General features: G+C 47.2%; 2 protein-coding genes across 2 annotated transcripts; one reads left to right on the top strand and one right to left on the bottom strand.

The window, feature by feature from the left end:
- Window positions 1–19,956: 19,956 nt before the first annotated feature.
- On the bottom strand, window positions 19,957–23,177 carry LOC123166880 (serine carboxypeptidase-like 13). Its single transcript, XM_044584687.1, has 14 exons — window positions 22,893–23,177; window positions 22,629–22,774; window positions 22,400–22,476; window positions 22,159–22,284; window positions 21,972–22,074; window positions 21,733–21,770; window positions 21,518–21,619; window positions 21,334–21,414; window positions 21,090–21,242; window positions 20,902–20,973; window positions 20,685–20,803; window positions 20,475–20,588; window positions 20,302–20,347; window positions 19,957–20,158 (listed from the first exon to the last, which is right to left on the bottom strand). Exons 1-14 carry the CDS (start codon window positions 23,105–23,107, stop codon window positions 20,075–20,077), a joined length of 1,476 nt encoding a protein of 491 aa, XP_044440622.1. The 5' UTR covers window positions 23,108–23,177; the 3' UTR covers window positions 19,957–20,074.
- Window positions 23,178–24,516: 1,339 nt separating this feature from the next.
- LOC123166565 (U-box domain-containing protein 70) lies at window positions 24,517–28,665 on the top strand. Its single transcript, XM_044584372.1, has 8 exons — window positions 24,517–24,983; window positions 25,062–25,350; window positions 25,854–25,939; window positions 26,183–26,406; window positions 26,475–26,541; window positions 27,243–27,362; window positions 27,599–27,892; window positions 28,098–28,665. The coding sequence occupies exons 1-8, from the start codon at window positions 24,804–24,806 to the stop codon at window positions 28,290–28,292; spliced, it is 1,455 nt and encodes a 484-aa protein (XP_044440307.1). The 5' UTR covers window positions 24,517–24,803; the 3' UTR covers window positions 28,293–28,665.
- The last annotated feature ends 38,646 nt before the right edge of the window (window positions 28,666–67,311 follow it).

The raw sequence follows: 67,311 nt of genomic DNA, 5'->3' as shown, positions 1-67,311 counted from the left end.
TAGCCATCTCGCATCAAACGAGATCCAGATACAATGTTCATGCTCAAAGCTGGCACTAAATAACAATTATTGAGGTTTAAAACTAATCCCGTAGGTAAATGTAGAGGTAGCGTGCCGACGGCGATCACATCGACCTTGGAACCATTCCCGACGCGCATCGTCACCTCGTCCTTCGCCAGTCTTCGCTTATTCCGCAGCTCCTGTTTTGAGTTACGAATATGAGCAACCGCACCGGTATCAAATACCCAGGAGCTACTACGAGTACTGGTAAGGTACACATCAATAACATGTATATCACATATACCTTTGTGTTGCCGGCCTTCTTGTCTGCTAAGTACTTGGGGCAGTTCCGCTTCCAGTGACCGTTTCCCTTGCAATAAAAGCACTCAGTCTCAGGCTTGGGTCCATTCTTTGTCTTCTTCCCGGCAGCTTGCTTACCGGGCGCGGCAACTCCCTTGCCGTCTTTCTTGAAGCTCTTTTACCCTTGCCTTTCTTGAACTTAGTGGTCTTATTCACCATCAACACTTGATGTTCCTTTTTGATCTCCACCTCCGCTGATTTCAGCATCGAATATACCTCAGGAATGGTTTTTCCATCCCCTGCATATTGAAGTTCATCACAAAGCTCTTGTAGCTAGGTGGAAGCGACTGAAGGATTCTGTCAACGACCGCGTCATCCGGGAGATTAACTCCCAGCTGAGACAAGCGGTTGTGCAACCCAGACATTTTGAGTATGTGTTCGCTGACGAAACTATTCTCCTCCATCTTACAACTGTAGAACTTGTCGGAGACTTCATATCTCTCGACCCGGGCATGAGCTTGGAAAACCATTTTCAGCTCTTGGAACATCTCATATGCTCCGTGCTGCTCGAAACGCTTTTGGAGCCCCGGTTCTAAGCTGTAAAGCATGCCGCACTGAACCAGGGAGTAATCATCAACACGTGTTTGCCAGGCGTTCATAACGTCTTGGTTTGCTGGGACGGGTGCTTCACCTAGCGGTGCTTCAAGGACATATGCTTTCTTGGCAGCTATGAGGATGATCCTCAAGTTCCGGACCCAGTCCGTATAGTTGCTACCATCGTCTTTCAGCTTGGTTTTCTCTAGGAACGCGTTGAAGTTGAGGTTGACATTAGCGTGGGCCATTTGATCTACAAGACATATTGTAAAGATTTTAGACTAAGTTCATGATAATTAAGTTCATCTAATCAAATTATTAATGAACTCCCACTCAGACAGACATCCCTCTAGTCATCTAAGTGATACATGATCCGAGTCAACTAGGCCGTGTTCGATCATCACATGAGACGGACTAGTCATCATCGGTGAACATCTTCATGTTGATCGTATCTGCTATACGACTCATGTTCGACCTTTCGGTCTCTTGTGTTCCGAGGCCATGTATGTACATGCTAGGCTCGTCAAGTCAACCTAAGTGTATTGCGTGTGTAAATCTGGCTTACACCCGTTGTATGCGAACGTTAGGACCTATCACACCCGATCATCACGTGGTGCTTCGGAACAACGAACTTTAGCAATGATGCACAGTTAGGGGGAACACAATTCTTGAAATTTTTAGTGAGAGATCATCTTATTTAGGCTACCGTTGTTCTAAGCAAATAAGATATAAAACATGATAAACATCACATGCAATCAAATAGTGACATGATATGGCCAATATCATTTTTGCTCCTTTTGATCTCCATCTTCGGGGCGCCATGATCATCATCATCACCGGCATGACACCATGATCTCCATCATCGTGTCTTCATGAAGTTGTCTCACCAACTATTACTTCTACTACTATGGCTAACGGTTAGCAATAAAGTAAATTAATTACATGACGTTTCAGTTGACACGCAGGTCATAAATAAATTAAGACAACTCCTATGGCTCCTGCCGGTTGTCATACTCATCGACATGCAAGTCGTGATTCCTATTACAAGAACATGATCAATCTCATACATCACATATATCATTCATCACATTCTTCTGGCCATATCACATCACATGACACATGCCGCAAAAACAAGTTAGACGTCCTCTAATTGTTGTTGCAAATTTTTACGTGGCTGCTATAGGTTTCTAGCAAGAACGTTTCTTACCTACGCCAAAACCACAACGTGATATGCCAATTTCTATTTACCCTTCATAAGGACCCTTTTCATCGAATCCGATCCGACTAAAGTGGGAGAGACAGACACCCGCTAGCCACCTTATGCAACTAGTGCATATCAGTCGGTGGAACCTGTCTCACGTAAGCGTACGTGTAAGGTCGGTCCGGGCCGCTTCATCCCACGATGTCGCCGAATCAAGATAAGACTAGTAACGGCAAGTAAATTGACAAAATCGACGCCCACAACAACTTGTGTTCTACTCGTGCATAGAAACTACGCATAGACCTAGCTCATGATGCCACTGTTGGGGATCGTTGCAGAAATTAAAAAAATTCTACGCATCACCAAGATCAATCTATGGAGTTTACTAGCAACGAGAGGGGAGTGCATCTTCATACCTTTGAAGATCGCGATGTGGAAGCGTTGCAAGAACGCAGATGAGGGAGTCGTACTCGTAGCGATTCAGATCGCGGTGGATTCCGATCCTAGCGCCGAACAACGGCACCTCCGCGTTCAACACACGTGCAGCCCGGTGACGTCTCCCGCACCTTGATCCAGCAAGGAGGAGGGAGAGGTTGAGGAAAAGGGCTCCAACAGAAGCACGACGGCGTGGTGGTGATGGAGTGGCAGTTCTCCGGCAGGAATTCGCCAAGCTCACACAGAGGAGGAGAGGTGTTGGGAAGGGGAGGGGTTGCGCCTTGGATGTGGTGCTGGAGCCCTCCCTCCACCCCTCTATTTATAGGGAGAAGGGGAAAGGGGGCCGGCCCCTCTAGATGAGATCTAGAGGGGTGGCGGCGGCCAAGGGGGAGGGGGCTTGCCCCCCAAGCAAGGGGGGCACCCCCTTTAGGGCTCGCCCCCCAACCCTAGGCGCATGGACCCTAGGGGGGATGGCGCCCAGCCCACTTAGGGGCTGGTTCCCTTCCACATACAGCCCATAGGGCCCTCCGGGGCAAGTGGACCCTCCCGGTGGACCCCCAGAACCCCTTCGGTGGCCCCGGTACAATACCGGCATACCCCCGAACACTTCCGGTGACCGTATGATGACTTCCCATATATAAATCTTCACCTCCGGACCATTCCGGAACTCCTCGTGACGTCCGGGATCTCATCCGGGACTCCGAACAACATTCGGTAATCACATACAAATCTTCCTTATAACCCTAGCATCATCGAACCTTAAGTGTGTAGACCCTACGGGTTCGGGAATCATGCAGACATGACCGAGACAGCTCTCTAGCCAATAACCAACAGCGGGATCTGGATACCCAGGTTGGCTCCCACATGTTCCACGATGATCTCATCGGATGAACCACGATGTCGAGGATTCAAGCAATCCCGTATACAATTCCCTTTGTCAATCGGTAGGTTACTTGCCCGAGATTCGATCGTCGGTATCCCAATACCTCGTTCAATCTCGTTACCGGCAAGTCACTTTACTCGTTCCGTAATGCATGATCCCGTGACTAACTACTCAGTCACATATTGAGCTCATTATGATGATGCATTACCGAGTGGGCCTAGAGATACCTCTCCGTCATACGGAGTGACAAATCCCAGTCTCGATCCGTGCCAACCCAACAGACACTTTCGGAGATACCTGTAGTGCACCTTTATAGCCACCCAGTTACGTTGTGACGTTTGGTACACCCAAAGCATTCCTACGGTATCCGGGAGTTGCACGATCTCATGGTCTAAGGAAATGATACTTGACATTAGAAAAGCTTTAGCAAACGAACTACATGATCTAGTGCTATGCTTCGGACTGGGTCTTGTCCATCACATCATTCTCCTAATGATGTGATCCCGTTATCAATGACATCCAATGTCCATGGTCAGGAAACCGTAACCATCTATTGATCAACAAGCTAGTCAACTAGAGGCTCACTAGGGACACGTTATGGTCTATGTGTTCACACATGTATTACGATTTCCGGATAACACTATTATAGCATGAACAATAGACAATTATCATGGACAAGGAAATATAATAATAACCATTTTATTATTGCCTCTAGGGCATATTTCCAACAGTCACCCACTTGCACTAGAGTCAATAATCTAGTTACATTGTGATGAATCTTACACCCATAGAGTTCTGGTGTTGATCATGTTTCGCCCGTGGAAGTGGTTTAGTCAACAGATTTGCGACATTCAAATCCGTATGCACTTTACAAATATCTATGTCTCCATTTTGAACATTTTCACGAATGGAGTTGAAGCGGCGCTTGATATGCCTAGTCTTCTTGTGAAACCTGGGCTCCTTGGCAAGGGCAATAGCTCCAGTGTTGTCACAGAAGAGAGTCATCGGCCCCGATGCATTGCGAATAACTCCTAGGTCGGCAATGAACTCCTTCATCCAGATTGCTTCATGTGCTGCCTCCGAGGCTGCCATGTACTCCGCTTCACATGTAGATCCCGCCACGATGCTTTGCTTGCAATTGCACCAGCTGACTGCCCCACCATTCAAAATATACACGTATCCGGTTTGTGACTTAGAATCATCCAGATCTGTGTTGAAGCTAGCATCGACGTAACCCTTTACGACGAGCTCTTCGTCACCTCCATAAACGAGAAACATATCCTTAGTCCTTTTCAGGTACTTCAGGATGTTCTTGACCGCTGTCCAGTGTTCCATGCCAGGATTACTTTGGTACCTTCCTACCAAACTTACGGCAAGGTTTACATCAGGTCTGGTACACAACATGGCGTACATAATAGACCCTATGGCCGAGGCATAGGGGATGACACTCATCTTTTCTCTATCTTCTACCGTGGTCGGGCATTGAGCCGTGCTCAATCTCACACCTTGCAATACAGGCAAGAACCCCTTCTTGGACTGATCCATATTGAACTTCTTCAATATCTTGTCAAGGTATGTGCTTTGTGAAAGACCTATGAGGCGTCTCGATCTATCTCTATAGATCTTGCTGCCTGATATGTAAGCAGCTTCTCCAAGGTCCTTCATTGAAAAACACTTATTCAAGTAGGCCTTTATGCCTTCCAAGAATTCTATATCATTTCCCATCAATAGTATGTCATCAACATATAATATGAGAAATGCTACGGAGCTCCCACTCACTTTGACGTCCATTTGCCATATTTCATAATCGTAGAATGCGGCAGTTGCTAACATGATTCGGACGGACTTCAGCTTCGCTACGGGTGAGAAGGTCTCATCGTAGTCAACTCCTTGAACTTGTCGATAACCCTTAGCGACAAGTCGTGCTTTATAGATGGTAAGATTTCCATCCGCGTCCGTCTTCTTCTTAAAGATCCATTTATTTTCTATCGCTCGCCGATCATTGGGGAAGTCTGTCAAAGTCCATACTTTGTTTTCATACATGGATCCTATCTCGGATTGCATGGCTTCAAGCCATTTGTTGGAATCTGGGCCCGCCATTGCTTCTTCATAGTTCGAAGGTTCACCGTTGTCCAATAACATGACTTCTAGGACAGGGTTGCCGTACCACTCTGGTGCGGAACGTGTCCTTGTGGACCTACGAAGTTCAGTGGTAACTTGATCATGGTCGTCATCATTAATTTCCTCTCTAGTCGGTGCAGGCACCACAGAAACATTTTCTTGTGCTGCGCTACTTTCTGGTTCGAGAGGGGTCATCTCATCAAGTTCCACTTTCCTCCCACTTACTTCTTTCGAGAGAAACTCTTTCTCCAGAAAGGACCCGTTCTGGGCAACGAAGATCTTGCCTTTGGATCTGAGGTAGAAGGTATACCCAATGGTTTCCTTAGGGTATCCTATGAAGACACATTTTTTCGACTTGGGTTCGAGCTTTTCAGGTTGAAGTTTCTTGACATAAGCATCGCATCCCCAAACTTTAAGAAACGACAGCTTAGGTTTCTTTCCAAACCATAATCTTTATATACGTGGCCAGGGGGCACCCCATAGACACAGAAGTTGATCACTGATCTTTTAGCCGTGTGCGGTGCCCCCCTCCACCATAATCCACCTCGGTCATATCGTAGTGGTGCTTAGGCGAAGCCCTGCGTCGGTAGCATCATCATCACCGTCATCACGCCGTCGTGCTGACGGAACTCTCCCTTGAAGCTCTGCTGGATCGTGAGTTCGTGGGACGTCACCGAGCTGAACGTGTGCTGAACTCGGAGGTGCCGTGCGTTCGGTACTTGGATCGGTTGGATCGTGAAGACGTACGACTACATCAACTGCGTTGTCATAACGCTTCCGCTTACGGTCTACGAGGGTACGTGGACGACACTCTCCCCTCTCGTTGCTATGCATCACCATGATCTTGCGTGTGCATAGCAATTTTTTTAAAATTACTACCACTAGTAGAAAAAGGGTCAAATGTCAAGCACATTAGTGCCGGTTTGCTTTTGAGCCGGCACTAATGTGTGCATTAGTGCCGGTTCCAACGGCTAGCCAGCCGCTTTCATTAGTACCGGTTCGTGGCCGACCTTTAGCACCGGTTCGTGCCACGGACCGGTACTAAAGTGAGTGGTGGCAGGATGTTGTCACTCCGGGGCCCCTCCAGCACCTTTAGTACTGGTTCATGGCATGAACCGGTGCTAAAGGTCGCCTACATAAACCCTTCATCCACGCGAGCTCGCTCTGTTCTTCCCCTTTCCCCTCTCCTGTCTGTTCTTCCCCTCTTCCTCTCGAGCTCATCACACATTTTGCCCAAAATTTGTCAAGATTTGAAGGCCCCCATCCATTCAAATGATCACAAAGGTTAGCAACTTTGTCCTTTCATCTCTCATTGCTAGATTAGCTCTTGCAATGCTTTGTATAGTGATTAACTTATGAGTTTAGTAATTTGGTAGAAAATATATGTGCTAGTATTTGATTTATATGCAATTTGTGGTCAAAACTAACACTTAGTTTGCATATGTAGGTGTGGTTTACTTAGTGCCTTCTAAATCTCCGTCGTAACCACAGTCGATCGCCCGCACCGTTCCGTCGCCGGCACCACCTTGTGGTGAGCCTCTTGTTCATGAATGTTTTACATTACCAAATTGATGTTTGTGTGATTTGGATATATAGTTACTCGTATAATTATCTTACCCGTACGTTGTTTGTTATACATAGTGCCATGGTTTTGATATCCGTCCCCGTCGGCCCTCGTCCTTGTTATGATTCGGATGTGGTATATTCTCTTTTAAAACTAGTTGTTGCATTTCGTGTTTATGACAAATTATGCCCATCAAGTTGACATAGATATTTTTGTCTAGGAGGTTTGTGAACCGGAAATTCCAACCGACCCTATTGTCGAGAGGTTAAATTTAGTTGAAAGAGAAAACGAGTATTTGAAAGAAAAATTGAAAAGAATTGAGGGGGAGAAGATGGAATTGGAGTTGCATGTTGCCGATGTCGTCGATGATCACAAGATCAAGATGGAGAAAATGCGCTTGAAGATTAGAAAGATTAGAAAATATGCCATTGATAGTGAGGCTTGGTATCATTATGCTGTTGGATCAATTGTTACCTTAGTTGCGATCTTGATCGCATTTGTTGTTGCATTTAAATTCTTTAGTTAGAGAGTTATTTGTTTGTTGCATTTAAGTCTTGTATGAACTTGTATTAATTTGGTCTATTCGGTGTTGTGTAATGAAGATGAGCCGACAATGGATGTACGATGACCGATGATCTCCCGAGTTCATTAATGGCGTGCAAACTTTTCTGCTTGTGGCTGAGGCAAACAAGCGGGCGGATAGTTTTATGCTTTGTCCATGTTTAGTCTGTAAGAATGATCACAATTACTCTACGTCAAGAACCATTCACGTCCACCTGTTTAAGTCCGGTTTCATGCCCCACTATAATGTTTGGACCAAGCACGGAGAAAGAGGGGTTATGATGGAAGACAATGAAGAAGAAGAGGACGACGACTGCTATCCTGGCCATGGGTTCCCTGAATATGATGATACATCAATGGGGGAAGAAGCTGAGCTGGCAATGCGGGAAGAAGCTGAAGAAGAGGCATCAGATGAGCCCGCTGATGATCTAGGTCGGGCCATTGCCGATGCAAAGAGAAACTGCGCAAGTGATTTGGAGAAGAAGAAGTTGCAGCGCATGTTAGAGGATCACAAGAAATTGTTGTACCCGAATTGCGAAGCTGACAAGAAAAAGTTGGGCACCACACTGGAATTGCTGCAATGGAAGGCAGAGAATGGTGTATCTGACAAGGGATTTGGAAAGTTGTTGGTAATGATAAAGAATATGCTTCCAAAGGACAGCAAATTGCCCGAGAGTACGTACGAAGCAAACAAGGCTGTGTGCCCTCTAGGGTTAGAGGTGCAGAAGATACATGCATGCCCTAATGACTGCATCCTCTACCGCGGTGAGTACGAGGATTTGAACGCTTGCCTGGTATGCGGTGCATTGCGCTATAAGATCAGGCGCGATGACCCTGGTGATGTCGAGGGCGAGCGCCCCAGGAAGAAGATTCCTGCCAAGGTGATGTGGTATGCTCCTATAATACCACGGTTGAAACGTTTGTTCCAAAACAAAGAGCATGCCAAGGCGATGCGATGGCACATAGAAGACCGTAAGAAAGACGGAAAGTTGAGAGTACCCGCTGACGGGTCGCAGTGGAGAAAAATTGAGAGAAAGTACGGGAAGGAGTTTGCAGATGACGCAAGGAACGTATGGTTTGGTCTAAGCGCAGATGGCATTAATCCTTTTGGGGAGCAGAGCAGCAACCATAGCACCTGGCCTGTGACTCTATGTTTGTATAACCTTCCTCCTTGGTTGTGCATGAAGCGGAAGTTCATTATGATGCCAGTGCTCATCCAAGGCCCTAAGCAACCCGGCAACGACATTGATGTGCACCTAAGGCCATTAGTTGAAGAACTCTTACAGCTGTGGAATGGAACAGGTGTACGTGCGTGGGATGAGCACATGGGGGAAGAATTTGACCTAAAGGCCTTGCTGTTCGTGACCATCAATGATTGGCCTGCTCTCAGTAACCTTTCAGGACAGACAAACAAGGGATACCACGCATGCACGCACTGTTTGGATGATACCGACAGTATATATTTGGACAATTGTAGGAAGAATGTGTACCTGGGACATCGTCGATTTCTTCCGAGCAGGCATCCCGTAAGAAAGAAAGGAAAGCATTTCAAAGGTGAGGCGGATCACCGGACGAAGCCTCGCCACCGTACTGGTGCTGATGTACATGATATGGTCAAGGATTTGAAGGTAGTCTTTGGAAAGGGTCCTGGCGGACAACCTGTTCCGAATGACGCTGACGGACGCGCACCCATGAGGAAGAAGAAATCTATATTTTGGGACCTGCCCTATTGGAAAGATCTAGAGGTCCGCTCTGCAATCGACGTGATGCACGTGACGAAGAATCTTTGCGTGACCCTACTTGGCTTCTTGGGCGTGTATGGGAAGACAAAAGATACACCTGAGGCACGGGAGGACCAGCAACGTATGCATGGAAAAGACGTCATACATCAAGGTCATGCCAGCTACGCTCTTACCAAAGAAGAGAAGGAAATCTTCTTTGAATGCCTGCTCAGTATTAAGGTACCGTCCGGCTTCTCGTCGAATATAAAGGGAATAATAAACATGGCAGAGAAAAAGTTCCAGAACCTAAAGTCTCATGACTGCCACGTGATTATGACGCAACTGCTTCCAGTTGCATTGAGGGGGCTTCTACCGGATAACGTTCGATTAGCCATTGTGAAGCTATGTGCATTCCTCAATGCAATCTCTCAGAAGGTAATCGATCTAGAAATCATACCAAGGTTAGAGAATGATTTGGTGCAATGTCTTGTCAATTTCGAGTTGGTGTTCCCACCATCCTTCTTCAACATCATGACGCACGTCCTAGTTCACCTATGCGAAGAGATTAACGTTTTGGGTCCTGTATTTCTACACAATATGTTCCCCTTTGAGAGGTTCATGGGAGTCTTAAAGAAATATGTTCATAACCGTGCTAGGCCAGAAGGAAGCATCTCCAAGGGCCATGAAAATGAGGAGGTCATTGAGTTTTGTATTGACTTTATTCCTGACCTTAAGCCGATTGGTGTTCCTGAATCGCGGCATAAGGGCAGACTGGATGGAAAAGGCACGCTAGGAGGGAATCAAAAAATATGTATGGATGGACATTCTCTCACTGAAGCACACTACACAGTTATACAAAATTCCGCCTTGGTGGCTCCGTATATGGACGAACACAAGAATTTTCTACGCTCCAAACACCCGGAGCGGTCTGATGACTGGATTACACCTGAACAAACCAGGAGTTTCGCCGGCTGGTTGCAGACACGTACCATGCATGACGCCTCTATTGAAGATGACCTGTACTCGCTGTCCCAGTTACCATCTTCGAATATAATGACTTTCAAAGGGTACGAGATAAATGGTAATACATTTTACATGATCGCCCAAGATAAGAAACCAAAACAGTGGTGTCCGCTTTGATGCAACAACCAAGATGGGAAAGGAAACATATTATGGTTACATAGAGGAGATATGGGAACTTGACTATGGACGTGGTTTGAAGGTCCCTTTGTTTCGGTGCAAATGGGTCAATATGACACGATATGGGGTAACGGAAGACCCGCAGTATGGAATGACAACAGTGGATCTCAACAATCTTGCGTATGCAGACGAACCATTCGTCCTAGCTAATGATGTGGCACAGGTTTTCTATGTGAAGGATATGTCTACCAAGCCGAGAAAAAGAAAAGATAAGAAAGCGAATGCATCATACGATGAGCCAAAGCGCCACATAGTTCTTTCTGGGAAGAGAAACATCGTGGGAGTGGATGACAAGACAAACATGTCAGAAGATTATGAAAAGTTTGATGAAATTGCTCCATTCACAGTGAATATTGACCCGAGCATCTAGTTAAATGATGAAGATTTTCCATGGCTACGGCGCAAAGGGACACACGCGAAGAAAAAGTTTCACACCCAAAGATCTGCGAAGTGATCGGCTTCACTATCATCACTTTCTTCTGTGTTTCACACCCAGTAGGGAATCTCTGTAATAGTTAGGGTAGTTATGTGTTTTGGCATTTGAAACGCGAAGAAATTTTATGTGCAAACAAATTCTTTCATGCATTTACTGATTTTTTCAGCTAAATGACCTTGAAATTGAAAAGCATTTCAAATGAACTCAGAAAAGGTTGAAAGTTGGCATGGTATCATAATTTCACCCACATAGCATGTGCAAAAAAGTAGAGAGGGTTACCGCAAAAACTGGATGCACTTCGTGTACAAAATGGACAATCTCTTTCGAAGTATCAGGGTTTCGGACGAAAACTCATCCGTTACAAAGGCATTTCATTTTTTAAATAACCTAAGCATTACCAAATTGAATATAATGATAAAACACACTAATATTAAACATAAAAAAAAAGAATCACTGAAAAATCTATTTTTAAAGTTAAGTTATTCACAAACTAGTGATTCATTCAAATTTCAAATAATTCAAAATGTAAACTATTCAAATTTGTAAACTACCGGCACTAATAGAAAGTTTGTAATTTTTTGTACCTAAAGCAAAAATATTCACAAAGAAACTCTAAATACAGCAAAAAACAACTCAAAAATAAATAAAACAAAAATAAAGAAAGCAAAAAAAATAAGAAAATAAAAAAGCCCGCCTACTGGGCCAAAGCAGCCTGCATACGACTAGAAACCCAACCTGTTGTTGGGCCAGGATGCAGGCCCGCAAAGGCCCAATAGGCCCACAGGGCAGCACAAAATAGGTAGGCCCAGAAGGCCTACAATAGAGAGGAGCTCGAGACAGCTGCCGCGACGGGGCTTATAAGCAGGTGCGGGCGCCCTTCGGCTAGCGAGGTGGGACTAAACCTGCCCGCACCGCACCTGCGCCACTGCACCCCTTTAGTACCGGGTCGTGGCTCCAACCGGTACTAAAGGGGGGTCTTTAGTACCGGTTGGTGCCACCACTCGGTACTAAAGGTGTGCGCTTCCCGCCGCTTGGGCTGGCCAAATGTGACCTTTAGTACCGGTTGATGGCTCCAACCGGTACTAAAGGCCCATCCTATATAAGCAGGACTTACAAATTTCGTCAGTTTTCATCTGCTTCTTCTCCTCTGCCCCATCGCCCGCCGCCCCCGTCGCTGCCCCCGTCGACGCCCCCGTCGCCACCCCTCGTCGACGCCCCCGTCGCTGCCCTCGTCGCCACCCCTCGTCGACGCCCCCGTCGCCGCCCCCGTCGCTGCCCCCGTCGACGCCCCCGTCGCCACCCCTCGTCGACGCCCCCGTCGCTGCCCCCGTCGCCACCCCTCGTCGACGCCCCCGTCGCCGCCCCGTCCCTGTTGTCGCCGCCCCGGCCGTCCCCGTCCCCGTCGCCGCCGCCCCGTCCCCGTCCCCATCGTCACCATCCGCGTCATCGCCGCTCGTCGCCGTCCCCGTCGCCGCCCCCCGTCGCCTCGCCTCGCCGGTGAGCGCCTGCCCCGGCCGCCATGTCCACACACAAATTAGTTATAGAAATGTTAGAAATTTTTCTGTTTTTTAGTTATAGAAATATTATAGAAATGTTAGGATTCTGTTTTTTAGTAATAGAAATATTTATAGAAATGTTAGAAATTTTTCTGTTTTTTAGTTATAGAAATATTAAAAATGTTATAGAAATGTTAGTTATATAGAAATGTTATAAATTTTTCTGTTTTTAAGTTATAGAAATATTTATAGAAATGTTAGCAATTTTTCTATTTTTTAGTTATAGAAATATTAGAAATGTTATAGAAATGTTAGTTATATATATAGAAATGTTAGAAATTTTAGAATTAGTTTTAGTTAGATGAATTAGATTAATGTCAAATTGTTAGAATTTGCATATAGAATTTTAGTTATCACAATCCAATAATTTAAAAAATGTTACTTTTTGCGGGCATATAGTATTTGTTCTCGACGATGCCCGGCCCGCATCCTCGCCGTCGACCCGTTCGCGACGACGTCCGGCTGACCCATGTCCGGGATTGGGCTCCGCCGGGCTGGCACTGGGAGGTGCTACCTGGAGGGGCGCGCCGCTTGGTGAGGAACCCGGCCTCGGGTCCCGTCGTCGACCCTGATCTCCTTTGGTGGCGTTCGCGTGGGCCACATTCGGTGCAGAGGGAGCCGGCCCCGCCGGAGGTGGTGCGTCGTCGTGTCAGGGAGGAGGACGAGCACGTCCATCGCTACATGGCTGCTATGGACGTCAGGTTCTCCAATACCTGGCAGGTTCTTTGGGCAGATGACCGGAGATATGATCCTGTGATGGTTCCTTGTCTTTGGGTGTCCACCGCCCGCGCCCCAGGAACCGCGAGTGGCCTAGATTCTTCTATAGTATTCGATCTTTATTAGCTACCTAGCCAGTGATGTATTCAAGATTATATATTATTCGAGACGATGTATTCGAGATTATATATTATTCGAGACGATGCATATTATGTACTATATGATTCAGTTTTTCCTTATTGATTGCATCCATGCATTGTAATTTGAATACTAAATTGTTTTATATTTCTTCTGTATTAGTTAAATAAAAGCTATGGCGGACAATACCGGCAGAGAGGGAGAAGAGGCCCTGTTCGAGATCATACGCATCCCTAGCAGGCCAGATGATCTGAATGAAGCAAATGACGACTCCCAATATCTGAACAATACCGGGGAGGGTGATGATAAGATATTCGATCTCGACGACCGAGCTGATGAAGTCATGAACTATGATTATGATTATGATGACGCAGACAGTGATTATGATGACGAATACAATGTTGATCTTGAAATAACAACCGGCGAGGTATATTTATATAAGCAGGCATCTAGTGATCATCACATGTTTTTTTATTTGAAGATATATTAACGAATCGATCTTTCTTCTTTCAGCCCTCCGGATCGAGCAAATCTGCTTCTACAGACAGCAGGACAAAGCACGGCCCGGGCAAAAAGTTGAAGGAGGATGTAAAGTACAACATCGATTCCATCAAAGCTAGTGGCGAACCCCTCACGCCTAAGAACATTGCGAACAAGTTCGTTCGTCAGTGCAAAGTTCTTGTGAAGGACCAACTCCCTATCTCCATTCAAGAATGGAAAGAGCCAAAAACTAAACGCCCAGATGTTACTTGGGTCGACGACAGAGCAAAACAAAAGCTTTGGGAATCTCTGATGGAACATTTCACCCTACCAGATTATTTCACTGATGCAGATGTGCAGAAAGTCAAGGACGCTGCTCTTAAGAAGATGGCAATTGCATTCAACACCCATAAGAAAACTGTATGGGCCAACTACCTCGCTGCAGAAAGGAAGACTCCAGAATTCAAGGGAACACTGGAGAAGCAAAGAGAACACTGGCCTGCTTTCGTGAAATTCAAGGAATCAGAATTATCTAAGGAACGGTCGAGAAAAAACAAGGCCAATGCCGCAAAAAAGACGCAGTTCCATAGGCTGGGTCCAGGTGGCTACGCGGTGGCAATGCCTAAGTGGGATAAGTCTGAGCAAGAGATGGAGGATGCAGGGGTCACTCCGGTTACTAGGAGCTGGCCCCCCAGGTGCAGAACTTGGTTCTATGCGCATGGGGGCGTTGGACCCGAAGACAGGCCTGGTTTCTAAGAAGGCAAGTCTAAAAGGAGCAGAACAAAAGTTACTTGACGCAATAGAAGATGCTCGAAGGGGGTGTTCACGCCCAACAGAGAGAACGACGAGCTTACGCGCGCCCTGGGAAATCCTAAACATCCGGGAAGAACACGAGGCAAGGGCGTTATTCCCTGGTATGAGGGCTTTTCAGAATGGAACGACGACTACAGGACCCGTGCAAGAAAGAAGATGGAGGAGGAGAAGAAGAGGAAGCTGGAGGAGAAGCAGAGGAAGCAGGACGCGGAACGCCTTCAAGGCCTAGAAGCAAGGCACGCGGACTTGGCACTCAAATTCCAGCAGCAGCAGCAGCAGCAGATCGACTCACTTAGCCAGGAAAGGGGGTCTTAGCAGCGGCTGCAGCAAGCGGATGATCATACAACATTGGATAGCACCGTCCCATCCATGCCGAGAAGCAGCGTTGGTTCCGCCCCGGGCGACGCACTGCTGGATACATACCCTGTGGATGACATCATAGAGAACACTAACTGTGAGCTACACTTCAAAATGAAGAACATATCCATGAAGGTGGCGGACGCCGTTGCTTTTACAATTACCCCCGAAGCAACCTTCCATTGCGCCCCGATTCCAGAGGGCTATGCTCGTGTCTTGGTTGATGAGGTGGTGGACCCATATTCGGGGCTAGATCTTGACATTCCTGGAGGTGACGACGAGCACACATTGGGAGAGGCCATACATCGTATCATCCTATGGAGAAAGGATTGCATCATCTTTCGAAGTCCACCGACACCGCGTCTGCCGACTCCTCCTCGAAGTCCGCCACCGTGTCAGCAGACTCCCGCTCCTCCAAGTCCACGAACGCGTGAGCAGACTCCTGCTTCAAGTCCGGCACAGCGTCAGGCCACTCCTCCTGTTTCAAGTCTGACACCGTGTCAGGCCACACCTCCTGCTTCAAGTCCGGCACAACGTCAGGCCACACCTCCTGCTTCAAGTCCGACACCGTGTCAGGACACACCTCCTGCTTCAAGTCCGGCACAGCGTCAGGCCACTCCTCCTGCTCCAACTAAGCCACGTCAGCCGTCTCCGCCGCCTAAGCAATCGCAGAAGAGACACGACGCAGCTATGGTGCGTAGCGGTACGAGTCAAGGTAGTACAGAAAGTACAGGCGGAGACAAGCGATATAAATATGGTCCAAGCAGCCTCGCTCCTCTTCCTCAGAGGCCTTACGACATGACCGAGGAGCAGAATGATGCAATAGTGCGGGCCGAAGTGGACGCTCATTTTCGACCGAAACCGGCAACGCCGCTGAGGGAGAAAGTGCCTGAGGAAAAGATTGACCACTTCATTTGTATGGCTAGACCACCAGCTCCCAAGCCTGTTGACTCAGACTATGAGCGCCAAATCAGGAAGGCACATCGAGCACGACTACAGAAAGAAGCGACCTCGAGCTCGAGCCAACAAGCAGCTGTCAAAAAATGCAGGAAAACCGTTCCCCAGCTGGGAGAACAGGCGGCGCAATCAACCCCCCGCTTGTTGTGCCAACAACACATGAGAGTACGCGCGCCCAATATTATTGTGGGCAAACCGTTTACGTTCCCGAGCTAGGCGATGTGGTAATAACCGAGGAGCATATAATGCAGGCTGAAATGCTCAACATCACTGTTGGACAACTCCTCGATATCGAGCCCATGTCTCCGCTTAGAGAGGAGGAAATAAAACGGAAATATGTCCGGGGCCAACCTTTGGTCGAGCCGAGGAGGTCAAGAACCTCCCAACGAGAATGTATGAATTGCATGATTGGTACATGAAAATTACCAAGATTTCCAATCGAGAGTCCCTCATGGTGCAAGTCGAGGAAGATCATTACTTCAATAAGAAAGCCCTGTCCGTTGAGTATTCAGAACTATTTCAGTTATTCAATCAAGATGCACTCGACAAATCTATCGTCAGTTGCTATTGTCTGTAAGTGATTTCTTTCTGTAATTTAAGTCTCAAGCTAGCTCTAGTGCTCATTGATTGATCATTAATTTCCTGCAATTATATATCCTCACTATATTTTTTTTTCTGTGGTATTATGCAGGATGAAGATGTATGAAATGAAAAAAGCTGGACGCTATGGCATTGGATTCATTGACCCAAATACCGTTAATGAATACACATGAAAATTGGAATGGTGTAGACAAGATGTAGAGAAAAACATGGTAGAGTTCTTGAAGCGCCTCAATAGCAATGAAGATATACTACTTCCTTACAACTTCGAGTGAGTCACACTGTCTTGTACTACAAATTCTGTTTTTGCTTACTAGCTAGATGTTAATAAGTGTATAGGGTTTAGGGTTATAGTTGATTAGTGTTATGCACATGCCCACTTAATTTATACATGCAAACGTATGCGCATGCAGCTTCCACTGGATCTTGTTAGACGTTAAAGTTGACGAAGAAAAAGTTGAAGTACTGGACTCACTACTTAAAAAAGATAGTGACTACAGCATCGTGAAGGGGATAGTCGACAGGTTATTTCAATCATTATTAACTATATCTCGGCCTATTTAGTTCTTCATTTCCTGATATGAACTATTTTTAATAACCCCTTTATTAATTTTCTTTGCCGGCGGGCAGGGCTTGGGCAAAGTACATCAAGGTGACTCCAGGAAAATGGCGACAAAAGCTATGTTGGTATCGACCCAAGGTAAGTAATTAAGTAGTACCAGCTAGCTAGCTACCATCTTTTTAATTCTTGTTTCAATACCATTAATTAATTAACATGCTTGACTAATAATTATCTGATTAAATTCTATTCTCGTAAAGGCCCTGAAGCAGGCGCCGGGGACTGAAGTGTGTGCATACTACGTTTGCGAGAACATTCGCATGATGGCCGAAAGGAGCAGATCTGATAGACAGGATTGGGTACGTTTGCCAGAACACTATTCACAAATCTTACATGATTATCGATATCTTGTCACACAACTAATACACACGCATATTGATCACCTTCTTAACAGTTCAAAGAGGTGCGGGACCAGCTCCTACCAACAGAGCGCATACGAGCACTTCAAGAGGAAATAGCGGGATTTTTGCTCGACCAGGTCATAGATCCCAAAGGAGAATACTATTACCCGCTACCGCCCCCATGAACCACTTGTCATCGTGCTCCGAAGGCACCAAAGCAACATGTAGGAGAAATTGTATATATATACATGTGTATGTGTGAATAATTAATGATGGTTGTGAGACATTCAATTATATATATATATATATGATCGGTTATCCGAGAAAATCTATTTATATACATGCATAACGTGTACAATATGTAGTATCGTAAAATACCAGCAAACAAAAAAGAATTAAATGGAAAACACAAAATTAATGGAAAAATAAAAATTAAAACCAAAACCCCCCCCAAACATTTAGTACCGGTTGGTGCTACCAACCGGTACTAATGGTCTACCAGCACCCGGGCCTGGCTCGTGCCACGTGGTGGCACTTTAGCGCCGGTTCGTGCCGAACCGGTAGTAAAGGGGGGGGGGGGGGCTTTAGTCTCCACTCTTTAGTGCCGGTTGCAGAACCGGCACTAAAGGCCCTTATGAACCGGCGCTAAAGCCCGATTCTGTACTAGTGTACGTTACCCAACATTTTTACCTTTGGGATTAGCACCAAAAGCATTTCATTTATACACTCTGCCGACTCAGTGCCATTAATTATGCGAAGGTCCACAGCTGTAACCTCCTACCCACAGACGTCCTAGTGACGTTGAAAGAAATGGGCCGAGAATCCATCAGGTCCCGGTGCCTTAGTCGGGAACATCTGAAACAGAGCAACCTTTACCTCTTCATGCGAATAGGGAGCGTTCAAAATATCATTTATCGCCGGTGTTACTTTGGCTGGGACAGTTTGGAGTACCTGATCAATGTTATCAACGCCCTCTGATGTATAAAGGTTGTTGTAGAAGTTTGTCGCTAGCCCCTGCATGTCACCTATATCATCTGTAGAAGTTTGTCGCTAGCCCCTTCATTTGCCAGGAGAGACCTGGGTGAGCACCTCTCTAGAGCGTCACAAGCCCACAACTTTGTTGTCGCCATTCTTCGACCGTAGATCACGTATATCCTATTTGGCGTGTAGGTCGCCAAATAGCGACCTAGCAAGGACCCCTTCACTATGCAAGTACTCTGTATGGGCCGGCCCATGCGTGCACCTTCCCTGAATCGCTTTTTTTCATTTGATTTTTTCTTTTATTTCACTTATTATTATTATTTTCTGCTTTTCAATTTTCATTTTATTTTATTTTTTCATTCTTGATTTTCTTTTTCCTGTTTCATGTTTTTTTTTATATTTGATTTTTTCCTTTATTTCCCATTTTCTTTCGTTTTTATTTTCCCTATTTCCTTTCTCATTTTGAATTATCTTTTAAATTCGTGAATATTTTTTTGAAACGATGAACATTTTCTAAAATCATGAACATTTTTATGAATTCATGAACACTTTTTTGAAACCATGCAGATTTTTCTGAAATTCTAAACAATTTTTGAATTCACAAACAATTTCTGAAGAATTTTTCAAATTAACAAACATTATTTGATCTCAAATATTTTTTATGAAGCTGTGAACATTTTCTGAATACATGAACATTCTATAAACTGAGAATATTTTTTGAAGTCATGAACATTTTTGAATTCACTAACTTTTCATGAATTCATTAACATTTTTGAACCAGTGAACATTTTTGAATCTACGAACTTTTTTAATTTATAAGAATTGTTGGTATTTTTAATACATGAATAGGTTTTAAGCTGAACATTTTTTAAGTCATGAATATTTTTTATATACAAACATTTTTAATAAACACATGAACATTTTTTAAATTTGTAAACATTTTTTTCATATACAAACATGTTTAAAAATCATGACTATTTTTGTTTTCAAAATTGTGAAACTTTTCAAATTCATAAACTTTATGAAATCATAAACATTTTTTAATATATGAATGTTTTTTAAAATCACAACTATTTTTTGAGTCCGTGAATATATTATGATTTCTTTAACATTTTTTTGGAAATCTGAAACATTTTTGAAATCTCAAATTACTTTAATGAAGAATAAAACCAAATCAGAACAGAACAGAAAAGAGAAAAACAAAAATACAAGGGGTGAACCGCCCCCGCACATGGGCCGGCCCAAAAGGCGCACGAGGCGAAGGGAGGGTGCGCGTTAGCTCCTTCGCCAGCACGCACCGCGCTAAATAGGAGGTCCCGAGGACCCCATATATCTTCAAGGTAGATAACAATTAGAGGCGATTAATCGGGCAGGGGCGATGGATGGACTGTAAAAAAAAAACTTCATTTGATGTACATCACTACTCAGTGCATTTCTACAGGTGGAGTGAAGCAAAATGCAAAAGGATTTGTGCTAAGAAATAAAACAATGTATGGTCATCAAAGAGGCTCATTGGCCAGCCAGCGTTCGGCCATCGCAAAGCATTCTTCGGGCCTGTACTCTGGAGCAATATGGCCACCACCCTACACAAACAAGTGACCAGGAGCTCTATTAGATATATCTATCACATAACAGTTCTATCATCCAATCCAATCCATGGACAACATGGTATAAAGAGGAAAACAAGACTCCACGCAAAAAAAGAAGAAGAGGAAAACAAGACCACCTTTACTGTTGCAAATGTCAAATTGTTCGCGTATCCCATGGTAAATCTGCACACACACAAAAAGTAGCATTTCTCATCAGAAAAGATAGAGGAATATGCTACAGCATGCTTATTCATAAAGTGTTTGTTCTCCTTATGAATAAATGCGAAGAAAAGGAGTCAGATGACTTGACCCCGCGGCTTGGCCGTCGAGATGCCATGCCCTCCAGTCACTGACTATGGGGAAGTTCAAAGATCTTATCCACGCTTGCGTGCTGAGCTGAGGCACCTGGAGATCATGGTCTCCACTGCGGTCGTGCACACAGAAGGTTTCAATAAGAAGTTCTGGAAGAAGATTAGCTGCGATTATGAGTAAGAAAACTAATTTTGATGCTCGCTCTCACCTGTAAACGAGTGCACGGTAACCTCTCATGGTGAGGTTGAGATGGTATGGTATGCTGCTTGGCATGTCAAATTTGTAGGGGAGTTCTCTTTTGCATCTTACCCACTCACCGACCGTCCCCTATTTGGGGAATTCTTATTTGTCAATGACTTGCCAGTGTTTAATCCTACATGAATAATCTGAAAGATATTTCTAGCGATACATAATTGTGACTTTACCTGCTTGACCCCGAGAGCATCTCTAGTCATGTTGTTGTTCATCCAAAAGTATGACAGGTAGTAACCGTATGTCTGCAGTTTTGAAAGGAATTCCAGCTATAAGTTTGTGATACGAAAATAGTGTCACAACCATAAGATGTTGCCACATCTTATTCAAGCTAACGCTTCAAGGATAATGGAAGACTGACAAGACAATCGATGGCAGGTCGACCAGGTGCCTCATTTAGCTCGATAGATTCTTCTAACAGATTTTTTCTTGCCGTCGCATCATTTGTGGGCTTTGGTGCGGAGAAGACACATTTTTTGTACAAGATGTGTGCATCTAGGATTTCAGAAATGAGCTGCAGTAGGGATATGCCTGAATTAGCCAGCTGGTGCTGGCACTTGTAGTACCATAAGTTCATAACAAAATGGCCAATACATGAATCTTACACTCTTTACGGTTTGTAGCACCTCAGCACACATTTGATTCACGTGGTTTATGTAATCTCCTTTGCAGTTCCTCATGGCAGCCTTTGGGAAAGAAAAATAAAACATGCTATGAATTCTTTAGATTGACACACAATACAAAATTTGTCGCCACACTTTTGGTCAAAGCGAATGGATTTTTTATTACCTCGTATATTTGATCAGATATTATCCCGAAGCCATGAGCAGCTTGAACCTGGAAATTGCGATCGAACTTTGGGTCCGTCATAGGGTTGCCGACCAGATAGCCCTGGAAATATATATTTGCATTAACACACAACAAAAGAACGAGAGATGTGATCATGATCACACACACACTATTTGTATATAACAAAGGGTTTGAATGCTAGAGAAATAGCTTGCCTTGAGATTAATGCGAGGCTGCTGCCTTTTGTCAATTCCTGGAGCATTTGCATATATAGTAGGAGTAGAAGTGAATTAAAAGTGACCTCGGTGACTCGGGAAGAAAATGGAAAATGCATATGCTTTTCTAGTTTCCTTGGAAGAACTTGCCGCACAATTAATAAACCTTGTAAAGAAAATTAGAGAGGTCCTACAACTACAATGCATTAAGTGGTGTTGTTAGGAAGAGAATTTCACACCTTCTGAAACGTATTGCGCAATGAGTGGAACAACCTTTCCGGCGTACGAATCTCCTCCAATGTAGAAAGGGTTTGAAAGGTACTGTGGGTGATCAGTGAACCACTGCAAACCAGGCATTGAGCGGTCAGTGTACTGAATTACCGCCATGACAGCGCAACAGCGATTAACGGCGCCTCTTCTCGTCACCTTGTTGAGAAATCTTTGGACTTGCAGAGAGGACGAATAGTCGCCGACGTCGTCGCAGCCCTTGGGGTCACGCGCGTATGAGAAACCGGAGCTGACGGGCGAGTCCAAGAAGATGATGCTTGCCATCTGATGATCGTCGTCGTCAGTAGAGCAGGAAGCTACTCCATCCGTCCCATAATATAAGTGCGTTTTTGACAATAGAAAGTAGAGACATCTCCGTGGATTTCACTCACTCACTCACCTTGGTCCATGACAAGGGGTTGTATACCAGCTGCGGCAAACCGCCATCGTACGGCGCCAACACGAACTTTACAGGACCTGAATTGTACTCCATTATTTGTATGTAAGACGACGACGATGCATGGATGGGTACGTATCATCAACTTATCAAGAACGCAAGCAGCTGCACAACTATCTCCAGACCGGCGGTCGGGGCGCGGCTGTGGTTGGTTGGTGGGTGGAGTACTGACCGACTTCGAAGGCGAAGGCGCTGAAGCCGGAGCAGCGAGGCCCGCCGGTGAGCCAGAGGAGCACGGGGTCCGCGCCGGGGCTCCGCTCCGACTCCACCAAGTAGTAGAAGAGCTCCGTCCCTGTCTCCTCCTCCACGCCCACGTACCTGCACGCACGGCCCGGCCATCAGAAGTTCAGAACCTCGCGCCCATTTTCATTTTCATTTCCAAGATGGAACCAGCAACGAATGCATTAGATTTAGATGATGTGGGATGGTTAATTACCCGGTCTCGAGGTGGAAGGGGAGAGGCCCATCGAATCCCGGCAGGTGGGTGACCACCGTCGACGCCGACGCCGGCGCCGGCCGCGAGAGCAGCAGAAGCAGGAGGCCGGGAACGAGACGCAGCAGCGGCGTGGGGTGGCGTTGCCCGGCGGTAGGTGTCCGGCGGAGAAGCTTCAATGGCATCATCTTCTTCCTCTCGATCTGGTGTGCGTGCATGTGGGGTACCTTTTCCACCTATATCGGTCCATGCGGTGCGGGCTCAAGGTTACGAGGGGACGACTCGAGGATGGCGACGTGGAGGCAACTCCCGCTGCAACTTACAAGGCCAACAGTGTATTATATTCGTCCATGTGCCTCGCGTGCTTAAGATAGTGCAAAAATGGCCTACTGTCAGCTCTTGCTCCAATAATGACACGAGCTAGCTCAGATACATACGTCCCTGTCAGCATGCATGCAAGGCGCGCATGCACTATATACAAAACCGACCATGTGACCATTATTGGACATGTCAGCAGCGTAGACTCGACGGAACGGAGATGAATGCAATTCGGAATGCTGGTTTGGTTTTGGGCTTTTGGCAGCAGGCATTGGGTGCAATAAGGCTAGCTGGTGATCGAGGCCTTCAACTAACCAGATGCATACATGGGTCCTCAAGTCCTGATTTTAGCTGAGTGCACACGATTGGCTTCGGGTTTCATAAGTGTCAATTTCATTTACTGCTGCAGAGAAGCTAATCAGGTAGCACTGATAGTCTAGCAAAACATTCTACTAGCACTAGTTCCAACATCCCCAACTTTATTCTTTCCCAAATTGTAAGCGATATGGCTATTATATTTTTCAGAGTTCTGCTAGCACTAGTTCTTCAGAGTTCTGGGATCTAGTGCTCGAGTGAGATAAGTCAACTAGCACCAATTAAATCCATTTTCTCGATTATTATATTTTTTCTTCCTTCGATTGGTTTCACGGATTCGTGAGGCGAGGAGGTTGCAAGATTGCCTTTGCCTCTCTCGGTAACGGCGCCGACCGCCCTGAGAGTGGTTGTCGCTTTCCTTGTCACCGGAGTAACTTTGGAGAGTGATCTCTACTTCTCTAGTCCTCCTCCCAGAGTAGGTACGCTTCCGTGGGATATCGCACGACTTCTTCGTGCTCGTTGCGCCAATGTTGTAGAATCGGAGCTATGCGGTGGTGGTATTCTCTACATGATTGACTGCGATTCTGAATTTGGGTAATGTCAGTCATCATGCTATGTTTGGACTGCAACCAATGTGTACCGTATCAATTTTTTGTCCACGACTCGAAGGTTGATCTTTGTTTGGATGGTTGTCAACCTTTTGGCATGCCATTCTCAAAAAAAAAAAATTCTTTTGGCATGCCAACACTCTTTTCGCCTAATCTAGTTCATTTTTTCCTTTAATGTTAGCCAAATTTTTGACATGTAGTAAAATCTCAACTGATTTTTTGCTAGCCAGGGTCTTGGTGGGGCAACCTTGGGCATAGCTCACCATTTCTATCATTTTTTAACGTGAGCTACGGACCTTCCCCTTGGTGGTAATGGCACATCGGGCCCTCCACCCACAGTGCTGCACGAGAGAGAGAGGCAACTCACCGGCACAAACAAAGACCGGCGGCCACGACTATACCGTGACAGCGGCGTTGGAGGCCGGAGCATTTGAGTCGGGTCTCGCTGCGAGGTGGGCCCCGACGACCAGTCAGAGATTCTTCTCGCCCGCGCTGGCCGGACGACTTTTCGCCCAGTCCCTCCCCGGTCAAGTCTCCCCCTTTCCACTCCCACTTCCGCTTCCGTAACCGCCGGAGGGCCCCAAGCCGCCGCCGAACGCCGGCGACCGGAGCGCATTGCCGGCTCCCGCAGCCCCGCCCCTCCCCCAGGAGAGAAGAGAGAAGCGTGCCGGCGATGGAGGCGGAGGAGGAGCGGGCGGCGGAGGCGCAGCGGGAGAAGGAGGCCGGCAACGACGCCTACCGCAAGCAGTACCTGGAGACGGCCGTCGACCACTACACCCGCGGCACCGCGCTCGACCCCCGCGACATCTCCTTCCTCACCAACCGCGCCGCCGCCTACCTCCTCATGTCCAAGGTCGGTCATCCCCCGCCCCAAATCCTCCGCCCAAACCCTCGCCTCGCCCCCGTCGCTTATCTCGGTCTCCCGTTCCAGTACAGGGAGTGCGTGAGGGACTGCGAGGAGGCGGTGGAGAGGGGCAGGGAGCTCCGCGCCGACAACAGGCTGCTGGCCCGCGCGCTGTCGCGGAAGGCGGCCGCGCTGCTCAAGCTCGCGGCCTGCGCCGCGGACTACGCGCCGGCGGTCAGGGCGCTGCAGCAGTCGCTGGCCGAGCACTACAGCGAGGACACGCGCCACAAGCTGGACCAGGCGGAGACCGCCAGGAAGGAGATCGAGGAGCGGGAGCGGCTAGATCAGGAGGCCGCCGACCACCACCGGCAGAGAGGTTCGGGTGTTTTTCCTGAATCCTGACACGACGCTGCCGATTGATTGTGGCACTGCAATGTACTACTATAGCTGTGAAGTCGATTGCTGTGGCTACATTCAGTTTCCAACAAAATGGAAAATAAACTTAAGAGTCTGTCACCCCTGTTATCAACAAATTTCCCCAAAAACATAGTCATGATCTGCGAGTGTTTGGTTCTTGGAAATTCCAGACTTTTAAATTGCGAGTATCTGCAAGAAGAAATAAAAAGTAAATTACAAATATCACACTACTTATAAAATAAGAGACAGTGCCATCTCGCCAAACTCATGTGCTCATCTCATCATGGACAAATCATCCTGGGATGAGGTGGTCTCTCAACCGAACACTCAATTGTATGGAATAACTAAAATAAAACAAGGGGCTCCTAGTGTTCTATGTTCCCGATCCCAGTTAGTGTCATGCAATGCCATTGTGATGTTGAACTACTGCTTCTGACTTCTGAGTGTGTGCACATGCTGCAGGCAATGAATTATTTCAGAGGAAAAATTATCAGGAAGCGACAGCTCACTATACTGAAGCTATTGAAAAGAATCCTAATGATCCCAGAGTAAGGATTTTGGTTTACGGTGGTTATGCTTCATATAACATCTTAAGGCAACTTTACTTCATTGGTTAAATTTATATCCACTGGAAATAGAAGATTCTCTGATTAATAAAAACAGTTCTTCAATAAACATGTCACTTTGACCTGCCATATTTGTTATACATTCTACTGTGATGCATGCCCCTCATCCACCCTGATTCTTGTAATATTGTGCTTTAATGGTATTGTTTATAACTGATTATCCAGGTCTTTAGCAATAGAGCTCAATGCCACATCTATCTAGGAAATCTGCCTAAAGGTCTGGAAGATGCCGAAAAATGTATTGAGTTGGATCCCACTTTCCTGAAGGGCTATGTCCGTAAAGCGAATGTACAATTCCTGATGGAGTATTATGAAAGTGCTCTGGCAACATACATAGAGGGTCTGAAGTGTGATCCAAACAATCTCGTTGTAATTAATGGCTTAAGGAGGTAACTTTCCAACCCTCTGTTAGCTTTGTTGACACTATAACATGAACTGACTTCTTTTGTTGGCCTAGATGTGCAGCATACATTAACAGGTCTAATGGAGGTGATGTTGGGCCTGATGATTTGGAAGACATATTGGTTGGTCTAGTTGACTAATTTTTAACAAGTATTCCATCTTTACTTGATTCTGTTTAGTTCTTGGAAGTGCATGTATTGCATATGCGGTTCAGTGTGACTGATGTAGACTGTAGTCCTTGGCCTACATATAATTTAACTGTAAGAAGTAGCACTTAGAAACCTTAAACAGGCGGTATGGGGTACATGAAGATAGCTCAATGAGAACTTGCTGCTCTTACTCCCTCCGTTATATAATGTAGTGCATAGAGATTTTTTGAGAAGTCAAACTTTGCAAACTTTCACCGAGTTTATAGAAATACTATTTATACCTACAATACCAATTATATAAAATATGAAACTACATCTTATGTTGAATCCAATGATCTATGTTTGGCATTCTAGATGTAAATGTTTTTCTCCACAAACTTGATCAAAGTTTGTGAGGTTTGACTTTTAAAAAGTCTATATGCGGATGTATTTTAGAGTGTAGATTCACTCATTTTGCTCCGTATGTAGGCCATATTGGAATCTCTAAAAAGACTGATATTTAGGAACAGAGGGAGTAGAAATGTACCCCCTTTAAAAAAAATCTAGTTAAGTTCTACTCCCTCTGTAAACAAAGATAAGATGTTTTAGACACTTGTGTCAAGTTGACTTATATTTGTTTACATAGGGAGTATTACCCTAAGTGACTAATTATTTTCTCTCATTGATCCTAACAGGGAAATGTTAGTTCAGACAATGATTTCCGTAATAAACTCCAAAAACTCATGGAAGAAGCTGCAGCACTCAAGAAGGAAGCCTCTGATGAGCGCTTGAGGCGGATTGAATCTGAACGAATGGTAATTTATTTCTATGCTGGAATGGCTAACTAACACCGGGATGTCCCAAAGAATTCTCATCTTAATCATTTCTACTTTCAAAAGGTCATCTTATATAGACTCCAGGGTTCACATGTTGCACATTCTCTGGATGAACCCTTTCTTCTTACAAAGTTCCTGGGCTATTGTTAGTGTTTCATGAAGGCACATTAGTCAACTCGTCTATCACGAAATGGTTGACACTTTGATTCCTGCAGGCCAGGACATCAGAGGACTTATATTTAAACCAAGTCCAACAACGAAGAGAAGCTGAGGAATGTCTTTCGAAAATAGAACAAGAGTTCCAACAACTTAAAGTACGACAAGATGAGGTCAGTGAGGAATTTCAGAAAGCCACCGAGCACAATGAGAATCTTCAGCATCAGCTCACAGAAACAATCAGGGCACTCGAGTCCATGAGGGGCAACGCAACGTCAGCTTCGCCTTTGTCTTCAGGATCAGTGCTGGATGAAAACCGCATACCTTCATACTTCATCTGCCCTATATTTCAGGTGAGTAGGGAAGGAATCATTTGAGTTTCCCCTATTCAGGAGCACATGAATGAGTTAGATGACAATACTGGATAAGTTGGATCGTATAGGTGAATGTGTTGTTATAGAAACTCCTGGGGTAGCATATTAATCTCTCTCTCTCTCTCTCTCTCTCTCTCTCTCTCTCTCTTATCTTTTGGCTAACCATGGGTGTGCAAAATTTCAGGATGTGATGAATGACCCTCACATTGCGGCGGACGGCTTCACCTACGAAGGCGATTTCATCCGGAGCTGGTTCAGCACGGGCAGCGACACGTCCCCGATGACCAACCTGCCGCTTGAACACGACGAGCTCATCCCCAACATCGCCCTCCGCTCCGCCATCCAGGAGTGGCTCCAGCAGCAGAACGTGGCAGTGTGATCTTCAATCTGCGCCCTGATCCGCCGCGACCTGGCTGGTACCGTAGAAGAGCCTGTGCTCCCATCAGACGGTGTCTGTTAACAGGCGCAACAAGCAGGTAGCATGACCATCTGTGTGTACAGTAGAAAACGCAACGGGTTGGTGAAAACGGACTGTGCCCTTCCTCAGGCGATGCTTGTGTGTGTGTGTGTGTGTTGGGTGGGGATAACGTGTCACTGTATACGGTAGAAAATTGCCGGGTCAAGTTGGAGCGATTGTGTAGAGGGAGCAGAGCATTGACTGTGAAGTGGGAGCTCCGTTTCCATGGGGGTCTTGTGAAAATTGCTGGGTCTCTGTTTGTTTGTTTCACCACGCGGAGTGTGGTTTTGCATCATTGCTTTGGAGCTTGGGGGCCTTCTGAAATTGCAGTTTTCTTTAGCTTTGATTGATCAAGTACACAGTCTTGTCATGGTTTCCACGGCAACCACCTGCATTTGCTGCGTAGCTGTGTGGCTACAGACAAGCATCGCCGCGGCACGGCGCCGGCGTACTCCCCGCCGGGATCCCGCACCCGGGGGCAGGTACAAGTACAGGAGCCCGTGCACCCGTCAGACGAGACGAGACGCAACAAGTGGAGTAGGCGGCATGGCCATTCATTCGTGCATGCATGCGGTAGAAAATGCAGCGGGCGGGGTAAAAACGGCGCGGCGTGCTCCGTAAAAGGAAAATTTGTGTATGCCAAGCTTGGGGCTCAAGTACGTACATGACATGACACATGCACTAGCCATTGATTGTGAAGCGAGGGCCTGCTCCGTGTCCATGGGGGCCCAACCCAAGTTGGCGCTTGTGATGTAGAGGACGTGTCGGTGTGAGTGGCAGACCCTTTGATCAAAGCCCTGTACAGTGCTAGTGCTACTGGCATCGGCACTGGGGCCCCAAACGGACGTCCGTTTTGCCCGAATTCTGTCCGTTTGGGTAGGCAACTCCACAGCGCGCGGCCGTATCCTTTGGCCCATCTTGTCCGTCTTTATTTTAAAAACAACAACGTTCGAAATACCACGCCCTAGTTCAGGCCAGCGGCCCTAGTTCACGCCGGCAACCAAGCCAGCGGCCTACACGTCCTCGCCGGCAACACAGCCAGCGGCCTACACGTCCTCGCCGGTAACACAGCCAGCCTCCAAAATGAATAGTTTTGTTCGTCGGCAACACAGCCAGCCTCCAAAATGAATAGTTTTGTTCGCCGGCAACACAGCTAGCCTCCAAAATGAATGTGTTTCTCGCCGCGACTGGCAGTGCGGAGGCCTGGCGACCGACGAGCCTGTGCTCGCCGGGCCGACGGCCGTTGCAGAGAAAATCGCCGGACGACAAATGCCAAGCATGAGGAGGGCGTGCGCTTTGTTGACGATGGCCTCCTTCTCCACGACCTCGGCCTTACGCTGCGCGGCCTCCATCGCATCGCGCTCGGCGGCGAACTTGGCCGCGGCGGCATTGCCTTTGACGACCGCCCTTCAGTTCCTCCTCTTCGCCGATTCCGCGTCCAACTTGACGAGCTCCTCCGGCGTGCACTCCGACCGCAGCTTCCTTGGCGCCTTGGCTGCCTTCTTCTTGACCTTTGCGGGCGGGTCGACGGCCAGGCCGCCGGAATTCGGCTGGGCGTCTGCCATGGACGGGGAAGGGAGGGTTTGGGGGGGGGGGGGGGGGGGATGGCGCCAAATGGGACGCGGGGGGTTTTGCTTTGTGCCACCGATAGGCGGGCCAGGGAAGGACAAGGGAGCGCGTCCCGCCCGTCCGCGCGCTGTCCGTTTCACCCCAAAATCGGCGTAAACTTGGGCCTGGGATGGGTCGAAAGCGGACAAAAGTCCGTTCGCTCCCGCGCGTTGGGCCGTCTGGTTCGTTCGTTTTATCCCAAACGAACGCACCCGAATAAGATGGGGTCGCGTGGTGAAGCTGGCCTGATGAGTGGGGTCCATGGACGGAGCCGGAATTTTAGCACAGTCCTGGATACGGCCACAGGGCCCCACCCACAGGAGCACTCAGCAGCAGCAACCGGCCGGCTGGTTTCTATCCAACTGCGAAGGATTCCGCCACGCACGTCCCGCCAAAAAATTGGCTCGGAGTTGAACAGCGCCTGCTGCGCTGCGTAGGTGTGGGCGCGCCGGTAATTTGGCGTCCACCGTCCAAAGGAGCGTGGTTTTACATCTATTTGGAGCCTGGGGAACTTCCGAAAATTGCAGTTTTTTTTGGTAGATTTGAGAAATTACACTGTCTGGTGTCTGCTCATGGTTTTCACGACAACTATTTGAATTTGCCGCGTAACCGTGCGGCTGCAGATACCGCAACCCATGCGCACGTTTATATCTGAAAATACAAATGCACTTCTATGCGATGTCAACGTTTATAGTAAAGAAAAAATAACTGTACATATAAGGAAATCATGAGTGTGAATCATACTCAAATTTACCGTTACATATATGACACCGCGAAGAAAATGTCTGGCTCATTCTTTTAGCAGCGTTTGCATTTGTTGGGTATGACAAATTCGATCATACTTTATATAAATTTCTGTCTGCACATGTTTTTATTATGATTCACATCCCTAGATTCTTTTTTTGTTGTTGTTGTTGAGATTTCCCCAAATGTGCAATTATCTAAAGTCATATTGGATTTTGTACACAAGAGCATCCTTACCTTGCGTGTGCTATATTTTCCCCATCTAATATATACTCTTTGTCTAATACCACTGTTCAAATAATGATGTCCCCGCAGACATGCTGTTAAACTTCCTTATTTTTGCTACTAATTAGTAGGAAATTGGTTTCATTTGTTTGTGATTTTGTCTTTATATCCTTAAAAAAATGTCATCTCTTATAACCATTTATTTAAATGTGCATTCAAAAAATTATTGGTTGAGGCTGCTAATCTCTCCTACTTAATTATATAATTTTAAAAAGAATAGTGTTCCCTCATTACCTCCTTCATTTGTCCAACCCCCCATGTGTGTTGGGGATCGTAGCAGAAATTTAAATTTTTTTACGTATCACCAAGATCAATCTATGGAGTCATCTAGCAACGAGAGAGAGGGGAGTGCATCTACATACCCTTGTAGATCGCGCGCGGAAGCGTTCAAGAGAACGGGGTTGATGGAGTCGTACTCGTCGTGATCCAAATCACCGATGATCCTAGCGCCGAACGGACGGCACCTCCGCGTTCAACACACGTACGGAGCGGGGACGTCTCCTCCTTCTTGATCCAGCAAGGGGGGGAGGAGAAGTTGATGGAGATCCAGCAGCACGACGGCGTGGTGGTGGAAGTAGCGGGATCCCGGCAGGGCTTCGCCAAGCGCAAGCGGGGAGGAAGAGGTGTCACGGGAGGGAGGGAGGCGCCAGGGCTTGGGGTGCTGCTCCCATGCGCCTCCCCACTATATATAGGGGTGGAGGGGGCTGGTTTCTTGCCCTCCAAGTCCATTGGGGTGTTGGCAAAGGTGGGGGAAAGAAATCCCATCATTTCCCTTCCCCACCGATTGTTATCCCCCTTTTTTAGGGATCTTGATCTTATCCCTTCGGGATATGATCTTATTCCTTCTAAGGTGGGATCTTGGTGCGCCTTGACCAGGGGTGTGGGGCCTTGCCCCCACTACCCACATTCATGTGGGTCCCCCCATGCAGGTGGGCCCCACTTTGGAACCTTCTAGAACCTTCCCGGTACAATACCGAAAAATCCCGAACATTTTCCGGTGGCCAAAATAGGACTTCCCATGTATAAATCTTTACCTCCGGACCATTCCGGAACTCCTCGTGACGTCCGGGATCTCATCCGGGACTCCGAACAACTTTCGGTTAACCGCATACTAATATCTCTACAACCCTAGCGTCACCAAACCTTAAGTGTGTAGACCCTAAGGGTTCGGGAGACATGCAGACATGACCGAGACGACTCTCCGGTCAATAACCAACAGCGGGATCTGGATACCCATGTTGGCTCCCACATGTTCCACGATGATCTCATCGGATGAACCACGATGTCGAGGATTCAATCAATCCCGTATACAATTCCCTTTGTCAATCGGTACATTACTTGCCCGAGATTCGATCGTCGGTATCCCAATACCTTGTTCAATCTCGTTACCGGCAAGTCACTTTACTCGTACCGTAATGCATGATCCCGTGACCAAACACTTGGTCAGATTGAGCTCATTATGATGATGCATTACCGAGTGGGCCCAGAGATACCTCTCCGTCATACGGAGTGACAAATCCCAGTCTCGATTCGTGCCAACCCAACAGACACTTTCGGAGATACCTGTAGTGCACCTTTATAGCCACCCAGTTACGTTGTGACGTTTGGTACACCCAAAGCATTCCTACGGTATCCGGGAGTTGCACAATCTCATGGTCTAAGGAAATGATACTTGACAGTAGAAAAGCTCTAGCAAACGAACTACACGATCTTGTGCTATGCTTAGGATTGGGTCTTGTCCATCACATCATTCTTCTAATGATGTGATCCCATTATCAATAACATCCAATGTCCATGGTCAGGAAACCATAACCTTCTATTGATCAACGAGCTAGTCAACTAGAGGCTTACTAGGGACATGTTGTGGTCTATGTATTCACACATGTATTACGGTTTCCAGTTAATACAATTATAGCATGAACAACACACAATTATCATGAACAAGGAAATACAATAATAACCATTTTATTATTGCCTCTAGGGCATATTTCCAACAGTCTCCCACTTGCACTAGAGTCAATAATCTAGTTCACATCACCATGTGATTAACACTCAAAGTTCACTAGAGTCAACAATCTAGTCCACATCACCATGTGATTAACACTCAATGAGTTCTAGGGTTTGATCATGTTATGCTTACGAGAGAGGTTTTAGTCAACGGGTCTGCAACATTCAGATCCGTGTGTGCTTTACAAATCTCTATGTCATCTTGTAGATGTAGCTACCACGCGCTACTTGGAGCTATTATTATTTGTTCACCCAGCCTAGCTAATGGCTGTAATTCAAAAAAAAGATCAAATTGACTGTAAATTCTACCGCGCAAAAAAAGACTGTAAATTCTGAAAAAATGGGTTGAATACGTGCCACATTTTTGGAGGCTGAAATGTGGGCCAATAAGTCGAAGCCAACGCAAGTCGTTGTCAATTTAGTCAACAAATGATCCTGACAAGTTAGCCGTTGGATTTACATCCAACGACCGGCATCCATCTTCAATCTCTCGTCTTCTTCCTCCAGCGCCGCCGGGACCACCTCCCGCCTCCTGCTGCTAGCGCTCTGCTTAGCACGCTTCGCTATGAAGCGCTACTCCGCCGTTGCCCAGGACATCCCTCCACCCCTCCACACCTCCTGTTCTTCTCCACCGACTGCCGAACCACACCGCACTAGAACCAGTTAACCATCGTACACCTCTCCGCCTGCGACTCTACTCCCGCGTCTTCCCATCTCCGGCTCGTTGCTGTCCGGGGCCTCGGCGTCGTCCACCACCTTGGATGCGCTCGGCGCGGCGTGGTCAACGTGGTCAACGAACGGCACCATCGGAAGTAGACTGTGCGTGGAGAGGCTGACAGCTGGGTCCACGGCCGCACACAAGGAAATGCCTCCTTATTACGCGCAAAATAATGATTCCTCCACCTGACAACTGGGACCCACCGGAAGGGCCTCTGTATTTCGCGAAAATAACATGCCCCCCGCTGACATGTCGGACCCACCAGCTATCTTCGCACGTAAGGAAGTGCCTCATTACGCACAGAAAATGAATACTCCACCTCCCAGCTGGAACCCAGCATAGTGGGAGGCTGACTTGTGGGCCTACCAAGTTGACGGGGACGGAGGGCTTTGTCAACTTAGTCAATATGAACGATTCTAGCTCCTATTACCGTACGATGTTCATCCAACAGCCGTAGTGCTTCTTCAACCTCTGGTCTTCTTGCTCCAGCCGCCCAAACCAGCGTCGGTCGTGCCGCGTGCTCCTGCCTCCCGTGGCCGGCTGTGATGCCGCGGAGGCCTCACCGCCCCTACTACTCCCACCGCTGGCCAGGCCATCCCTCTACTCACCCACACCCCATGTTATTCTGCGGCGACAGCAGCCTCACACCGCAGCCTAACCAGTGAACCTTCGTACTCCTCTTCGCGTGGGCATCCACTGCTGCGTCTTCCCCGGCTCCGAGTCGCCCCCTTCCTAGTCCTCGCCGTCGTCCACTGCCGTGGTGCTCTCGGCGCGGCGTGGTCAACGTGGTCAAGGAACGACTTCCATCGGACGTGGACTGTACGTGGAGAGGCTGACGGCTGGGTCCACGACCGCAGCAAGGAAGTGCCTCCTTATTACGCGCAAAATAATGATTCCTCCACCTGACAGCGGGGACCCACCGGACGGACCACCGTATTTCGCGAAAAAAACGTTTCCCCTTGACTGCTGGGACCCACCAGCTACATCTTCGCACGCAAGGAAGTGTGTCCGAAAAAAAAACGATTCGCCCCACTGACTGCTGGGACCCACCAGCTACATCTTCGCACGCAAGGAAGTGCGTCCGGGCAAAAAAAACAAACGATTCGCCCCCCTGACTGCTGGGACCCACCAGCTACATCTTCGCACGCAAGGAAGTGCCTGACAGTCGGGACCCACCTGGTCGAAGCGTACGTAGCGTTGTCATTCTGGTCGCGAACGTGTACGTACATATATACTGGTGGATGTAGAGACGCGCACGTGTCGTAGTAGAGGCGCGTACATGTTGTAGTAGAGGCGCGCACGTAGCATGTACACATACGTACAACGGCCAGGGTGCAAGAAAGAAAATACGGCCACGTATGTGTACATACGGGCGGGGTCTCGAACGCCTACTCGCGCATACGTACGGCCAGGGCTCGTGTACATGGCTGGGTCGGAACGGAGAAACAGCGTCGTCGTCGTGTTCATGGGGAGGCAACGGAATGCGTCGTGTTCATGGGGAGGCAAAGGAATGCGTCGTGTTCATGGGGAGGCAACGGAATGCGTCGTGTTCATCGGGAGGCAACGGAACGCGTAGGAGCCAACCGGATGGGTCGAAACGGAATGCGTGGTCGTGTTCATCGGGAGGGCTTGGACGGAACAGGCGATGGAAACGAGGCCTGGCGTACCGCAAAATAGAGGAAACGGACCTCCTACGTTCGGAACGGGGTCCTATTGATCGGGAGGGGTGTGGCGTACCGCAAAATGGAGGAAACAGACCTCCTACGGTCGAAACGGGGGTCCGGTTGATCGGGAGGGGTGTGGCGTACCGCAAAACGGAGGAAACGGACCTCCTACGGTCAAAACGGGGGTCCTGCTGATCGGGAGGGGTGTGGCGTACCGCAAAACGGACGAAACGGACCTCCTACGGTCGAAACGGGGGTCCTGTTGATCGGGAGGGGTGTGGCGTACCGCAAAACGGACGAAACGGACCTCCTACGGTCGAAACGGGGGTCCTGTTCATCGGGAGGGGTGTGGCATACCGCGAAACGGGACTCCGCGGGATACTGTTCATCTCCACCGTCGACCTCCTCCAGCCTCCACGGGCTCCTGTTCATCCAGCCTCCACCGTGCGCTACTCCACCGGCAACTGTTCAACCACTCCCCCACGGCACCCCTGCATCGTCTACTGTTCATCCAGCCCTCCACACCACGGGGTCCTGTTCAACCACCCCTCCACGGGCACCCCTCCACGGGCACCCCTCCACCGTCTACTGTTCATCCAGCCCTCCACACCGCGGGGTCCTGTTCATCCAGAGGCAACGCCACCGCTCACTGTTCATCCAACCCCCCCCCCCCGCAATGCTCACTGTTCATCCAATCGATCGGCTTCAGTTAGCAGTAGTAGCGAAGGAATCGCTCGATCGGGTTCAGTTAACAGCCATCGATCGATCGCTCGGGTTCAGTAACGCGTAGCCTGCAGTGCAATCGCTCGGGTTCAGTTAGAGCCCAACGCCTCGCTCGGGTTCAGTTAGAGCCAACGCCTCGCACACACGCGCGTACGTGTACGAGAGAAACGCGCATCGCTCGGCCCCCGACCTCCCATTGTAACCGGGAACTCCCCGAAATTTTCCTCCCCCTCGCTTCTACCACGGTTTTTTCCGTCATGGACGGCCCAAAGAATGTCATATAGCTGCGTCTCCGGCCCGCCCAGGACGAAAAGCCCATTTTCTGACATGATTTTTTGTCATAGAAGTAGGACCCCACCACATCTATGATGATACCGGGTTTTGTCACAATTATCGTCATAGAAGTGTCATATGTATGACAGAAAAAAATTTCGTTCGGCCCAAGATGTCACGGATGTGTCTTTTTTTTGTAGTGTAGATTGGTAGGAAAAGACCATCGATCGTCCCCGACCGCCACTCATAAGGAAGACAATCAATAAATAAGTCATGCTCCGACTTCATCACATAACGGTTCACCATACGTGCATGCTACGGGACTCTCAAACTTTAACACAAGTATTTCTCAAATTCACAACTACTTACTAGCACGACTTTAATATCGCCATCTTCATATCTCAAAACAATCATAAGGAATCAAACTTCTCATAGTATTCAATGCACTTTATATGAAAGTTTTTATTATATCCCTCTTGGATGCCTATCATATTAGGACTAATTTTATAACCAAAGCAAATTACCATGCAGTTTTTAAAGACTCTCAAAATAATATAAGTGAAGCACGAGAGTTCATCAATTTCTATAAAATAAAACTCACCGTCATGCTCTAAAAGATATAAGTGAAGCACTAGAGCAAATTTGCCTAGCTCAAAAGATATAAGTGAAGCACATAAAGTATTATAATAAATCACGATTCATGTGTGTCTCTCTCAAAAGGTGTGTACAGCAAGGATGCTTGTGGCAATGTAAAAAGCAAAGACTCAAATTATACAAGACGCTCCAAGCAAAACACATATCATGTGGTGAATAAAAACATAGCCTCAAGTAAAGTTACCGGTAGACGAAGACGAAAGAGGGGATGCCTTCCCGAGGCATGCCCAAGCTTAATCTCTTGGTATCCTTGAATATTTCCTTGGGGTGCCTTGGGCATCCCCAAGCTTAGGCTCTTGCCAGTCCTTATTCCATAGTCCATCAAATATTTACCCAAAACTTGAAAACTTCACAACACAAAACTCAACAGAAAATCTCATAAGCTCCGTTAGTATAAGAAGATAAATCACCACTTTTGGTACTGCTCTAAACTCATTCTTTATTTATATTGGTGTAATATCTACTCTATTCCAACTTTCCCATGGTTCATACCCCCTGATACTAGCCATAGATGCATCAAAATAAGAAAACAACACGCGAAAAACAGAATCTGTCAAAAACAGAACAGTCTGTTGCAATCTGGATATTTCGAATACTTCTGTAACTCCAAAAATTCTGAAACATTAGGACGACCTAAGGAATTTGTTTGTTAATCTTCTGCAAAAGGAATCAACTAAAAAGCACTCTTCTGCTAAAAAGGAGAATTGTTTTTCTGAGCGCAAAAGTTTCTGTTTTTTCAGCAAGATCAAATCAACTATCACCATGAGCTATCCCAAAGGTCTTACTTGGCACAAACAGTAATTAAAACATAAAACCACATCTAAAAAGAGGCTAGATGAATTATTTAATGCAAAACAGAATCAAAAAAGCAAAAACAAAAATAAAGTTGGGTTGCCTCCCAACAAGCACTATTGTTTAACGCCCTTAGCTAGGCATAAAACATGAATAGATCTAAGTGTTATCATCTTTGGCATGCAATCCATAAGTGGCTCTCATAATATATTCGTAAGGAAATTTAATTTTCTTTCTAAGGAAGTGTTCCATGCCTTTCCTTAACCGAAATTGAAATCTAATGTTTCCTTCTTTCATATCAATAATTGCACCAATCGTTCTAAGGAAAGGTCTACTGAGAATAATAGGACATGTAGGATTGCAATCTATATCAAGAACAATGAAATATACGGGCAGATAATTCCTATTTGCAACAATAAGAACATCATTAATTCTTCCCATAGGTTTCTTAATAGTGGAATCCGCAAGATGCAAATTTAAAGAGCAATCATAAAATTCACGAAAACCTAACACATCACATAAAGTTTTTGGAATCGGGGAAACACTAGCACCCAAATCACACAAAGCATGGAATGCATAATCTTTAATCTTAATCTTAATAGTGGGTTCCCACTCATCATAAAGTTTTCTAGGGATAGAAGCTTCCAATTCAAGCTTTTCTTCAAAAGATTGCATCATAGCATCAACAATATGTTTAGTAAAAGCTTTGTTTTGATTATAGGCACGAGGAGAATTCAACATGGATTGCAACAAGGAAATACAATCTATTAAAGAACAATTATCATAATTAAATTCCTTGAAATCCAAAAGAGTGGGTTCAGTGCTATCTAAAGTTTTGACCTCTCCAATCCCACTTTTATCAATTTTGCCATCAAGATCTAAAAACTCCGAATCATTGGGACGCCTTGTAACTAAAGTTGACACATCTCCAGTCCCATCCTTATTGGAAAACAAAGATTTAATAGGAGTCACATCAATCACTTTAAGATCTTCATCATTATTCTCATGGAAACTAGAAGAACACGCTTTTATAAACCAATCTTTTTTAGCATGTATCTTAGCGGTTCTTTCTTTGCACTCATCAATGGAAATTCTCACGGCTTTGAGAGACTCATTGATATCATGCTTAGGTGGAATAGATCTAAGTTTCGAAGAATCAACATCAAGAGAAATTTATCCACATTCCTAGCCAAATCATCAATCTTAAGCAATTTTTCTTCAATCAAAGCATTGAAATTCTTTTGTGATCTTATAAACTCTTTAACACTATTCTGAAAATCAGGGGGCATCTTATTATAATTTCCATAAGAATTGTTGTAGGAATTACCATAATTATTAGGGGAATTACTAGGAAACAGCCTAGGATTAGAATTACCTCTATGTGCGTTATTACCAAAATTGTTCCTACCAACAAAATTCACATCCATAGATTCATTATTATTTTCAATCAAAGTAGACAAAGGCGTGCATATCATTAGGATCAATAGGAGCACTCTTGCTAGCAAATAATTTCATAAGCTCATTCATCTTTCCACTCAAAACATTAATTTCTTCAATCGCATGCACTTTTTTACTAGTGGAAGATCTTTCGGTATGCCATTGAGAATAATTAACCATAATATTATCTAGGAGTTTAGTAGCTTCTCCTAAACTAATTTCCATAAAAGTACCTCCCGCGTCCTAATCTAAAAGATTTCTAGAAGCGAAATTCAATCCGGCATAAAAATTTTGTATGATCATCCACAAATTAAAACCATGAGTGGGGCAATTTCTAGTCATTAATTTCATCCTCTCCCAATATTGTGCAACATGCTCATGATCAAGTTGCTTAAAATTCATTATATCGTTCCTAAGGGAGATGATCTTACCGGGGGGGGGGATACTTGGAAATAAAAACACCTTTACACTTATTCCATGAATCCATACTATTTTTAGGCAAAGATGAAAACCAAGTTTTAGCACGATCTCAAAGCGAGAACGGAAATAGCTTCAATTTAACAATATCATTATCCACATCTTTTTTCTTTTGCATATCACACAAATCAATGAAATTATTAAGATGGGATGCGGCATCTTCATTGGGAGGGCCGGAAAATTGATCTTTCATAACAAGATTCAGCAAAGCGGTATTAATTTCACAAGATTCTGCATTAGCATCGGGAGCAATCGGAGTACTAATAAAATCATTGTTGTTGGTATTGGAAAAGTCACACAATTTAGTATTATCTTGAGCCATCGTTACAAAGCAAGCAATCCAACACATTAGCACACAAAAAGCAAGTGAAGAAGACGAACGGAAGAGGGGCGAAGAAAAGGCAAATCTTTTCGAAAATTGTTTGAGAAGTGGGGGAGAGGAAAACGAGCGGTGAATGGCAAATAATGTAATGCGAGGGATGAGAGTTTATGATGGGTACTTGGTATGTCTCGGGTTGGCGTAGATCTCCCCGGCAACGGCGCCAGAAATCCTTCCTGCTACCTCTTGAGCTTGCGTTGGTTTTTCCCTTGACGAGGAAAGGGTGATGCAGCAAAGTAGAGTAAGTATTTCCCTCAGCTTCTGAGAACCAAGGTATCAATTGTAACACCCCGGATGTAACTTGCCATATTTGTAACTCCAACTCTTGCCATTTTCGGCTATGTGTTATGATATTTCCTTCATGGTTGGGTTTTACTTGACTTAATTAAAATGCATCAACCGCGTGTGTAGCCGTGATGGTCTCTTTTCGGCAGAGTCCGGGAAGTGAACACGGTTTGGGTTATGTTTGAACGTAAGTAGTTTCAGGATCACTTCTAGCTTCACAACCGTTGCGTTGCTTCTCTTCTCGCTCTTCTTTGCGCATGTTAGCCACCATATTTGCTTAGTGCTTGCTGCAGCTCCACCTCATTACCACATCCTTCCTATAAGCTTAAATAGTCTTGATCTCGCTGAGGGAGTCCTGGATTAGGGGGTCCTCGGACGGCCGGACTATATACTTTAGCCGGACTGTTGGACTATGAAGATACAAGATTGAAGACTTCGTCCCATGTCCGGATGGGACTCTCCTTGGCGTGGAAGGCAAGCTTGGCAATACGGATATTTAGATCTCCTCCCTTGTAACCGACTCTGTGTAACCCTAGGCCCCTCCGGTGTCTATATAAACCGGAGGGTTTAGTCCGTAGGACAACAACAATGATACCATAGGCTAGCTTCTAGGGTTTAGCCTCTACGATCTCGTGGTAGATCAACTCTTGTAATACTCATACCATCAAGATCAATCAAGCAGGAAGTAGGGTATTACCTCCATCGAGAGGGCCCGAACCTGGGTAAACATCGTGTCCCCCGCCTCCTGTTACCATCCGCCTTAGACGCACAGTTCGGGACCCCCTACCCGAGATCCGCCGGTTTTGACACCGACATTGGTGCTTTCATTGAGAGTTCCACTGTGCCATCACCGTAAGGCTTGATGGCTCCTTCGATCATCGGCAACGATGCGATCCAAGGTGAGGTTTTCCTCCCCGGACAGATCTTCGTATTCGGCGGCTTCGCACTGCGGGCCAACTCGCTTGGCCATCTGGAGCAGATCGGAAACTTGATCTACGCCCCTGGCCACCAGGTCAGGTTCGGAAACTTGAACTATACTGCCGACATCCGCGGAGACTTGATCTTCGACGGATTCGAACCCATGTCGGGTGCGCCGCACAATCACGACGAGCATGACGTAACTCTACCGTCGGACAGTGTTCGGGAGATCACACCTGCAACTACTCCGGCCCTCAATTCGGAGCAAATTGCGCCATCCGAGGACGGGTGGATAGACCCTGCCATGGAGGCCGCACTCTCAGTGGCGATAGAGCCGAATACTGACTTCACCCCTTACGAGAGCCGTGTTGCCGAACCATTGGATTCGTCCCCGGCCACGGGCTCCGAGCCGCCTGCGTCCGTGCCTATCGAATTCGATTGGGCACCGATCATGGAGTTTACCTCCGTGGATATCTTTCAGCACTCGCCTTTTGGCGATGTGCTAAATTCATTAAGGTCTCTCTCCTTGTCTGGAGAACCTTGGCCGAACTATGTCTGGCTAGAATGGGATGCGGACGACGAAGAAATTCGCTCCCCACCCACCACCCACTTAGTAGCCACTGTCGACGATTTAACCGACATGCTCGACTTTGACTCCGAAGACATCAACGGTATGGACGACGATGCAGGAGACGAACAGGAACCACCGCCCACAGGGCACTGGACCGCCACCTCATCATATGATATATACATGGTGGTTACCCCCAAAGAAGGCAATGGCGATAAGACAGCGGAGGATGACCCCTCCAAGAAGCAACCCAAGCATCGACGTCAGCGGCGCCGCTCTAAGTCCCGCCATAGCAAAAGTAGTGATACCGGCACAAGAGACAATAACACTCCGGATAGTGCCAAAGACAACGACAATCCCCTCCCGCCAGATTTAGAGCGGGAGGATGAACAAGCAAGCCCTCCAGAACAGGCAGCAGATGGAGAAACGGAGGATGACAAGTACATGCCTCTCTCCGAAGACGAGGTGAGCCTCGACGACGAAGAATTTATCGTGCCTGAGGATCCCATCGAGCAGGAGCGCTTCAAGCGCCGGCTTATAGCCACAGCAAATAGCCTGAAGAAAAATCAACAACAGCTTCGAGCTGATCAAGATTTGCTAGCAGACAGATGGACCGAAGTCCTTGCGGCCGAGGAATACGAACTCGAACGCCCCTCCAAGAGTTACCCAAAGCGCTGGTTGCTACCCCGACTTGAGGAGGAAGCATTGAAACCTACATCACCAGCGTACGATGCGGCTGATCGGCCACCTCGTGGCCGAGACAGAGAGGCATTTCAGCCTGAAGTTCAGCCTGTACCCCGCCGCCACTCAAACAAAAATACCAGGGCCCGGGGCAACACGCGGGACCTGCAAGACGTATTGGAAAACAAAGAAAAACATGCAAGATCGATCTACAGATCACGGGGGCGCGCACCAACGCGGGACGATGTCCGTCACGCCGGATACACTAAAAGTAAATCCGGCCGGGCCGAATATAGCAGACAAGACTCATATGAACTGCGTCGTGATATAGCCCGGCATAGAGGCGCCGCACACCCCCTATGCTTCAGTGATGAAGTAATGGATCACGAATTCCCAGAGGGTTTTAAACCCGTAAATATTGAATCATATGATGGTACAACAGATCCCGCGGTATGGATCGAGGATTTCCTCCTCCACATCCACATGGCTCGCGGTGATGATCTACATGCCACCAAGTACCTCTCACTAAAAGTCAAAGGACCAGCTCGGCATTGGCTGAATAGCTTGCCAGCAGACTCCGTTGGCAGTTGGGAGGATTTGGAAGATGCATTCCTTGACAACTTCCAGGGCACTTATGTGCGACCACCGGATGCTGATGAATTGAGCCATATAACTCAGCAGCCAGGGGAATCCGCCAGGCAATTCTGGACGCGGTTCCTAACTAAGAAAAACCAAATTGTCGACTGTCCGAATGCAGAGGCCTTAGCGGCATTTAAGCATAACATCCGTGACGAGTGGCTCGCCCGGCACCTCGTCCAGGAGAAGCCGAAGTCTATGGCAGCCCTCACGACACTCATGACCCGCTTTTGCGCGGGCGAGGATAGCTGGCTGGCTCGCAGCAACAACACATCAAGGAATCTTGGCACTTCAGATACCAAAGATACTAACGGCAGACCACGTCGTCACAGACACAAGCGCCGCAACAACGGCGATACCACCGAAGATACGACAGTCAATGCCGGATTCAGTGGCTCTAAATCCGGTCAGCGGAAAAAGCCATTCTAAAGAAGTACTCCGGGCCCGTCCAGTTTGGACCGCATACTCGATCGCTCGTGTCAAATTCACGGCACCCCCGACAAGCCAGCCAATCACACCAACAAAGAATGATGGGTGTTCAAGCAGGCCGGCAAACTGAACGCCGAAAACAAGGGCAAGGGGCTGCATAGTGACGACGAGGAGGAGCCCCGGCTGCCGAACACGGGAGGACAGAAGAGGTTCCCCCCACAAGTGAAAACGGTGAACATGATATACACAACCCACATTCCCAAGAGGGAACAGAAGCGTGCACTAAGGGACGTCTATGCGATGGAGCCAGTCGCCCCAAAGTTCAACCCATGGTCCTCTTGTCCGATCACCTTCGATCGCAGGGACCACCCCACTAGTATCCGACATGGCGGATCTGCCGCATTGGTCCTTGACCCCATCATCGACGGATTTCACCTCACTCGAGTCCTTATGGACGGCGGCAGCAGCCTGAACCTGCTCTATCAGGATACAGTGCGCAAAATGGGTATAGACCCCTCGAGGACCAAACCCACTAAAACCACCTTTAAAGGTGTCATCCAGGTCTAGAGGCCCATTGCACAGGCTCAATCACACTGGAAGTGGTCTTCGGATCTCCGGACAACTTCCGAAGCGAGGAGTTAATCTTTGATATCGTCCCGTTCCGTAGTGGCTATCACGCACTGCTCGGGCGAATCGCATTTGCCAGATTCAATGCGGTACCGCATTATGCATACCTCAAGCTCAAAATGCCAGGACCCCGTGGGGTTATAACAGTCAATGGAAACACAGAACGCTCGCTCCGCACGGAGGAGCACACTGCGGCCCTCGCAGCTGAGGCACAAAGCAGCCTTTTAAGGCAAACCGCCAATTCGGCGATAAAGCCCCCGGACACCTTCAAGCGAGTCCGGAGTAACCTGCAACAGGATCGCCTGGCACGTTCAGAGCTTGCCTAGCAATTCGGCCCCCGTCGTAGTCCCAGTCAAGCGACGAAATCTGTGCCGCGCGTACATAATTACGCACTAAAAATACCATGGACATAGGTGGGGGCACGACCAGGGCACGTCCCACAATGCGGCTTAACCGCCCCAGGGGCTGTATACCTTTATCATTTCCTCTCTTTCAGGACCTTACTCTCTGGAAGCCCTTTCCGGCAGCCTGATTGCTGGACACATTACGGGAAGGAACAACCAAGGGGGCAAGAAGCTAAGATGTACAAGGGAATCCCCAGGTGGTCTCTGATAACAATCGAAGTACCCATTTTTAATACCCATACGCAGCTTACCCTTGGATAGGACATGTCAAATAGTCCTATTTTTTGCTTATCGCACTACTTGTATCAGTACGCTTCGACGTATTATTTAAATAACAATGCACAACATTAGTCTATTATTGCATTACCCTTCTTTTTTCTTATCTATTTATTTACGACAACTTGCACCCGTACATCCTGGTACGACCAGTACGCCAGGGGCTTCAGTATACCCCATAATATGGCGTGAGAAGTCCGAACACTTTCGACAGTGCGGCACCCCGAACTTATAGCATTATATGCATCAGCTCCGAATCATGTCTTGGGTCAATAGTTGGGTTTGCCCGGCTCCCATGTTTTAGTACCTTACGTTCCGCAAAATCGGCTAAGGTAGCACTGGGAGAACTACTGCGATTGTGTCCCGGTTCTTCCGGACGAGCACCTCAGTAGAGAAAGCTGAAAACTGACTGTCATGATAAGGCGAGAGCTGGTAACTGTTCGAGAGGTCTCAAGTCCTTAAAGACTTTTTCCGCTTCGGGCGAGGAGTCGGCCTTGCCCGACTTAGGCGTATATAGTGCCCCAAATTCGGCCTTCCGAATACTAGGGGCTTCGCCAAAATTTAAAATTGTAGACTTCTATGGCTAAGTGAGAGTGATAAAGCCTTATAGTCCGATTGCCTGGTTCGTTGTGGTGAACACCTCCCTCGAAGGACCCAAAATTGGGATAAAGAGTGTTCAGGTTTATCCCGAACACCCCAGTACTAGTTACATGGGGGCAGAAGCCGACGACTGGCCAACCCTCAGATTTCATAAACGGCCGCACCGAAGGTAATATTTTAAATTAACAAGCGTTGCATAGCGCAAATGAACTCGTTTCACATTACAGGATCACATGAGTACGTTCATTCAAATATTACATCTTTAGCACATTCCTCCGCCACAAGGTGGGAACCCTTCAGGACACTGTCATAATACATTTCGGGGTGGCGATGCTCCTTGCCTTCCGGTGGCCTCTCCTTCACCAGCTTTACGGCGTCCAGCTTCGCCCAGTGCACCTTCGCCCGGGCAAAAGCCTGCGCGCACCCTCGATGCAGACGGACCGCTTCATGACTTCAAGCCGTGGGCAGGCATTCACAATCCGCCTCACCAGACCGAAGTAGCTGTCAGGCAGGGGATCGCCAGGCCACATCCGGACTATAAGACCCTTCTTGGCCTGTTCGGCCGCCTTGCGGAGCTCGACCAGTTGCTTTAGCTGGTCGGTCAAGGGCATTGGGTGTTCGGTCCCAGTATACTGAGACCAGAACAACTTCTCCGTCGAGCTCCCCTCCTCAGCCCGGTAAAACTCCACGGCATCCAACACACTGCGGGGAAGATCTGCGGACGCTCCTGGAGAGCTCCGAACTCGGGTAAGTAAAAGAAAAGTTTCCTTCACATGCTTGCTTTGCATAATGAATGCCTTACCCGCTGCTATCTTCTTAACCGCCTCAATCGCCTGGAGGGCCTTGTGGGCTTCCGCCTTGGCGTTTTGTGCGCTTTCGAGGGCCTTCGCAAGCTCGGACTCTCGCGTCTTAGAGTCAAGCTCCAAGGACTCGCGGTTTTTGGCGAGAGCCTGGAGCTCTTGCTGCACCTCGCCTACCCAGGCTTCTTGCTTTTCTCGCTCGATGCGCTCCTTGGCCGCTTTGTCTTCGGCCTCGGACAGCGCCTTCTTCAGGGTCGCCACTTCGGTCGTGGCCCCTGGCAAATTCATGATGATCCTATTATTTTACAACCAAATTTCTTTTTAATATATAGACAGGGTATAGCTTACCTTTGTTCTCTTCGAGCTGCCTCTTGGTAAGGCCGAGCTCTTCCTTGGACCGCTCAAGGTCCTGCTTCAGTGCAGCGACCTCCGTAGTACGTGCGGCAGCGGCCAGCAGTGAAGCCTGCATATGCACATAGACATATTCTGATTAGACTCCTGAGTCATTATTTGATCCTCTATTCGGCCTTTCTTCGCGAACGCCAAACAGAGCATCAGGGGCTACTGTCTATGCGGTAATATTTTCCTATAAGTTGATTACTTACCTGAAAGCCTGTTAGGAGGCTGGCACACGCTTCAGTTAGTCCGCTTTTGGCGGTGTAACATCCCAAATTTTCAATTTGGAATGTTATACATATATAGCATATTTTTATTGCATTTTGACAAATCCTCGATAAATCCTAAGCAACTCAAGGACCCTCGGAGAGAGTTGGGGATTTTCTAGATTTTCATATTTGATTTTATCAAATAATAAAACGAGGATTTTGGTTTTAATTATTTTCTCTCCGGAAACATATTTCACATTAAAATAAATGAGAGGAGAAAATATGACTTCTCCAAAACAATTGAAATATTGGAGGAAAAATATTAAAATCATATATTGGATTTTATTCGGATTTTATTTGCAATTTTAATTGCATTAAAAAAATTTGGACGTTTTCAAAACTACATTTTTGTGTCAAAAAAATGTTCACCCTATTCTAATTATTTTAACTAGACGGGGAAAATTTGTTTTATCTTTTTGGGATTTTTTTATTTATTTTTCTATGAATTTTTTCGGCGGAATGTTAAAAAAAAAAGCGCGCGCGCGCGACCGGGCCGAGGCCCGGCCGAGCGGCCGGCCCAGCCACGCCGTCTCCTCCGCGCGTACGCGAGCGCCGCCGCCCGAGTCCGCCCCGAGCACGGGAGCCACCGCCGCCGCCTTGCCCCTCCTCCAAGCAGGCCCCCCTCCTTAAACACCGCCGCCGCCCCCCCCTTCACCCCGTCCCCGCCTGAGCCGAGCCCCGCCGGAGCCGCGAGCGCCGCCGCCCGTCGCCGCCGCCGGAGCCCGCACCTCGCCGCCCCTCGCCGCCCCAAGCCCCGCCGCACCCCGCCGCCCTCGCCGCCCCCTCGCCGGACCCCGCCGGAGCCCCGTCCCGACGAGGTATCGATCCGACGCCGTTGCCGTTTTTAAAAAAAAACCTCTTCGTTTAAAAAAAAAACCTAGATCTGTTTATTTTCTTCGGTTTTATTATTTAGTGAACGTTCACTGACCGGTTCGTTTTAACGAACGTGTTCGTCGGATTTTCACTGTTAACGAACGTCCGTTCTTTAACCGTTCGTCAGTTTTCTTTTCCGTCAGATTTTTCCGCGATTTTTCAGATCTCGATTTCTGATCGGATCTTCGTTTCTGTTTAACTTTTCGCTCGTTTATCGGAATCAGGCGATTCAAGCGCCTAGAGTTTCGTCTCGAAATTCTCTTTCCGTTTAACCTACTCAAACAAGTTTTTTCTACTGTAAAATTTGACCTAGATCCAGATTAGTAAGCGAAGCTTGTGTCTTTCGCCGTTTGACTTCCGTTGTCTCGTTCGAGTTGATTCTTTTTGCAAACCGGAGTTCTTAAGTTGAACTTTCTGGTTGGATCTTTCATTCGAGTTTTACCTGTGCATTAGATGAGTACTTATTGTTTGCTTGTTTGTTTGCGATAGAGTACCCGGAGTGTGCCGCTTGTTACTTTGAATCGCTAGGTTTCGCGGATCATCAGCAAGGCAAGTAACACTTTGATCATACCTTTCCATACCCAGTTTTCATTGCATTAGATCAATCCTCAAACATTGCATGGTTAGGATCTAATTAAATTGTGGGTATTGGGAAGTAGTTGAGGTAGTACCTATTACCTGTTTTATTTTTCAAACCCTTGGGAGTTACTTCTACGTTGCTATTATATTGCCATGCTATGCTCGTAGACGTGGATTGGGTTTGAGTGATATTCATGACAGATGTGAGATTGTTAATAATGGTTTACTTGAGATTGAGAAACTTCCGTGTGCAGCCACAAGCTATTATGGGCTCTAGGATAGTTGAGTAGGTTACATGATCTCTTGAAGAGGTGGGCTAGCAGATGTAGGGGAAAGTAGGTGTAACTGTCCATCCGGAGTAAAGAGTGATTGTTTCTGAAAGACTGTGTCTCGGTCATCCGTTTCTCAAACATCATGTAGTGTGAGAACCAAGCGGAGGCGATCGAGTCTTGTGGGAAAAAGTGCGCAAACCTCTGCAGAGTGTACAAACTAATCATGGTTAGCCGTGTCCCCGGTTATGGACAACCTGAGTATCTAGTACCTGGATTATCATGTGAATCTCATCATCATGTTACTTTTAATTAATTTTGTGGGGTTAATGATGACATTTAATTGGGATTGAGATGCTGTCAACCATCTCAATGTTCAACAACCACCATGATAGTTAAATAAAATTTATTCCTTTGCAGTAGGGAAAAATTGGCTTTTCGCAAAACTTTAACCATAGAGCTTTCCACCAGCCAAATATGCATGTAGAATAGCATTATTATGTTCATTATTCTCTATGTGTTATTTTGCCAGCATATTCTATGTGCTGACCCGTTTTCGGGCTGCAACGTTTCATGTTGCAGACTTTTCAGACGACGAGTAAGGTGCCTTAGGTCGTGGTCTTATACTCAGTGATGCCGTTGGAGTTGATGGACTCATTTATCTTCCAAGCCTTCCGCTGTTATCGTATTTAGATGGCCTTAAGCCATATTTATCATACTTATTATCTTTGGAGATATTCAATGTAATAAGTGTGTGATTGCTACTCTGTTATAAATCCTCCATTTGTACTGTGCGTGTCAGCATTACTGATCCAGGGATGACACTGGTGCACAGCAGCACAGACTATTTGAGGTCTGGTCGCTACAAAGGTGGTATCAGAGCACACGCTGACTGTAGGACACGACCACTAAGCTTAAGCCCTAGAAAACTTCTCTCTTCTCATTTCTGACCCCTCTCCACTTTCTACTCTTTTAGGAATGGCGGATGCAAGGAGCAAGTTCATGCAACCAGACGAAGACACGCCTTTTGGTCGACATTTGAAGGAAGTCACTAAGTACTTGAACATAGGAATACCAAGCATCACCGGAACCTACAACGCCACATTACCCGAAGAGGAGAGCTGGAAGATTCAAGTTCACATTCCAGGAAGGACGTTTGTGCCAGTTACTGAACCCATAAGATTGGTTTTCGAAGCATCAACCTGGAGTTTAGGGAAGAGCATGGCCACCCACATCGCTATGGGACGCATTGGAGAAGTCTACCACAGGGAGCTTAAGGATACAATTTATCAGATTTGTGGACGCCGGGACGAGCAATGGGAGATGATCAGAACCAAGAAGGATGGATCAATTGTAGCTTTCATCCAGGAGCAAAACCAACATATTCGTCGCCAGGAGAACCAGATGTGCTCAGACAAGGAAGAACTGAAGAAGGCATTGACGAAGATCAAGGAGCTGGAGGAAGAACTCAAGGCTACACGCGAGGATTATTTGGAGGAAATCGTCGCACTAGTAGGGAAGAATGACGACCTGGAGAAGAAGATTAGAGTATTCATGGGAAATCCAGTGCCAAAAGCAAAAGATGACGAATGCACTTGCCCGGATAACTACATCATCATCGACGACACCGACTCGGAACCAAGTGAAGATGACTTTGTTGATGAAGCTGGAGCAGACATCATGGAGTCTTCAACTGATTAGAATTTCTAGTAGACCACCATATCAGTAGTAGTTTTCCCCCATTCAATAGTATAGTTCGAGCACTTTGTAACGCTAGTTAGATCGATTGTATGCCTTGTTTGAATTGATTGAGTGATATTGACTGTATTTGTCTCATGAGCATATGGGTAGTGTTTTCCCTCTAGACCTCATTCTATTCTTAACTCTCATCTTTTCTAACCCATCAGATGCCTCCGAGACGCGACACCGGATTTGTTTTCCCACCGGAGATCACCCAGTTGATTCAGCAACAGAATGCCCTGATGCAAGTGTTAGTGCAGAACCAAGGCAACAACAACAACAACCCACCGCCACCTCCACCTGTTGATCACTTAGCCCGTTTCTTGAGGCTAAACCCGCCGGTGTTTTCCAGTAGCACCGAGCCGATTGTTGCAGATGATTGGCTCCGCAAAGTTGGAAGGGAGTTGACCACTGCAGGATGCACAGATGCGGAAAGAGTGCGTTTTGCCGCACATCAGCTTGATGGACCCGCAGCATCATGGTGGGAGAATTACACAGCCACGCACCCTATTGACACCGTCACATGGGACCAGTTTCAGCAAGCTTTCCGTACAGCTCATGTTTCAGCAGGAGCTATGGCTATGAAGAAGCGTGAATTTCGCAACCTACGCCAAGGAGGACGCACCGTAGGCCAGTATGTGGAGGATTTTAGTAAGTTAGCACGTTATGCACCAGATGACGTTGCTACAGATGCAGCCAAGCAGGAGAAACTTTTGGAAGGACTGAATGATGAACTGAGTATGCAGTGGATGGTAGCAACCTTCAACAACTATCAGGAGTTGGTAGATAGAGCTCTCATGATTGAAGGGAAACAACAGCAGATTGAAAACCATAAGAGGAAGTATGGACAAGGGAAGTATAACTCTGGAGCTCAACAGAAGCCGCGATTTGCCCCGAAACCGGGAGGACAGTTTCAGCATACCCATGGAGGAGGTAGTTCGCACAACCATAATGGCTCCAAGAATGGTAATGGGAATGGAGGAACCAACGGACAGAACCGCACCAACCCATCTACCCCAGCCAAGAGGGATCTAAGTCACGTTACCTGTTTCAAGTGCCAGAAGACTGGACATTATGCAACTGATTGTCCTGAAGCCCAAAATGGAAATGGCAATGGAAGCTCTGGGAAGAAGCCGAACCCGTTCAACAAAGGACATGTGAACCACGTGAGCGTGGAGGAGGTTGAAGCACAGCCTGATGCAGTAATAGGTATGTTTTTGGTTAAGTCATTTACTGCAATCGTTCTTTTCGATACTGGTGCATCGCATTCATACATATCAAGGGGATTTGTGGATAAGTTTAAGTTGCCCACCAAAGTTCTCAGAACACCTATGTTAGTAACCTCGCCAGGAGCAGAGTATATGGCAAGCCAAGGATGTTTTCAGATGCCATTGGCCATTGGTAGGCATGTTTTCCCCTCAGACCTAATAATTTTGGAGTCGCAAGGTTTGGATGTGATTTTGGGAATGGATTGGCTATCGATGTATGGAGGAAACATCGATTGCGCCAGTAAGTCGATTTTGCTTACCACCCCAGAAGGAAAAAGGATCAAGTATGTATCCCGGCATACGCCGAAGAGGACTCAGGTGAATTCCTTATCGGGAGTTGTACAGGAGGAAGTACCAGTGGTGAAGGATTACCCGGATGTATTTCCAGAAGAGTTGCCAGGCATGCCACCAGATAGAGACATTGAGTTTTTGATTGAACTTTTGCCAGGCACAGGGCCAATATCTAAGAGACCGTACAGGATGCCCGCGAAAGATTTGGAGGAGATTAAGAAGCAGATTAAGGAGTTACTGGATAAAGGCTATATTCGCCCAAGTTCGTCACCTTGGGGATCACCAGTACTTCTAGTGGAGAAGAAAGATGGATCGTTGAGGATGGTTGTTGATTACCGTGGATTGAATGAAGTGACCATCAAGAACAAGTACCCACTGCCAATGATCAATGATCTGTTTGACCGATTACAAGGAGCTAAGGTATTTTCCAAGATCAATCTACGATCAGGATATCATCAGTTGAAGATTCGAGAGCAGGATATACCTAAGACGGCTTTTACCACCAGGTATGGGCTATATGAGTATACCGTTATGTCTTTTGGTCTGACTAACGCACCTGCCTATTTCATGAACCTGATGAACAAAGTGTCTATGGAGTTTTTGGATAAGTTCGTCGTGGTGTTCATTGACGATATTTTAGTCTTTTCCAAGAATGAGGAAGAGCATGAGGAGCATTTGCGATTGGTACTTGAGAAGCTCAGAGAACATCAGTTATATGCCAAGTTCAGCAAATGTGAATTTTGGCTGAAGGAAGTTGGATTCCTCGGACATGTTATTTCTGGAGAAGGAATAGCAGTAGACCCTGCCAAAGTTGACACAGTGACAAGTTGGGAATCACCCACGTCAGTTGGAGAGATCCGGAGTTTTCTTGGACTTGCAGGATACTACCGGAGATTCATCGAGAATTTCTCAAAGATTGCTAAACCCATGACTGAGCTATTGAAAAAGGACACCAAGTTCAATTGGACTGAGGAATGTGAAGCTAGTTTCCAAGAGTTGAAGAAACGATTGGTTACGTCACCAGTGTTGATTCTGCCAGATCAACGCAAGGATTATGAAGTTTATTGCGACGCTTCTCGTCGAGGACTTGGAGCAGTGCTTATGCAGGAAGGAAGAGTTGTGTCATATGCTTCACGACAACTTAAACCCCATGAGAAGAATTATGCTACGCATGATTTGGAGTTAGCAGCCATGGTGCATGCGTTGAAGACATGGAGACATTTTCTCATCGGAAACCATTGTGAGGTTTACACGGATCATAAGAGTTTGAAGTATATTTTCACGCAGAAGGAGTTAAATCTCAGACAGAGGAGATGGTTGGAGCTTATTAAGGACTATGATATGAGATTGCATTACCACCCAGGAAAGGCTAACGTAGTAGCAGACGCGTTGAGCCGCAAGAGTCATGTCAACACCCTCATGACAGGAGAGTTACCTCAGGAGTTAGCCGAGGACCTTCGCGAGCTATGTTTGGAGATAGTCCCAAGAGGCTATTTAGCGACACTGGAGATTCAGTCTACCTTGATGGAAAGGATCAGAGAAGCTCAGAAGACAGACAAGGAGATTGACGAGATAAAGGAGAAGATGAGCAAAGGAAAAGCCAAGGGATTTCGTGAGGATGAGCACGATACCTTATGGTTTGAGGACTGCGTATATGTGCCAAATGATCCGGAGATCAGGAAGTTGATTTTGCAAGAGGCCCATGATTCACCGTATTCGACTCACCCAGGGAATACCAAGATGTATTTGGATCTGAAAAATACTTTCTGGTGGACCGGAATGAAGAAGGATATTGCGGAGTATGTAGCAGTTTGTGATGTGTGTCAGAGAGTGAAGGCAGAGCATCAGAAGCCAGCAGGATTGCTACAACCATTGCCGATACCCGAATGGAAGTGGGATAAAATAGGCATGGATTTTATCACGGGATTGCCCAGGATTCGTTCAGGCTATGACTCAATATGGGTTGTAGTCGACCGTTTGACGAAAGTAGCTTATTTCATTCCAGTGAAGACCACTTACACCAGTGCTAAGTTGGCAAAGATATACATGACCAGAATCGTATGTTTGCATGGAGTTCCGAGGACCATTGTATCAGACAGAGGAACCCAGTTTACCTCGAAGTTTTGGAAGCAGTTACATGAAATATTGGGAACCAGGCTAGAATTTAGTACAGCCTTTCACCCACAGACCGATGGACAGACCGAGAGAGTCAATCAGATTTTGGAGGATATGCTGAGAGCTTGTGCACTAGATTATGGATCTAGTTGGGACGAAAATTTGCCATATGCAGAGTTTTCTTACAACAACAGTTATCAAACCAGTTTGAAGATGGCCCCTTTCAAAGCTTTGTACGGAAGAAGGTGTAGAACACCGTTGTTATGGGACGAAGTTGGAGACCGTCAGTTGTTTGGACCAGATTTGATTAAGGAGTCTGAACAGAAAGTGAGGTTAATTCGCGATAGGCTCAAGGTAGCCCAGTCCAGACAGAAGAGTTATGCTGATTCTAAACGAAAGGAGACAGTTCACGAAGCCGGAGACAGAGTGTATCTTCGAGTATCACCACTTCGAGGAGTGAAGCGCTTTGGAGTTAAGGGAAAGCTAGCGCCCCGTTTTATCGGACCATACAGAGTTTTGGAACGTATGGGAGAAGTTGCCTACAAGCTGGAATTACCCGAAGGATTGTCAGGAGTTCATGATGTATTTCACGTTTCCCAGTTGAAGAAGTGCCACGCAGAGATGGCTGAGATACCACTGAGAGATACCGTGCCGCTGGAAGCGATTCAGCTGGAAAGTGATTTGACCTATGAGGAGAAACCAGTTAAGATTCTTGAGTATGCCAGCCGAGTCACCCGCAGTAAGGTTATCAAGTTTTGCAAAGTTCAGTGGAGTCACCATATTGAGGATGAAGCCACCTGGGAGCGAGAGGAAGACCTACGAAAGGACCACTCTCACCTGTTTTCTAGCCAACCCGAATCTCGAGGGCGAGATTCATCTTAAGGGGGGTAGGTTTGTAACATCCCAAATTTTCAATTTGGAATGTTATACATAGATCATTCAATGCATAGCATATTTTTATTGCATTTTGACAAATCCTCGATAAATCCTAAGCAACTCAAGGACCCTCGGAGAGAGTTGGGGATTTTCTAGATTTTTCATATTTGATTTTATCAAATAATAAAACGAGGATTTTGGTTTTAATTATTTTCTCTCCGGAAAAATATTTCACATTAAAATAAATGAGAGGAGAAAATATGACTTCTCCAAAACAATTGAAATATTGGAGGAAAAATATTAAAATCATATATTGGATTTTATTCGGATTTTATTTGCAATTTTAATTGCATTAAAAAAATTGGACGTTTTCAAAACTGCATTTTTGTGTCAAAAAAAGTTCACCCTATTCTAATTATTTTAACTAGACGGGGAAAATTTGTTTTATCTTTTTTGGACTTTTATTTATTTTTGTATGAATTTTTTCGGCGGAATTTTTTTTAAAAAAAGCGCTCGCGCGCGACCGGGCCGAGGCCCAACTGCGCCGTCTCCTCCGCGCGTACGCGAGCGCCGCCGCCCGAGTCCGCCCCGAGCACGGGAGCCGCCGCCGCCGCCTTGCCCCTCCTCCAAGCAGCCCCCCCTCCTAAATACCGCTGCCGGCCCCCCCCCCCTTCACCCCGTCCCCGCCTGAGCCGAGCCCCGCCGGAGCCGCGAGCGCCGCCGGCGCCGCCGGAGCCCGCACCTCGCCGCCCCAAGCCCCGCCGCACCCCGCCGCCCTCGCCGCCCCCTCGCCGGACCCGGCCGGAGCCCCGTCCCGACGAGGTATCGATCCGACGCCGTTGCCGTTTTTAAAAAAAAAACCCGTTCGTTTTAAAAAAAAACCTAGATCGGTTTATTTTCTTCGGTTTTATTATTTAGTGAACGTTCACCGACCCGTTCGTTTTAACGAACGTGTTCGTCGGATTTTCACTGTTAACGAACGTCCGTTCTTTAACCGTTCGTCAGTTTTCTTTTTCGTCAGATTTTTCCGCGATTTTTCAGATCTCGATTTCTGATCGGATCTTCGTTTCTGTTTAACTTTTCGCTCGTTTATCGGAATCAGGCGATTCAAGCGCCTAGAGTTTCGTCTCGAAATTCTCTTTCGGTTTAACCTACTCAAACAAGTTTTTGCTACTGTAAAATTTGACCTAGATCCAGATTAGTAAGCAAAGCTTGTTTCTTTCGCCGTTTGACTTTCGTTGTCTCGTTCGAGTTGATTCTTTTTGCAAACTGGAGTTCTTAAGTTGAACTTTCTGGTTGGATCTTTCATTCGAGTTTTACCTGTGCATTAGATGAGTACTTATTGTTTGCTTGTTTTTTGCGATAGAGTACCCGGAGTGTGCCGCTTGTTACTTTGAATCGCTAGGTTTCGCGGATCATCAGCAAGGCAAGTAACACTTTGATCATACCTTTCCATACCCAGTTTTCATTGCATTAGATCAATCCTCAAACATTGCATGGTTAGGATCTAATTAAATTGTGGGTATTGGGAAGTAGTTGAGGTAGTACCTATTACCTGTTTTATTTTTCAAACCCTTGGGAGTTACTTCTACGTTGCTATTATATTGCCATGCTATGCTCGTAGACGTGGATTGGGTTTGAGTGATATTCATGACATATGTGAGATTGTTAATAATGGTTTACTTAAGGTGGCAACTAAAACTCACATCTGGGTGGATTGAGGCACCTGGAGAACCCAGTGTTGTCTGTTTGTATAAGGACCGCCACCCAGGCTCAAAGGGATCATAAGATTATTCATGCTGGAAACTTCCGTGTGCAGCCACAAGCTACTATGGGCTCTAGGATAGTTGAGTAGGTTACATGATCTCTTGAAGAGGTGGGCTAGCAGATGTAGGGGAAAGTAGGTGTAACTGTCCATCCGGAGTAAAGAGTGATTGTTTCTGAAAGACTGTGTCTCGGTCATCCGTTTCTCAAACATCATGTAGTGCGAGAACCAAGCGGAGGCGATCGAGTCTTGTGGGGAAAAGTGCGCAAACCTCTGCAGAGTGTACAAACTAATCATGGTTAGCCGTGTCCCCGGTTATGGACAACCTGAGTATCTAGTACCTGGATTATCATGTGAATCTCATCATCATGTTACTTTTAATTAATTTTGTGGGGTTAATGATGACATTTAATTGGGATTGAGATGCTGTCAACCATCTCAATGTTCAACAACCACCATGATAGTTAAATAAAATTTATTCCTTTGCAGTAGGGAAAAATTGGCTTTTCGCAAAACTTTAACCATAGAGCTTTCCACCAGCCAAATATGCATGTAGAATAGCATTATTATGTTCATTATTCTCTATGTGTTATTTTGCCAGCATATTCTATGTGCTGACCCGTTTTTGGGCTGCAACGTTTCATGTTGCAGACTTTTCAGACGACGAGTAAGGTGCCTTAGGTCGTGGTCTTATACTCAGTGATGCCGTTGGAGTTGATGGACTCACTTATCTTCCAAGCTTTCCGCTGTTATCGTATTTAGATGGCCTTAAGCCATATTTATCATACTTATTCTCTTTGGAGATATTCGATGTAATAAGTGTGTGATTGCTACTCTGTTATAAATCCTCCATTTGTACTGTGCGTGTCAGCATTACTGATCCAGGGATGACACTGGTGCACAGCAGCACAGACTATTTGAGGTCTGGTCGCTACAGGCAGACTGAACCTTCTCGATCACCGCACTCATGATAGTGCGGTGCTCTTCGTCGATGGAAGCGCCGCGAAGCGCTTCCAGCAAGTTGTCCGGTGCCTCTGGATGGGCAGAGGCCACCGGCACGGGCGGCTTGCCCCTCTTAACGGGGGGTCGCCTGACAGAGTCCGGAACCACTGGAGGTTCCGGCGCAGTGTTCGGCTGGAGGCCGAATTCGGAGCCCATGGGAGTCTTGCTCCCTTTGCGCCCAGGGTCTGGAATGTCGCCTCGAGGCGCCTCCAGGACTACCTGCCCTCGGCTCAGTGCCCTTTGAGACAACACCTCGACGTTGTCCGTAGGGCGAGGGGTGGAGGCGGTCGGAAGTGAATCGCTATTCATATTCGATGGGTCCAAAGAACCATCCGACGAAGATACGTCGATACGGGCTCAGGACGGACTGCATAATCATGTTCGGCGTGATGAGAAGCAGTACAATAAAACATACCATGAATTACTATGGTATCCGGATACTTACGACTTCGCTAGGGGCTTGTCCCTGGGCAGCCACTCGTCGCCGCTGTAGGCGGCCGTCGTGGAGCAGTACGGAAGGAGGGTCCTTCCCTTCTTGGACCCTTCGGCCTCCCCGGTTGGGGAGGCCTTCCTTTTCTTGTCTTCCCCGTCTAGGGGGGGAGAACTTTCCTCTTCCTCCTCCTCGTTTTCATGGGAGGAGTGCGCCTCGGAGTTTTCAGACGATGAGTCCGATATAACCTTGCGTCGGAGACCCTTTCGGGTCCCTGTGGCCTTCTTCTTGGCCTTCTTCACCGGCACCTCGTAAGGCGCCGGAACCAGCATTTCCGTTAGGAGAGCATCTGCTGGATCCTCAGGCAGGGGGGCTGGGCAATCAATCTGCTCTGCTGTCTCTACCCAGTCCTGTTAATAACATGGAGGCTTAGATCCCGCACATGATTAAACTGGGGAAAATAAACATCCTGTGAGATATAATAAAACTTACCGGATTGGCATGGCGCTTTGCGCTGAGTCCGCGGTCCTCGGTAAGGGGAGGAGGTACCTCGACACCCTTGAACAGCACCTTCCAGACGTCCTTGTGCGTCGTGTGGAAGAGCTCTCGCAACATCTGGTGCTCGGCCGGGTCGAACTCCCACAAATTGAATGCCCGTCGTTGACACGGGAGGATCCGGCGGAAGAGCATGACCTGGACCACATTGACAAGCTTGATTTTCTTGCTCATCATGTTTCTGATGCATTTCTGGAGTCCGGTCAGCTCCACCGATGAACCCCAAGACAGGCCCTTCTCTTTCCAGGAGGTGAGCCGTGTGGGGATTCCGGATCGGAATTCGGGGGCCGCCACCCAGTTGGTGTCGCGCGGCTCGGTGATGTAGAACCACCCCGATTGCCACCCCTTTATGGTCTCCACATAGGAGCCTTCGAGCCAGGTGATATTAGGCATTTTGCCCACCATGGCGCCTCCGCACTCCGCTTGCTGGCCGACCACCACCTTCGGTTTAACATTGAAGGTCTTCAGCCACAGGCCAAAGTGGGGCCTGATGCGGAGGAAGGCCTCACACACGACGATAAACGCCGAGATGTTGAGGATGAAATTGGGGGCCAGATCGTGAAAATCCAGCCCGTAGTAGAACATGAGCCCGCGGACAAACGGGTGGAGGGGAAATCCCAGTCCGCGGACAAACTGGGTAAGGAAACCACCCTCTCACGGGGTTCGGGCGTAGGGATGATCTGCCCCGCATCTGGCAGCCGGTGTGCGATGTCCGCGGCCAAATATCCGGCTCCCCGTAGCTTTGTGATGTTCTCCTCCGTGACGGAGGAGACCATCCACTTGCCTCCCGCTCCGGACATGCTTGGAGTGGTTTGAGGGGGGAAACGCGAACTTGGGTGCTGGAGCTCGAGTGCGCAGGAATGGATGAGCAAGGTGGAAGAAGGCGTGGGTAAAAAGAGGAATCCTTGTCCCTTTATAGGGGCGGAGGAAACTATACGCCTCCCCACCTGCCTAGCAAAACTCGCTTATTCCCCAAGCACCGTAATTGATGGCGCGGTTGGGTTACCCACATCCGTATTGATGAGAATCCCGTCATAAGGGGACACGATCTCTGCTTCGACAAGACGTGCCAAGAAAACCGCCTCGCAATACGTGCAGTAGCTGGTTGAGAAAAATGGTTCGAATAATGACTGGGCCGTGGTATGATGTCATGCTGCCAAACGTGTCAGCAGATTAGATTTGTGGAAATATTATTCTCTCTACAGTGGTATGTGGAACTTGTTTTGCAGAGCCGGACACTATCCTTGTGTTCAAGATCTTCTATGGAATATTCAGAGGAAGAACCCGCCTTGCAATGCCGAAGACAAATCTGCGCGCCAGACTCATCGTCATTGAAGCCTGGTTCAGGGCTACTGAGGGAGTCCTGGAATAGGGGGTCCTCGGACGGCCGAACTATATACTTTAGCCGGACTGTTGGACTATGAAGATACAAGATTGAAGACTTCGTCCCATGTCCGGATGGGACTCTCCTTGGCGTGGAAGGCAAGCTTGGCAATACGGATATGTAGATCTCCTCCCTTGTAACCGACTCTGTGTAACCCTAGCCCCCTCCGGTGTCTATATAAACCGGAGGGTTTAGTCCGTAGGACAACAACAATGATACCATAGGCTAGCTTCTAGGGTTTAGCCTCTACGATCTCGTGGTAGATCAACTCTTGTAATACTCATATCATCAAGATCAATCAAGCAGGAAGTAGGGTATTACCTCCATCGAGAGGGCCCGAACCTGGGTAAACATCGTGTCCCCCGCCTCCTGTTACCATCCGCCTTAGACGCACAGTTCGGGACCCCCTACTCGAGATCCGCCGGTTTTGACACCGACACTCGTGGGTTTTGAGATTGTTGAGTCCTCGTGACTCACAAATTCTACCAAAACAGTTGCAGGTGCCAATGATACTAGTGCAGGTGATGCTACCGAACTCAAGTGGGAGTTCGACGAGGAACTTGGTCGTTACTACTTTTCGTTTCCTGATGAGTAGTGGAGCCCAGTTGGGACGATCAGGGATCTAGCATTTGGGGTTATCTTCTTTTCATTTGTATTTGCCCGTAGTCGGACTATGTATGTACTCTGAATGATGTATGTTTAATTAACGTATTGTGTGAAGTGGCGATTGTAAGCCAACTCTTTATCCCATTCTTGTTCATTACATGAGATTGTGTGAAGATGACCCTTCTTGCGACAAAACCACCATGCGGTTATGCCTCCAAGCCGTGCCTCGACACGTGGGAGATATAGCCGCATTGTGGGTGTTACATCAATCCAGTAGGAGACAACGCAACAAGCCACCGAATACCTGCACAAACAAACACCAACTTGCACCCAACGCGACAAAGGGGTTGTCAATCCCTTCACGGTTATTTGCAAAGTGAGATATGATAGAGATGGATAAACGGTGAAGTAATATTTTTGGTTTATGAAATGGAAAGTAAAAGATTGCAAAGAAAGTAAATAGGAAACAAAAATTATAGATCGGAAACTTATATGATGGAAAGTAGACCCGGGGGCCATAGTTTTCACTAGAGGCTTCTCTCAAGATAGTAAATATTACGGTGGGTGAACAAATTACTACTGGGCAATTGATAGAAAAGTGCAAAGTTATGACGATATCTAAGGCAATGATCATGAATATAGGCATCACGTCCGTATCAAGTAGACTAAAACGATTCTACATCTACTACTATTACTCCACACATCGACCGACTCCTACCTGCATCTAGAGTATTAATTCATAAGAACAGAGTAACGCATTAGGTAAGATGACATGATGTAGCTGGATAAACTCAAGCGATATGATGAAACCCCCATCTTGTTATCCTCGATGGCAACAATACAATACGTGTCGGTTCCCCTTCTATCACTAGGATCGAGCACCGCAAGATTGAACCCAAAGCTAAGCACTTCTCCCATTGCAAGAAAAACCAATCTAGTTGGCCAAACCAAGTTGATAGTTCAAAGAGAGTTACAAAGGTATCAAATCATGCATATAAGAATTCAGAGAAGATTCAAATAATATTAATAGATAAGTTGATTATAAATCCACAATTCATCGGGTCTCGGCAAACACACCGCAAAATAGTATTACATCGAATAGATCTCCAAGAACATCGAGGAGAACATGGTATTGAGAATCAAAGAGAGAGAAGAAGCCATCTAGCTACTAGCTATGGACCCGTAGGTCTGTGGTAAACTACTCACGCTTCATCGAAGAGGCAATGGTGTTGTTGTAGAAGCCCTCCGTGATCGAATCCCCCTCCGGCAGGACGATGGAACAGGGCCCCTAGATGGGATCTCAGGGGTACATAAGGTTTCGGCGGTGGAAAAGTGGTTTCGTGGCTCCCCTGGAAGGTTTTGGGATATTTGAGAAGATATAGGCGGAAGAAATAGGTCGGTGGAGTCACGAGGGGCCCACAAGGGTGGGGGGCGCGCCCTACCCCCCTAGGCGCGCCCTCCGTCCTTGTGGCCGCCTCGTGGCTTCTCTGACTTGCACTTCAAGTCCTCTGGATGTCTTCTGGTCCAAGAAAAATCATCGCGAAAGTTTTATTCCGTTTGGACTCCGTTTGGTATTCCTTTTCTGCGAAACTCTAAAACAAGGAAAAAACAGGAACTAGCACTGGGCTCTAGGTTAATAGGTTAGTCCCAAAAATCATATAAAATAGAATATTAATACATATAAAACATCCAAAACAGATAATATAATAGCATGAAACAATAAAAAATTATAGATACGTTGGAGACTCATCAATGATGAATCCACCCGGCGGCCATGGCCCGCAAGTTGCCTGGAGTGAGTAGAGGGTCGGGTCGCCGGCCAGCTTCTCGCCGTCGCCGCAGCCCTGGGGGTGCGCACCCTCGCCTGGCTACGCCGACGGCGAGCACGGCGGATTCAACCCAAACATCACCTTTCCGCATGGCTAGCGCGCCTCACCCTCCGGTCTGAACCCCGACCAGCGCACGCCCTCGCCCGTGTTCGCCGGCATCCAGTACCCCCCGTACACCAACTCATCGCCTCGCCGACGCCGCCTCTGCGCCGTGGCGCCCTGCACTTCTCGGAAGCCTCGTCGTCGCATTTTGCCAACCCCAGCGCGACGGAAGCCGACATGGACGAGATTATCATGAGCGGCTCGATCGTCGCCGCCGCCACCCCCGGGTTCCAGGCACAAGACGATACAATGGACCTCGCCGGTGACATGGACGACGAGCTCGACTACGGCGAGCAGGAGGAGGAAGAGGAGGAGGAGGAGGAGTCGGCACATGCACCGGCGAGGAAGGGGAAAAAGAAGAACCGGGGGAACAGGAACGGTGAGCCGCGCGGCAAGTGGACGTCCAAAGAAGACGAGCGCCTCGCCGAAGCATGGAAGACCGTCTGCCTCGACCCGATCACCGGCATGAACCAGAGCGCCGACTGTTGGAAATATGCCCTAGAGGCAATAATAAAATGGTTATTATTATATTTCCTTGTTCATGATAATTGTCTATTGTTCATGCTATAATTGTGTTATCCGGAAATCGTAATACATGTGTGAATACATAGACCACAACATGTCCCTAGTGAGCCTCTAGTTGACTAGCTCGTTGATCAACAGATAGTCATGGTTTCCTGACTATGGACATTGGATGTCATTGATAACGGGATCACATCATTAGGAGAATGATGTGATGGACAAGACCCAATCCTAAGCATAGCACAAGATCGTGTAGTTCGTTTGCTAGAGCTTTTCCAAATGTCAAGTATCATTTCCTTAGACCATGAGATTGTGCAACTCCCGGATGCCATAGGAGTGCTTTGGGTGTGCCAAACGTCACAACGTAACTGGTGGCTATAAAGGTGCACTACGGGTATCTCCGAAAGTGTCTGTTGGGTTGGCATGAATCGAGACTGGGGTTTGTCACTCCGTGTGACGGAGAGGTTTCTCTGGGCCCACTCGGTAATGCATCATCATAATGAGCTCAATGTGACCAAGTGTTTGGTCACGGGATCATGCATTACGGTACGAGTAAAGTGACTTGCGGTAACGAGATTGAACAAGGTATTGGGATACCGACGATCGAATCTCGGGCAAGTAACGTACCGATTGGCAAAGGGAATTGTATACGGGATTGATTGAATCCTCGACATCGTGGTTCATCCGATGAGATCATCGTGGAACATGTGGGAGCCAACAGGGGTATCCAGATCCCGCTGTTGGTTATTAACCGGAGAGTCGTCTCGGTCATGTCTGCATGTCTCCCGAACCCGTAGGGTCTACACACTTAAGGTTCAGTGACGCTAGGGTTGTAGAGATATTAGTATGCGGAAATCCGAAAGTTGTTCGGAGTCCCGGATGAGATACCGGACGTCACGAGGAGTTCCGGAATGGTCCGGAGGTGAAGAATTATATATAGGAAGTCCAGTTTCGGCCACCGGGAAAGTTTCGGGGGTCACCGGTATTGTACCGGGACCACCGGAAGGGTCTCGGGGGTCCACCGGGTGGGGCCACCTATCCCAGAGGGCCCCATGGGCTGAAGTGGGGAAGGGAACCAGCCCCTGGTGGGCTGGTGCGCCCCCTTTGGGCCTCCCCTGCGCCTAGGGTTGGAAACCCTAGGGGTGGGGGGGCGCCCCACTTGACTTGGGGGGCAAGTCCCCCCCCCCTTGAGATGGGATCTCTGGGGGCCGGCGCCCCCCTGGACCCCTATATAAAGAGGGGGGAGGGAGGGCTGCACACCCAAGCCCCTGGCGCCTCCCTCTCCCTCCCATGACACCTGTCCCTCTCGCTGAGCTTAGCGAAGCCCTGCCGAGATCCCCGCTACTTCCACCACCACGCCGTCGTGCTGCTGGATCTCCATCAACCTCTCCTTCCCCCTTGCTGGATCAAGAAGGAGGAGACGTCTTCCCAACCGTACGTGTGTTGAACGCGGAGGTGCCGTCCGTTCGGCGCTCGGTCATCGGTGATTTGGATCACGACGAGTACGACTCCATCAACCCCGTTCACTTGAACGCTTCCGCTCGCGATCTACAAGGGTATGTGGATGCACTCCTCTCTCTCATTGCTAGATGACTCCATAGATTGATCTTGGTGATGCGTAGAAATTTTTTAATTTCTGCTACGATCCCCAACAGTGGCATCATGAGCTAGGTCTATGCGTAGTTTCTATGCACGAGTAGAACACAAAGCAGTTGTGGGCGTCGATATTGTCAATTTACTTGTTGTTACTAGTCTTATCTTGATTCGGCGGCATCGTGGGATGAAGCGGCCCGGACCGACCTTACACGTACGCTTACGTGAGACAAGTTCCACCGACTGACATGCACTAGTTGCATAAGGTGGCTAGCGGGTGTCTGTCTCTCCCACTTTAGTCGGATCGGATTCGATGAAAAGGGTCCTTATGAAGGGTAAATAGAAATTGGCATATCACGTTGTGGTTTTGGCGTAGGTAAGAAACGTTCTTGCTAAGAAACCTATAGCAGCCACGTAAAAAATTTGCAACAACAGTTAGAGGACGTCTAACTTGTTTTTGCAGCATATGCCGTGTGATGTGATATGGCCAAAAGGATGTGATGAATGATATATGTGATGTATGAGATTGATCATGTTCTTGTAATAGGAATCACGACTTGCATGTCGATGAGTATGACAACCGGCAGGAGCCATAGGAGTTGTCTTAATTTATTTATGACCTGTGTGTCAACATATAACGTCATGCAATTACTTTACTTTATTGCTAAACCGTTAGCCATAGTAGTAGAAGTAATAAATGACGAGACAACTTCATGAAGACACGATGATGGAGATCATGATGATGGAGATCATGGTGTCATGCCGGTGACGACGATGATCATGGCGCCCCGAAGATGGAGATCAAAAGGAGCAAAATGATATTGGCCATATCATGTCACTATTTGATTGCATGTGATGTTTATCATGTTTTACATCTTATTTGCTTAGAACGACGATAGCTTAAATAAGATGATCCCTCGCAATAATTTCAAGAAAGTGTTCCCCCTAACTGTGCACCGTTGCGAAGGTTCTTTGTTTCGAAGCACCACGTGATGATCGGGTGTGATAGATTCTAACGTTCAAATACAACGGTGTAAGCCAGATTTACACACGCAATACACTTAGGTTGACTTGACGAGCCTAGCATGTACAGACATGGCCTCGGAACACGGAAGACCGAAAGGTCGATCATGAGTCGTATAGAAGATACGATCAACATGAAGATGCTCACCGATGTTGACTAGTCCGTCTCACGTGATGATCGGACACGGCCTAGTTGACTCGGATCATGTTTTACTTAGATGACTAGAGGGATGTCTATCTGAGTGGGAGTTCATTGAATAATTTGATTAGATGAACTTAATTATCATGAACTTAGTCTAAAATCTTTACAATATGTCTTGTAGATCAAATGGCCCACGCTGATGTTGCCCTCAACTTCAACGCGTTCCTAGAGAAAACCAAGCTGAAAGATGATGGCAGCAACTATACGGACTGGGTCCGGAACCTGAGGATCATCCTCATAGCTGCCAAGAAAGATTATGTCCTAGAAGCACCGCTAGGTGACGCACCCATCCCAGAGAACCAAGACGTTATGAACGCTTGGCAGCAGCGTGCTGATGATTACTCCCTCGTTCAGTGCGGCATGCTTTACAGCTTAGAACCGGGGCTCCAAAAGCGTTTTGAGCAACACGGAGCATATGAGATGTTCGAAGAGCTTAAAATGGTTTTCCAAGCTCATGCCCGGGTCGAGAGATATGAAGTCTCCGACAAGTTCTTCAGTTGTAAGATGGAGGAAAATAGTTCTGTCAGTGAGCACATACTCAAAATGTCTGGGTTACACAACCGCTTGACTCAGCTGGGAGTTAATCTCCCGGATGACGCGGTCATTGACAGAATCCTTCAGTCGCTTCCACCGAGCTACAAGAGCTTTGTGATGAACTTCAATATGCAGGGGATGGAAAAGACCATTCCTGAGGTATATTCAATGCTGAAATCAGCGGAGGTGGAGATCAAAAGGGAACATCAAGTGTTGATGGTGAATAAAACCACTAAGTTCAAGAAAGGCAAGGGTAAGAAGAACTTCAAGAAGGACGGCAAGGGAGTTGCCGCGCCCGGTAAGCCAGTTGCCGGGAAGAAGCCAAAGAATGGACCCAAGCCTGAGACTGAGTGCTTTTATTGCAAGGGAAGTGGTCACTGGAAGCGGAACTGCCCCAAGTACTTAGCGGACAAGAAGGCCGGCAACACCAAAGGTATATGTGATATACATGTTATTGATGTGTACCTTACCAGCACTCGTAGTAGCTCCTGGGTATTTGATACCGGTGCGGTTGCTCATATTTGTAACTCAAAGCAGGAGCTGCGGAATAAACGGAGACTGGCAAAGGACGAGGTGACGATGCGCGTCGGGAATGGTTCCAAGGTCGATGTGATCGCCGTCGGCACGCTACCTCTACATTTACCTACGGGATTAGTTTTAAACCTCAATAATTGTTATTTAGTGCCAGCTTTGAGCATGAACATTGTATCAGGATCTCGTTTAATTCGAGATG

Source organism: Triticum aestivum, chromosome 7D, assembly GCF_018294505.1.
Source record: "Triticum aestivum cultivar Chinese Spring chromosome 7D, IWGSC CS RefSeq v2.1, whole genome shotgun sequence".
NCBI classification, from domain to species: Eukaryota; Viridiplantae; Streptophyta; class Magnoliopsida; order Poales; family Poaceae; genus Triticum; species Triticum aestivum.
The sequence above is the reverse complement of the archived record's forward strand: the minus strand, read 5'-3'. Positions and strand labels throughout refer to the sequence as shown.

Coding starts and splice junctions, on each gene's coding strand:
- LOC123166880 (XM_044584687.1), bottom strand. CDS start 23,107: ATGCACGCACACCAGATCGAGAGGAAGAAGATGATGCCATTGAAGCTT. Junction 22,285..22,399: donor ACCCCTTGTCATGGACCAAG/GTGAGTGAGTGA, acceptor GACGATCATCAG/ATGGCAAGCATCATCTTCTT. Junction 20,804..20,901: donor ATGCTCTCGGGGTCAAGCAG/GTAAAGTCACAA, acceptor TTCCCCAAATAG/GGGACGGTCGGTGAGTGGGT.
- LOC123166565 (XM_044584372.1), top strand. CDS start 24,804: ATGGAGGCGGAGGAGGAGCGGGCGGCGGAGGCGCAGCGGGAGAAGGAG. Junction 26,542..27,242: donor ATGATTTGGAAGACATATTG/GTTGGTCTAGTT, acceptor TGATCCTAACAG/GGAAATGTTAGTTCAGACAA. Junction 27,363..27,598: donor GGATTGAATCTGAACGAATG/GTAATTTATTTC, acceptor TGATTCCTGCAG/GCCAGGACATCAGAGGACTT.